At 40.8% G+C, this 65,566-nt stretch overlaps 10 protein-coding genes, 1 long non-coding RNA gene and 1 other non-coding gene across 28 annotated transcripts; 5 read left to right on the forward strand and 7 right to left on the reverse strand.

Moving 5' to 3' along the window:
* Window positions 1-716: 716 nt before the first annotated feature.
* LOC115743889 (bifunctional 3-dehydroquinate dehydratase/shikimate dehydrogenase, chloroplastic-like) lies at window positions 717-4,271 on the forward strand. Its single transcript, XM_030678878.2, has 11 exons — window positions 717-876; window positions 1,019-1,254; window positions 1,671-1,776; window positions 1,906-2,124; window positions 2,207-2,556; window positions 2,678-2,741; window positions 2,825-2,930; window positions 3,016-3,156; window positions 3,491-3,639; window positions 3,909-4,071; window positions 4,168-4,271. The coding sequence occupies exons 1-11, from the start codon at window positions 862-864 to the stop codon at window positions 4,209-4,211; spliced, it is 1,593 nt and encodes a 530-aa protein (XP_030534738.1). The 5' UTR covers window positions 717-861; the 3' UTR covers window positions 4,212-4,271.
* A 692-nt stretch (window positions 4,272-4,963) lies between these two features.
* On the reverse strand, window positions 4,964-5,036 carry TRNAA-UGC. Its single transcript has one exon. It is a non-coding gene; the product is annotated as a tRNA-Ala (tRNA).
* A 3,869-nt stretch (window positions 5,037-8,905) lies between these two features.
* LOC115743888 (bifunctional 3-dehydroquinate dehydratase/shikimate dehydrogenase, chloroplastic-like) lies at window positions 8,906-13,447 on the forward strand. The gene is made up of 11 exons (XM_030678877.2): window positions 8,906-9,154; window positions 9,530-9,762; window positions 10,087-10,192; window positions 10,804-11,022; window positions 11,364-11,710; window positions 11,874-11,937; window positions 12,099-12,207; window positions 12,294-12,437; window positions 12,524-12,672; window positions 12,815-12,977; window positions 13,094-13,447. Exons 1-11 carry the CDS (start codon window positions 9,134-9,136, stop codon window positions 13,135-13,137), a joined length of 1,599 nt encoding a protein of 532 aa, XP_030534737.1. The 5' UTR covers window positions 8,906-9,133; the 3' UTR covers window positions 13,138-13,447.
* Window positions 13,448-16,163: 2,716 nt separating this feature from the next.
* On the forward strand, window positions 16,164-22,019 carry LOC115728951 (microtubule-associated protein futsch-like). Its single transcript, XM_048278745.1, has 6 exons — window positions 16,164-16,219; window positions 17,970-18,123; window positions 18,700-20,487; window positions 20,565-20,681; window positions 20,758-21,727; window positions 21,772-22,019. Exons 3-5 carry the CDS (start codon window positions 18,781-18,783, stop codon window positions 21,622-21,624), a joined length of 2,691 nt encoding a protein of 896 aa, XP_048134702.1. The 5' UTR covers window positions 16,164-16,219; window positions 17,970-18,123; window positions 18,700-18,780; the 3' UTR covers window positions 21,625-21,727; window positions 21,772-22,019.
* Window positions 22,020-22,385: 366 nt separating this feature from the next.
* On the reverse strand, window positions 22,386-26,434 carry LOC115728959 (cyclin-L1-1). 3 transcript variants are annotated; one of them, XM_030659363.2, is made up of 10 exons: window positions 26,415-26,434; window positions 26,273-26,335; window positions 25,135-25,300; window positions 24,941-25,022; window positions 24,510-24,650; window positions 24,228-24,397; window positions 23,661-23,934; window positions 23,019-23,445; window positions 22,807-22,842; window positions 22,386-22,713 (listed from the first exon to the last, which is right to left on the reverse strand). In XM_030659363.2, the coding sequence occupies exons 3-10, from the start codon at window positions 25,284-25,286 to the stop codon at window positions 22,643-22,645; spliced, it is 1,353 nt and encodes a 450-aa protein (XP_030515223.1). In that variant the 5' UTR covers window positions 25,287-25,300; window positions 26,273-26,335; window positions 26,415-26,434; the 3' UTR covers window positions 22,386-22,642. The 3 variants fall into 3 exon arrangements, with proteins under 3 accessions (XP_030515223.1, XP_030515222.1, XP_030515224.1); XM_030659362.2 differs by lacking the exon at window positions 26,415-26,434 and having other exon boundaries at window positions 26,273-26,412; XM_030659364.2 differs by lacking the exons at window positions 26,273-26,335; window positions 26,415-26,434 and adding an exon at window positions 26,232-26,254.
* A 1,753-nt stretch (window positions 26,435-28,187) lies between these two features.
* Window positions 28,188-31,511, reverse strand: LOC115728954. 3 transcript variants are annotated; one of them, XM_048281349.1, is made up of 7 exons: window positions 31,149-31,290; window positions 30,304-31,038; window positions 29,790-29,876; window positions 29,379-29,525; window positions 28,913-28,939; window positions 28,724-28,819; window positions 28,188-28,598 (listed from the first exon to the last, which is right to left on the reverse strand). In XM_048281349.1, the coding sequence occupies exons 2-7, from the start codon at window positions 30,580-30,582 to the stop codon at window positions 28,398-28,400; spliced, it is 837 nt and encodes a 278-aa protein (XP_048137306.1). In that variant the 5' UTR covers window positions 30,583-31,038; window positions 31,149-31,290; the 3' UTR covers window positions 28,188-28,397. The 3 variants fall into 3 exon arrangements, with proteins under 3 accessions (XP_048137306.1, XP_030515217.1, XP_030515218.1); XM_030659357.2 differs by having other exon boundaries at window positions 28,189-28,598; window positions 30,304-30,522; window positions 31,149-31,511; XM_030659358.2 differs by having other exon boundaries at window positions 28,189-28,598; window positions 30,304-30,519; window positions 31,146-31,511.
* An 88-nt stretch (window positions 31,512-31,599) lies between these two features.
* LOC115743964 lies at window positions 31,600-34,579 on the forward strand. Its single transcript, XM_030679008.2, has 8 exons — window positions 31,600-31,944; window positions 32,014-32,145; window positions 32,288-32,374; window positions 32,687-32,827; window positions 33,006-33,062; window positions 33,473-33,499; window positions 33,696-33,791; window positions 33,878-34,579. Exons 1-8 carry the CDS (start codon window positions 31,720-31,722, stop codon window positions 34,070-34,072), a joined length of 960 nt encoding a protein of 319 aa, XP_030534868.1. The 5' UTR covers window positions 31,600-31,719; the 3' UTR covers window positions 34,073-34,579.
* On the reverse strand, window positions 34,425-35,496 carry LOC115743965 (histone H2AX). The gene is made up of 2 exons (XM_030679009.2): window positions 35,178-35,496; window positions 34,425-34,811 (listed from the first exon to the last, which is right to left on the reverse strand). The coding sequence occupies exons 1-2, from the start codon at window positions 35,376-35,378 to the stop codon at window positions 34,590-34,592; spliced, it is 423 nt and encodes a 140-aa protein (XP_030534869.1). The 5' UTR covers window positions 35,379-35,496; the 3' UTR covers window positions 34,425-34,589.
* On the reverse strand, window positions 34,899-35,180 carry LOC125315658. Its single transcript, XR_007198932.1, has 2 exons — window positions 35,062-35,180; window positions 34,899-35,030 (listed from the first exon to the last, which is right to left on the reverse strand). It is a non-coding gene; the product is annotated as an uncharacterized LOC125315658 (long non-coding RNA).
* A 4,156-nt stretch (window positions 35,497-39,652) lies between the features above and the next one.
* Window positions 39,653-45,707, forward strand: LOC115744019. Of its 4 annotated transcripts, none has more exons than XM_048272887.1 (13): window positions 39,653-40,033; window positions 40,445-40,622; window positions 40,720-40,899; window positions 40,971-41,099; window positions 41,497-41,811; window positions 41,926-42,102; window positions 42,199-42,480; window positions 42,930-43,052; window positions 43,276-43,473; window positions 43,626-43,879; window positions 44,144-44,345; window positions 44,600-44,902; window positions 45,153-45,707. In XM_048272887.1, exons 2-13 carry the CDS (start codon window positions 40,449-40,451, stop codon window positions 45,552-45,554), a joined length of 2,739 nt encoding a protein of 912 aa, XP_048128844.1. In that variant the 5' UTR covers window positions 39,653-40,033; window positions 40,445-40,448; the 3' UTR covers window positions 45,555-45,707. The 4 variants fall into 4 exon arrangements, with proteins under 4 accessions (XP_048128844.1, XP_030534956.2, XP_048128850.1 ...); XM_030679096.2 differs by having other exon boundaries at window positions 39,654-40,033; window positions 40,971-41,081; XM_048272893.1 differs by having other exon boundaries at window positions 39,654-40,033; window positions 40,526-40,622.
* A 1,157-nt stretch (window positions 45,708-46,864) lies between these two features.
* Window positions 46,865-48,862, reverse strand: LOC115743981 (histidine-containing phosphotransfer protein 1-like). Of its 2 annotated transcripts, none has more exons than XM_030679039.2 (6): window positions 48,650-48,862; window positions 48,420-48,550; window positions 48,235-48,303; window positions 47,839-47,972; window positions 47,598-47,670; window positions 46,865-47,503 (listed from the first exon to the last, which is right to left on the reverse strand). In XM_030679039.2, exons 1-5 carry the CDS (start codon window positions 48,707-48,709, stop codon window positions 47,645-47,647), a joined length of 420 nt encoding a protein of 139 aa, XP_030534899.1. In that variant the 5' UTR covers window positions 48,710-48,862; the 3' UTR covers window positions 46,865-47,503; window positions 47,598-47,644. The 2 variants fall into 2 exon arrangements, with proteins under 2 accessions (XP_030534899.1, XP_030534898.1); XM_030679038.2 differs by having other exon boundaries at window positions 46,875-47,503; window positions 47,839-47,910; window positions 48,650-48,849.
* A 6,925-nt stretch (window positions 48,863-55,787) lies between these two features.
* Window positions 55,788-61,936, reverse strand: LOC115743979 (receptor-like cytosolic serine/threonine-protein kinase RBK2). Of its 9 annotated transcripts, none has more exons than XM_030679030.2 (9): window positions 61,469-61,936; window positions 61,142-61,395; window positions 59,629-60,203; window positions 59,268-59,519; window positions 59,016-59,170; window positions 57,609-57,688; window positions 57,396-57,531; window positions 57,170-57,319; window positions 55,788-56,254 (listed from the first exon to the last, which is right to left on the reverse strand). In XM_030679030.2, the coding sequence occupies exons 2-9, from the start codon at window positions 61,198-61,200 to the stop codon at window positions 56,084-56,086; spliced, it is 1,578 nt and encodes a 525-aa protein (XP_030534890.1). In that variant the 5' UTR covers window positions 61,201-61,395; window positions 61,469-61,936; the 3' UTR covers window positions 55,788-56,083. The 9 variants fall into 9 exon arrangements, with proteins under 9 accessions (XP_030534890.1, XP_048141801.1, XP_030534892.1 ...); XM_048285844.1 differs by having other exon boundaries at window positions 61,142-61,184; window positions 61,345-61,936; XM_030679032.2 differs by having other exon boundaries at window positions 55,789-56,254; window positions 61,345-61,395; window positions 61,469-61,935.
* Window positions 61,937-65,566: the final 3,630 nt, after the last annotated feature.

The raw sequence follows: 65,566 nt of genomic DNA on the forward strand, positions 1-65,566 counted from the left end.
GTCGGTAGTAGTGTTTGGTGCTGAATTTCTGGGAATTCTGGAGGACCCAGAAAATTTAGGTGGGCACGACGCCCCCTCTCACTTGTGTGGGCCCCACCCAACTACCTATGCTTCGCCTTCGCCTCCACTGCAGAGTCCCCAATATATATAAATTAAAAAAAAAAAAAAAAAGGAGAGCCGCTAGTCCGACAGGCCGACACGCGCTCGTTCCGCATAGCGACACGCTGGGTAGGGCCAATGCTAACGTCGAAACTGCACGATAAGTTGATGGGTTACGGTCTTTTTCTGAGGAGACTCGAGTCGACCTCTCTGTTCTTATATGTAACTGGCTCGATCCAGTTAGAACGAGTCCATTGCCCTGGGAGCTCAGAGAACTGTACACACTTCAGTAGATTTTCTTGATAAGAGTAGCAGGTACACCTAAAGTTCCAATGGGATCCTGGAAGAGAAGCTGTTACCTAATTCAGTTGATGCCTGGTCCTAACACCACTTCCTCCCCTCTGTCACCACCCAACTTTCAAACTTTCAGGCTGCCGCTGCCGCTGCTGCTGCTACCTTTCCTCATGCAGACAACCCCCCCACAAGAAAAATGAAGATGAAAATGGCCAAAAAAAGAAAGAAAGAAAGAAAAAATCAATTCTTGCACAAACACAGTTGAGATTAAAGAAGCTTTGTGTGTGTCTCCCATTTTAGTATGCAACTATATAAGCTAATTAAGAATCAAAGCCTTCACTCACTTTTCCTTACAATAACACTCATAAGACACAAACAACCTTGCCCAAGCTCTTTGCTCCTGTTGCATCATCCTAGAACCAAACTGAAAGTAACTTCAGGACACTCCAAGCTCTGAATCTCCGAAAAATGGGCAGCCTTCAGGTACGTTTCCAGCCGAATGTGACAGTTTCTCGAGCTCGTTTTCCCGATTCTGATCCCGGGTCTTGCGTCTTCTTTTTTTTTTTTTAATGTGTTGTGTGCGCGCGCGTTTGTTTGTTTTGGCTGGTGGTGTTGAGATGTACAGTTCACTACGTCGGATCTCCAAACGAGCATGCGCGGAGTCCGGAGCAGCCCCACGCTGCTGTGCACGCCGTTGATGGGCACCACGGTCGACCAGATGCTGGTCGAGATGAGGAAGGCCAAGGAGATTGGGGCCGACCTCGTCGAGATCCGCCTCGACTGCCTGAGGAACTTCAATCCTCTCCAGGACCTCGAGATCCTCATCAAGCAGTCCCCTCTTCCCACTCTCGTCACCTACAGGTGATTCCTGAAAGCTCTCTCTCGAATTTCTCGATACTCGCCATGTCCTTTTTTCGACGCTTGGCGGAGACCCTTTAGTACAGCTGCAAAACCGCACCAGCATCTTTCTTCCTTGTAGTCCTCCAAGACTAGTCCAAATTTTGTGCAGAAGGAAGCTAGAATTAGCGCCTTTGCTAGTTAGGTGGAGTGAGGGAGATAAGCAGTTGGTTAACTGCAATTTGATTGGAAAAAGAAAAACCAAATCGATGATATTGTCGGTTTTTAGACTAATTCCGCTCGAGATGGATCCGTTTTTTTTTTTTTTTTTTTTGGAAGTTTTCCTTTTTCCGGCGTTGAGTGTGGTTAATGACTTGCTTATCAGCAACCCCTGTTGCATGAGATTCTTCTTCATGTGTCTGCCACGGTGTACATTACAGGCCGGTCTGGGAAGGCGGCCAGTATGAAGGCGACGAAAGCAAGAGACAGGACGCTCTTCGGTTGGCGATGCAGCTCGGAGCTCATTACATCGATGTTGAGCTCGAGGTAATTGCCATCCAACTACTCTCCCCTGAAATTGTCATATTGTAGATGATGTACTGTAGGAAAGTTGCTTACCTTAGCATCTACAAAGAAGTATGTAAACTGAGAATGTTGTCAATACTCCTCCTGCAGGTTGCTCATGACTTCAACAATTCCATTCATGGAAAGAAGCCCGACAACTGCAAGGTCATCGTGTCTTCGCACAACTTTCACAACACTCCGTCAGCCGAGGCCATTGGCAATCTCGTGGCGAGAATCCAAGCTACTGGTGCTGATATAGCCACAATCGCGACGACCGCACTAGACATTACAGATTGCGCACGGATTTTCCAGATAACCGTCCATTCTCAAGTGAGAAACACTCCCCTCCTCTGACTCCTGAATTGATTTGACGATGCTGCTCCTCTCTTAACGAGTTATTGCTGTTTCGCAGATTCCAATAATCGGAATTGTTATGGGCGAGAGGGGTTTGATTTCAAGAATTCTTAGCCCCAAATTCGGTGGATATCTCACTTATGGTGCACTTGAGGCCGGTGCCATATCCGCTCCAGGGCAACCGACAGCTAACGACTTGTTGGACTTATACAACTTCAGGCTCATCAGGCCCGACACCAAAGTTTACGGTATCATTGGCAAGCCAGTCGGTCACAGCAAGAGTCCTCTCCTGTTCAATGCGGCATACAAGTCGGTCGGCCTCAATGCAGTCTACTTGCATTTTCTGGTAGACGATGTCGAGAAGTTCTTCAACACCTATTCAGCCATCGACTTTGCTTCTGGATGCAGGTACTAAAACTCGACCACTTTAATTGGGAGACTTGCAGCTCAATTGGAGGAACAAATTTGAATGTGCTTAGTTTTAACTTGTATAGACGAAGAGTATGTAACTGCTTTGTTCAAAATGCAGTTGCACAATTCCTCACAAGGAGGCCGCACTCAAGTGCATGGACGAGATCGACCCGATTGCAAAGGTACTTCGAGCTCTTCGAGATGCATTCTCAAAATTAATCCATGACAAGTCGCATTACGAATTCCTTCTGTTGATTTTCCTCAGAAAATTGGGGCTATCAACAACATTGTGAGAAGGCCTGATGGGACATTGACTGCTTTCAATACCGATTACATCGGTGCCATTGCTGCTATCGAGGACGGATTGAGAGGTTTGTAATCTATTCTACAGGAAAATGCAATTGTTTAATCAATTTTAAAATGGCGCATTGACATTGTGTTTCTGTGTTAATACAGAGTTAAATGGGGTGAGTCCAGGAGCCTCGCCATTAGCCGGTAAACTGTTCGTCGTCCTCGGAGCTGGTGGTGCTGGCAAGTCGCTCGCTTATGGAGCTGCTCAGAAGGGAGCTCGAGTAGTGGTGGCCAACCGGACATTCGGTAATAGACCTTCTCTCTTCTTTCACTGTCCAAAACACAGCGAACTTGAGATTATGGGCGTCGTAGCGACTTGCAGGAGCTTGTCGGTTCCTTTAGGAGTTGACGATCCTAGGAGAAATTTTGGAGCTTCCTTCTAGATAGAAAGCTAGCGAAACATCGTTGCACTGCCTATCAATTGTGATGATAACTATTCATCGTTTTCATTGTCAGCTAAAATTGTACAGATCATCGAACTAATGACCATCTAAATTTACATGTCATTCAACATCTGTCTCTATAAAGCAACGAAATACCGGTTCCTAAGCAACGACATTGCACATTCTTTGTTCTGCAGAGCGGGCCAAAGAGCTTGCCGAGAAGGTGGGAGGACAAGCTACGACTCTTGCTGAGGTCGAGAACTTCCACCCCGAAGAAGGCATGGTTCTTGCAAACACGACATCCGTCGGCATGAAACCTAAGATTGATGACACCCCCCTGGCCAAGGTTCGCTTTTCGCTTCCTCTCTCTCTCTCTGTATGTATATACATTTGCGAGGATTGACTTTTGCAAGGCAAATCGAATCTACTTCTCCAAAGAAAGCTCGAAAAGTCCTAGGCGATCTCCTGCAAATACAAACACTTGAAACGGTACATGAATTAACAGGACTAATCAGACTACGAAATGTAACAAAATTTACTCGGGTGGAAATAATAGTAAGTGCGTGAAGTGGCTTTCTGGACATTGATGCATTGCGATTATCTTTTCCTCTGCAGCACGCTTTGAAACGTTATTGCCTGGTGTTCGATGCCATTTACACACCGAAGGAAACCAGACTCCTACGCGAAGCGAGAGAGACCGGAGCTGTTATTGTGTATGGAACGGAGATGTTGATCCGTCAAGGCTTCGAGCAATATAAGAATTTCACTGGCTTGCCTGGTAAGACAATCCAAGCCAGGCTCTTACACCTCAGCTTATTGCCATCTATTCACAATCCTAAACTCTAAGCAACTCATTTTCACTGTCCTATTCCAGCACCGGAGGAATTGTTTAGGACGCTCATGGAGAAACACGCGTAGAAGGGCGGCATCCATCCGAGGAATTTCTGATATTCAGCTGAACCGAACGTCCCCGACAGGGAAAAATATCACTCTATGTCAAGGCCTTGACTTCGAATTTTGTCATATTCCGATAAACTGTATTGTGTACTGTGTACGAATTCATCATGAGCCAATGAAGGTGTTACCAATAATTTCTGCGAAAATTTCTTCCCAGCTCGCGCCTTTGTTTCCTTAAGCCAACTTGATCCATGCCGACAAACGATCGTTCCATCAGATCACTGGAAAATCCATCAAAAATCTTCTTAGAGCACATCATTTTGTCCGGCTTCCATTACCTAACCATAAACTGCTGCACACCATCGATTAATCATATCCTTAGTAACAACATTGTGAAGAACAGAAGCGTAACGACTCCACAAGCGGCCTCGACGGATGTCATTTTCGCATCGAAGCCGAACTCCCTGTAAAGAAAGTTACTTCTCAGTCACAGCTAAAACTGCCGGCGATCGTCCTATTCTTCATCGAACTCTTCATACACACTGAAGACATCTCTCCTGTCGACATGGAGGTTTTGCTTGGATTGCACTGATATGGGCAAACCCTAATGCGCATAAGTTGCAGTCCGACCACCATAACATGTTTCCAGCCGGACAGTTTCAAAATCACGTTGGTGGGGTCTTCACTAAATAATAATTTGAAAAAAAAAAAAACGTTCCATTAGTAGCAATCATAGATTGCAAAGAACGAGTGAAAATGAACGCAGAGAGAGATGGAGATGCGGGGTATCGAACCCCGTACCTCTCGCATGCAAAGCGAGCGCTCTACCGTTTGAGCTACATCCCCAGGTTGCAGAACCCTTCTTCTTCTTAGAATCACATAATCTTTTTCTGCTTTGCAGAGCGAATCCAACCGCGTTGACTGAATCCAACCGCGTTGACTGAAACAACACGCGCATTGGAACAACAAGCATAAGAATCTTGGAAATCTGGTTGCGCCCGCCGTTCAGCAGCTTCCTCTCTCGGGGCAGTCGGATAACCCAACGACGGAGCAGTTCCACAACCGGCTTTCTTGACGGAGAAAGTTCTGGTCTGGAACGTTCGGCTCATCAAGAAGACGACAGAAAAGGTGTAGCTTTTGGACACATTAGGGTTCGCATGGGACACCAATGGATGTCCCATGGAGTCCCAAACATTAGATGCAGACCGCTCCTCGGAGAATCACCCTGCCTCGTTCCCCGTGGGCCACGTCGCCGGAAGGAGGAATATTCAGCCGATGATTACTCACCGGGGAGCTTCGCCCTATGAATAACATCGGCAAGCCCCTGTTTCGGCGGTGATGCAAGAAAGGACACTTTTCTGGCAATGATTTGATTTAATGAGACCACAGCCGACCGTTCTTAAAGCTTAAATTGTGTCGCCACCTTCGTGGAGAGCTTTAGATCGGTGCCTCTAATCACTTTTCGTTGTTACACATAGAGGTAATAGGATCAATCACGAAGAGCATTTCATGTAATAGCAGAAAAATAGGGGCTAACCGCTCACGATACCTTTCTACTACTTTAGTGTGTACAACCACCCCTCCACTTCTTTGAGTTATTCCTCTATACTTTCTTTGCGTTTCGTGTCAATGGTGTTTTGGGGGATCTAGGATCTCATGTAAGGGAAATCTTTGGTGTGCAATATGTCTGCGTTGTGAAAGTTGTACTGTAAAAAGATTTATTGTTGAGAGCGTGACTCACTGTTTGATGTTTGTCTAGTTGAGCGGTGTGCGTTGTAATTTTCCTGATTATCAAAGAGAGTTCCGTGTGATTGCCTCGTGTCGAACCACATAAATTTGTCTCTCCATCTTTATTTTGTTGCACTTGTTTTGTTTATCGTTTTATCCAACGCAAGAATCGATTACGTGTGAAGAATTATCGCAACATTTCAAGTAACTAAATGCTGTAAGCATTCGCGTTTTCCGATCTTTCGGCAATTTCTCTCTCCCGCCGAGGCCGACCGGAGGACGAGAACCCGAGGCTCGCCGACTCGACGAGCATGGTCTGCTGAAGTGATTTGCAGCACCCCAGGATTACTAACGCATGACACACATGTCCATGATCATGAATGGGTTAGGAAAAGATTTGGTGAGGAATTGAAACTCAGGAACCTCCTAAACTTAAAGCACAAGAGAACCAAACCAGGGCTTTACGGTACACCTGTTGGTCAAGGTGGTCCAGTTTCTAACAGAGGAAAAGACATTCTTGCATGATTGGGGACGACGAACAGCAACCAAATTCTCCCGTTCTTTATTGTCCCACGCAATAAAGAATGGGAGAATTTGGGCCAGTAATGGAAGGGTTTCTCTAGTTTTTCAAATGAAAGACATTGAGCTAAGTGGCATGAATTCACAAAGGTGTTACAATTATTTTTTTTTTATTTTGAATTTTTATTATGCCTGACGGTTATTAGGCGCTCGAACAACTTCTAGAAGATTGTGTCTATTATGACTGTTGAAAAGTTGTGCCTATTCGGACATAACTTCTTAATCTTGAAAGATTATGTTTGTTCAAACATTTTCGTTGCAAATTACTGGATGTTTCTACTCAATTAATAACTTCCACATATTTTCGTTTCTTTCAAAAGAGAGATACAAGCCTTCTTTCCAATTGTTTCCCTTTTGAGAGTTCTTGGAGAAATATCGGAATTTAGACTTCTTTCCACATATTTTATTTTCGTTTCGGAGACTTCGTTGTATCCTAAAGGATTTTTGCTAGTAACCAGTGGTCTATGTAACACCAACACGACACGACACGTAATACGTGACATGTCGACATGTGATTTCTCAAAAGATAGGAAATTACGAGACGTTGCATATTAAATAGATATTTTTACGTATACGTGATAAATTGTCATGTGTGTATAAAAATATCAGCGATGAGTTTCTTTTTTTTTGTCCATTAGTGGTTCATGATTATTTTTTTTTTTCTTAACCGGTTGGGTATATTAATTTTGGGGTGGCTGGGTATATGAATTAGGTACATATATTTCTAATAAATTTACATTTTAACCCATAATTTATTGAAAATACTTAAAATTAACCTCTTGCGTGTTGAAATAATATGTCGAGGTATTGGACTCGCATGTTTGGAGTGCTGATCACGCAATGTCGGAAAGTATCGGAAAGCGACAGGACACGATACGGAGGCCGCCCCCGGGGAGAGTGTTGGCAGTTGGCACTACATACCATTTGCAACATCGTGGAGGCAAATCTTTTCCTAAAAAAAGTGAATTCACAACTCGAGATCTAATTTCATTTCTCCTCATTCGATCACTAAATTTTCTCAACCCAACCCCCCACCCACCAACCTCAAAAGAGAGAGAGAGAGAGAGTGTGTGTTTGGTGAAGAGGTTGCTGGCACCTACCACAGACAGGAGAAGGAAGGAAGGAAGGAAGAGGGAGGGACTTTACCTAAATAATCTAGGAGACGGGGACAGGATCTAACGACAGTTTTTGAGGTTCCGAGTGCTCGGCGGTCTTTCTTTCCCACGTTACGACCTAACCCCCGCAGCCGCGAATGAATTGCCGATCTCATCCAATCTCAAAAGAAAGTATAGGTACCCAAAAAAAAAAATATATTGCGTAAATCACTAAAGAAATCGCCAATTTGAGATCCTCCAAAGTTAGTTGTTCCAATTAAATCAAAGTATACGCACCTCCTCAGAATCAATCCTTCGCGTAATCCACAATTATTAGGTGCTCTCAAAGTACAACTTCGAACGTAATTAACGCGTTTTTAAGTCGCGCTACACACTCAAAATTACCTGGTTACGTCTCTCTCTCTCTCGAGAGAGAGAGATTTCCTGTTAGATTGTCCGAACGAAAATTAGTGATATTGCCGAAATCCGCTGTCGAAAATGATAAGCGTCGTGTGAACCGATCTGGTTGCTCCGATGTTATGTATACCACGAGGAACATGAAACCGCGACTAGTTTGAGACGTGGGGAACGCAGTGTTTTTCCACTTGCCTTGGCGGCTTATAGAGTTCTAGTGATGACAAGACTTGCGGATTTCCCCGGTCCGACTGACGTCGCATCCTCTTGGCCTATCCTCCCACCTAACCATTGGGGCCGCGGGCTGGTCTTTCGAGAGAGAGTCCCTCTTGGAATAGGTCCGCCCCACCCGCCCCCGTCGGCACGAAGGGCAATCGCTCGTGAATAAGACCTTATTCAATTAGGCTACCACCTGCATAGTGCCTCGTGACCGATAAAAGCAGAGATCGCCTCGACCTCGGCTCCAGGAGAAAGCATTTTATACGGCGGCCACAAATTCATAAGCGGAAAATGAAAAGTCAATCGTTTCCGTAGCGGAGGGGACGTCGCCTTGCGATGTTTAAGGACAGGAATCTTCGATCGGATCACTCCGAGGATCCGGACTTTGATCGGCCACCCGCGACGAGATACTTCTTTCTCGATCGGAATTTGTTTAGGGCAACCTCGGTAATCAAAGGAGGGGGAACGATGGAAAGAGAAATCGAATTGATGCGAGTTTTAATTTTCTCCACTCACTCCACTCACCACCTAAATTTTCTGATGTAACCGAAGAGCGGACACGCGGTCAACGCAACTGCGCCCTCTTGGCCGATGACCCAACTCGCCACGTATTTTGGGGAATTTTACCATATTTTTTGGGTTAAAAAAAACACAAGAGCGAATTTTCGAACGGTCATCTAACGTTCTTCTTCTTCCCCTTCTTCTCCTTCTCCTTCTGCTTCTTCATCGGCAAGCGAGCGAAGCATGCGCCAACTGCTCTTGCTTTTCCTCTGCTATTTATATATGCACACACCTAACCCGCCACGGAGTCTCTCTCTCTCTCTCTATAGCTGAATATCATCACTCTCTCTCTCTCTCCCACACCTCTTCGCTCGCTCGTTCCTCTCGATCGCCGCCGCCGTCGCCGCCATGACTCTCAGCAGCATCCCGGTAACATCTCTCTCTCTCTTCCGGTTCTTCAGCCTTTTGTTTTTCGCAACGAGCCACCCGATTCGGTGTTTCGCGTCCCCTTTGTCATCTCAAATTGTGCTTGCTTCAGTCCGTTCTCGAGTCGATAGCTGTGCCGTCGTTGTCTTATCTGGGATCGATGTTGTTGTTGAATGAAAAATCGTGTGATGATCGGGTGAATCGTAGTAGCCCCGTGGAATGGAGTTGTTCCTGCGGGAAGCAGAACGCATCGGGTCGATTCTCTGTGGGACTAATCTGAATGCGGAGATGGTGTCGGGCGCTCTTGAGTTGCTGCAGCTCTAACTTGGGATTGCCTCGTGTTGATTGAATTTGCTGTTTATTGAAAATTTGTGCTAGTTGACTACTGCGGATGTTCAAATTGCCGCTGGAGGAAGGAGGAACTTCACGCTACTGTGTGCGCCGGTAATGGGGGAGTCGGTGGACCAGATGCTGGGCCAGATAAGGAAAGCGAAGGAGCAAGGCGCCGACCTTGTCGAAGTTCGCTTGGATTTCTTGAAGAGCTTCAGTCCGAAACAAGATCTCGAGGTCCTACTCAAACAGAGCGCCTTGCCCACTCTAGTGACTTACAGGTGATTGATTAAATATGTATGATTGCGGTGTGTTTTTTTTTTTTTCTTTTTTTTTTTGTAGTATATGATGTGATTGGTGGATTTTGCTGCTTGGCGCTTCAGTAGACAGAGACGTACTTCAATATATTGTATGCAGAATAGCCAAGAAGTCACAATATTAGAAGATCTTTTCAGCGAGGGATGCACTTTTTAGTGAAAGTCACTGATTTAATGTGCATTTCTGCCTATACTGTTATTTTACTGCATGCTGTTGAGTTCGAGTCGCATATCTTCCTTCGTTTGAGATTTTCTCATGACATGAATCTTCGGCTCTTCCACTGGCAGACCCAAATGGGAAGGTGGTCAGTATGAGGGTGATGACAGCCGGAGATTGGATGCATTACGAGTAGCAGTGGAATCAGGAGCTGACTATGTAGATGTTGAGCTTCAGGTCGAATTTTATCTCTATCCTACATGTTTGTTTCGGTATTTGCAGTCATGTGCCTAATACTACAATCCAGCGGATCGAGCCCTAATATGGTACTCTAGTCCTCACATGGTACTCTAGATCAAATGAAGCAAGAAGTGCTAATCTAATGATATACTTTCATCTGCAGCAAATGAGAACCAGAGTTAGCATCAGAATTATAATGAGATCATTCCCTTGTCAGTTTATGTTTCCATAAGCTTGGTTTTTAAAATGCAGAAAATGCTACAATTGTCTTTTAAATCCATTTTAGATATAAGATTAGACTTGATGAGTAAAGTGCATAGGAAAAGAGCTTCTGCCAGTAGCTGTTGTTAGCCGGTCACAGAATGACAGTCAACTATTTGAACTGAAGAGTAGTAATGGATTTGCTTCTGAAGCCTGAAGCTTCTTATGATGCGTTATTATCTAGTGCAATACCAATTGCATCTGTCACCTAATTTACGCCTGTAGATGTTCTTCAGCTTTTATTTTCCGTCTAGTGCTGACTATCAACAATTTGCTCTTTTCCAAGTCTTCGGTTTTGTGGAAGTGTCATATATAGGCCACTGAGAGTCTTGCTTATCTGATTGAAGGTTGCTCATGAGTTCTTCAGTTCCATTCATGGGAAGAAGCCTGAAAAGGTCAAAATCATAGTTTCTTCTCACAACTATCAGAATACACCATCATCCGAGGAACTGGGCAACCTTGTAGCAAGAATCCAGGCTACTGGCGCTGACATCGTCAAGATTGCAACTACTGCCCTTGATATTAGTGACTGTGCGCATATCTTTCAAGTTCTAGCACATTCTCAAGTGAGTACTTTGTTGCACCAAAAGAAAACGTTGTGGTAGGCCGTTTGAAATTTTGGGCTTATATGCTTCGTAGCTGTTTTTACACGATCAAGTTAAATACTTAAATAGTAGCTTCCTCAAGCTTTGACAATGGGGCAGCACATGTCATTGGAAATGAATATCAACTTGGTTTTTCAGGCAGAAAAAGAATTCTAATATCTGGTAGACATTTCCAAGTTCCAACCGAGTCCTGCCCTGGGAAATAGGAAGACATCATTCTCTATGCTGGGTTCATCAGCATTCACTTTTTATAGGCCGTTTACCTCTCTACAAGTTTCAATAGGATAGATATGCCCTTGCAGGTTCCAACTATCGCAATTGCTATGGGCGAGAGGGGTTTGATTTCACGGATACTTGCTGCAAAGTACGGTGGATTTCTCACATTCGGTGCAATTGAAGCTGGAGTAGTTTCAGCTCCTGGACAGCCATCCATAAAAGATCTGCTGGATTTATATAATTTAAGACAATTAGGGCCTGATACCAAAGTACATGGTGTTATTGGAAAGCCCATTGGTCACAGCAAGAGTCCTCACCTGTACAATGCCGCATTTAAATCGGTCAATTTCAATGGAATCTATCTCCCCCTGTTGGTTGACAGTGTGGCAAATTTCATCAACGCCTACTCATCTCCAGATTTTGTTGGATACAGGTAAAATATCCTTCTCCAAGTAGTGTGGATTTGCTTAGTTTTCTTTCTGTCGATTCTAAAGGTCCTTCGTTGGGTTCACCTCAGCAGAGTGACTGATGAATGGCCTTTATTTAATTCCTCCTATTCACTAAATGAAAATCCAAATTTTCAACTTGAAATGTAGTTATACGATTCCTCACAAGGAGGATGGACTTAGATGTTGTGATGAGGTCGACCCAATAGCCAAGGTATAAGCATTGTTCCTTACTCGCCAGTTTCTTCTGTTGATGGAATGTTGTCTAAATACGTAGGGGTTTTTGCTGATAGAGTTACTGTCTAGGCTTCTGACAAGCTTCTGCATCATTGTGTGGTTATACCTGTTTTGATGTCTGGATGGTAACTACTACAGGCCATTGGAGCTATCAGTCAGATGATTAGAAGACCAACCGATGGGAAGTTGATCGGATACAATGTTGACTATCTTGGAGCTATTGCAGCTATTGAGGAAGCACTTCGAGGTTTTAAATGCACTTAGTAATTTGCTGTTTGTTACTCTGAACCTTGAACCCCTCCGAGAATCTTACATGGTTTCTCTCTCATGCAGCTTCAAACGGAGCAAGCCCGGCTACCATTTCCCCCTTGGCTGGAAAGCTCTTTGTTGTCATTGGAGCTGGTGGTGCTGGAAAAGCACTTGCATATGGTGGTATGGAGAAGGGAGCAAGAGTTGTAGTTGCCAACAGGACTTACGGTAAGATTTTCTTCCTTTAGGCATCTTTTGTTTCGATATAGTTTCCATGAGGACAAACTTAATATGATATTACTCCTCACTTGTAGAAAAAGCAAAAGAACTCGCCAGTAAAGTTGGAGGGCAAGCAATTACTCTGGCTGAACTTGAGAATTTTCACCCAGAAGATGGAATGGTTCTTGCAAACACCACTTCAGTTGGGATGAAGCCAAACATCGACCTGACACCCTTATCTAAGGTCTGGTATCTTGATACGCATTCCTCCACAGGACTCATTCATGATATTGCAAATTTAATGGGATCCTTGCATAACGCTTAGTCCTGGAACTATTGACCTTGTCGAATGACAAGCTAACATAACGTGGGTTTTCTCTTGGCAGAAAGCTTTGAGTCGCTATCGTCTGGTTTTTGATGCCATCTACACGCCAAAGTTGACTCGACTTCTCCAAGAAGCTCAGGAGTGTGGAGCCATTCCTGTCTATGGAACGGAGATGTTCATTAATCAGGCCTTTGTACAGTTTGAAAGGTTCACGGGGTATCCCGGTAAGATGACTCCTAAAGCCTCCATAAATTTTAAATTTCTGCTTGTCAAGCCGACGTGGTATTTGTAGCCCGAATTATATACCTTTCTAAACATGAACTTCTCCTTTTCCCTGCAGCACCAAAGCAACTGATTAGGGATGCATTGGCAAAGAGTACATGAAAAGTTTAGTCAGGTCAAGCTCTAATTGCAGCCGAATCCTAGTCCGCAAATTCCTTTCAAGTTCTGGATTGTGCTATTCATCTGTTAACCTATTTTGTTGTACTAATAATAATTTCTCCCTTTGGTGGAGCAAGGAGTCGTCAAAAGTTCCTAGCTAGATACCTTATTAGCATCAGAGAAAATCAGTATGAAGCAATAGATTGGTAAAAAAGAAGATTGCATCGTTTCACGTCTGTCAGGGAATAGAAGTTTAGTGTCCAGGAGAAATTGCTATGTGAAGATATCCTTCAATGAAGATTTTATTTGGCTATGTAGCACGACTTTGCTTTGGTCTGTCTTGATACTCCAGAAAGAGATGCTAAACAGTAAGCTCCGTAAAGAGGGTGATTCACTATCAGTTAAGTGGGAACATCACAGATATCGGATCCCCGGATGGTCGAGTTCGCTTCCAGCAAATGAGGAATCGAATGAAACGGATCTTTATCTTCTGCTTTGCACGTCTTGGTTCCTGAACTGACCGGCAGGGCCGGTCCTATACTCGAATAATACACGTTACCTAGAAAGAAATAAAAAAATGAGCGTAATGACAGTCGTATGGTTCCAGAGTAGAACCATTCCTCGCCATCCGTGCACATGACTTCATATCCGAAAGATTGTACAGACCAAGCTCCAATGCATGCGTGCTAATAATACTAATCTGCATCCGAAGTCGAATGATGCGGTAAACTCTGTTCCTGGCATAACTGAAAAATTGTCATGACTCGAGTCAGGTCATACTCGGTCCATGAAATTAGTCGGGGCAATTCACGATCTTGAAGTGTATTGAATCAAGGCGAAGTTCCTCATCAAGAAGAAGAGAGAGAGGGGAAGAATTTCTAATCCACACACGAGGTTGGGGCCATCAAGTACAATGTACCAGTCTGGCTTGAGTTCAATGAGTGTCCATGAAACAGTTAGGTTTCTACTTCAGGGTTAGACTTAAGACCGGTGAAAAATAATTTAGTTATGTTCGCTTTCAATTGGGCAGCAATTGAGGGGGATTAAAGTAGATGAAAGATTTTAAAGATTTCAGTGTGGGAGATGGAGGGCATAAAAGAGGAGTAGATATTCATGGTTCATGGTTGGATAAGAAATTTTTTTAATATAGGAGACAACTTTATTTATTTATTTTTTTGGTAAAATTGTCTGCCCCGGATGATGTTGAGTGAGGAAAATAGAGTGCGACTGAATTCACAAATTTAAAGGTGAGAAAAATTCAAACAAATGCATGAAGTGAACTTTGCTTCATATAAAAATTTGAAGTGGCATGAATCACCGGATAGGCCAGAAGTTAGTAAGGTTGGTGAGTCAGTTGGTTAAGTTACTTATGCTCTGAGCTAGAGTAGCATCGCTGGCATTGGCATAAGTAGCAGCTCATTTTCAAGACGAGTCTAAGAACTTGAGGGAATGTATCCTAAAAGGAAAGACCTTATGGAATGGAAGCGGAGAATATGAAATGGTCTCTCGACCTAGGCCTTTCATCCAGCCTCATTTTCGATAGCATTCGAGTCTCGTTGAGACGGTCGCTAAATCCGACATTCTTAGATATTCCGTGCTTGCATGATTGAAGGACTGAAGTCCGATTTTCACTTGATGTAAGGAAAACGGATAACGATTTCAAATAAGGGCCTAACCTCTCCGATTGGCTAAATATTATGACCGATCAAGAGCATTTTCGTTCAAAGGCAAGTTTAACTTAAATTAGATAAAAAATTAAGAAAACTAAAAGTTCTTAAAAAAAAAAAAAACATATGGGCGGGTGGGCCTCTCCGTCGGCCATCGTCAACGCCCCACTGGTAATGGGGCTGCGGCCACGAGCGGGAGACCTAATTTTTTCTTTTTTCTTTTTTTAGTTTTAGCTTTTTCTTTCTTTTTTTTTAATGGATAAATTTTTTCATTTTTTAACCTAATTTAATTCAGATTTTGTGTGAAAATTAGTATTCGAGATCAAAATGACGTCTAAGCGAGGTCGGGCCTCTCCTATGGCTTTCAAGGGTCTCGCCCGACCCTTTTCAAGCATCACGATTGGCCGGCTACTAGCAAAACGGAAAGAAAAAAAACATAAAAATGAAAAATCTCAAAAAAAGTAAAAGACAAAAATGCTTTCGACTAGCCGGTGAGGTCATGTCTGCAGCCCTTATTTGAAATAAGATCCGGGCCTTTATTCGGGAAAATAAGGATATTTTAAATCATTTGTTCGAAACAATATCCATTTCAGACTTTTATTTGATAAAATGAAAGTATCCAAATCCCTTATTTGAAAATTTTGCTTTAGAGGTTAAAGTTTGACGCAGTAACCGATATCGATATTTTCATAGACATAACATATCAAGCAGAAGTAAGTATACATGAATGGCCAGTAGGGATTGGTATGAAATAACTGGATTTACGGCAACCAAATTTCACCCATTCATGTTATGTGAGAATTGGCATTCTCTAGTTGGGAAATGGCCGAAAGGACACTATTATTGGAGTTTGGACAAAAAAAACATCGTTACGAGTACCACCTTTTAAATATATGAAACATCCTCGTTAGATTCGGTCGAAAAGTGTTCATTGCATCGAATCTAGTTTTCGTTTAGGCGTTAACCTTTTCTGACGAAATTAAAACTTAAGTTTTACGATCTGTACGTGAACTCATCCGATTACTACCGAATCGTCTCTTACATGATTCGAAGAATGAAATGCTCCAACAACGTGTTTGTTTATTTTTGTTTTAAGTAAATGTTTTTCGCATTATGCTTAAATTTTTTAAAATCCTCTTCTATAAGTTTGAAACAAAAAAAAAAAAATGATCGTTTTCTCTGGGAGAAATAAATAAAATTATGAAATGGCATATTCGGCGAAATGGTAAAAATAGTAAATGCCATGAAATTTGGTAACTCCATCTAATTCGACCAAAAAAAAAAGAGGAGGAGGGTCGCCGTCCTTCATATTGAGCAAAAACCTTCCCTATCCTACAGGCACGAGAAGAGAGAGACCTGCTTCACCGGCGAAAGTATGAATCGCTCCTCGACTCCGAGATCCCCGATTCTATAACCTGGTAATGTCATAGGTCTCGTCCTTTTCATTGCCTCTCTCTGTCTCTCTCTCTGTCTCCGATGATTCTTCTTTTCGTGCGAATCAGATCGGTGGGAGCTGGCGATCCTGTGACGGAGCTGTCCGAGTCCGTCTAGGGTAATTCGGCTTGTTCGGCCATGGTCTCCTGTTATCGCCTCTTTGATTGGTGTGGAAGTGTTTTTGAGTCTCAGTGGCTTTTTGAGTGTCGATGGTACCCAATTAGGTAGGCAAGGTGCCATCTTGCATCGTCAGGGTTTAGGTCTCAGTTTCTTTTGGAGTGATTGTTTCTTCGTATCCTCCGACGCATAGGTTATTTTGCGGGTGGTTTTTTTTTTTTTTTTTTTTAAGTGTAAGAGAGGTGGTTTCTGCGTAAGGGTTGATGCTTCTTTCATTGATCTTGAATGGGTTTCTCGTTGATTGTGGTTTTTTTTATTCCACCATATTTAGCTGTTGAGCAAATTTTCACAAAAGGCTTAATTTTTAACTCTCTCTCTCTCTCGCTTTTTTTATCTCAACTTACATATGTGGGTTTTTGCTGAACTACGCCTGGAAAAGCTTAGAAGTGATGCTATTTTTATCTGATGTAGCTGGACATGGTGCTCTCAATACAGATATTATTTCATCTATATCTTCAGTTGCTTCGGGTAGGACCAGGTAGTCTTTTTAGGTTAGAGTACATTACCTTGTTTTAAGTTCCTAGAGAAAAATGATCGAGGGGAAAAGAAACAGGATAATGTAATGTAAACAAATGACTGATCACCCATTTTAACCAATCTTATCTGTTTTCCGTATCTGATGCAGCAGTGCAAAGTTCCTTGTCTTTGCGACAGGTTGTGGCTAGTCAGAGTCTTTTGTCATGCTCTTACATAGTTTTTGGGTACTGGCCTTGGTGGTCAAAACTTATTGCTTGAATCACAAATTAGGAGAATCTTTTTAGCATCGTGAATAGCAGATATTGACATGTAACATTTATTAAGCAGCTTCAAAGCAAACATGGGTGACTTATCAATTAGTGAGGACATTTTGGGTGTGTAATGATTACACTGTGTAATTGCGAAGGTGGCTATCACAAGGAACATGGGTATTCTGTATTAGCAACTTATATTACCTCACAAATGACATAAGATTCCCAAAAATGATTCTTATTATGCTAGAAGTGTACTTTTGCGAAATTTGGCAATACTCATTTGTATCTCTTTTTAGTATAATAGACAAGGTTGAGGGTCCGACAGTTTTATGACTTGGATCTTTTACAATGTTATTGTAAATATTTGAGGTCGTTATTTCATTCTTTTAAGCTCTTATTGAGAGGATATGAAGAAGGAGATGTCCGAGAATTCCTTCAATAACATCTATGGTATAAAATCACGTTATTCACAACTCCATAAGTGCATTCTTGGCATCAACCAAGTTATTTTGGCCACTTTGATTACTGAATATCCTGGGAAATTACCCAATGTAATTCTCAGTCTCCCGAAAACATTAGACATTTAACAACCAGTCTATCCTAAAATTACTCGAGACCTTTTACTGGACTAAGTGAATCGTAAATCATGTCTGAATCGTGAATTTTATGGAATTATAAACAAGTGCTGCCTGGAATTTTAACCTTGATTCTTTCCTTGAAGTTGAATCTTTTTGTCTATAAACTGAGTCGAACCATATGATGTGAATCTTGAACCATCTGTCCTAGTGACATTGATTATTGTGCCTATATGATCAATGTGATGTAGGTCGAGTGTGGTAGATTTGAGGTTGGAAATAAAAAGGTTGGGTAGATGGGAAAAGAAAATAACAAGCAATAGAAATCAGATAGGTTGAACTGGAATTGGAAAAGAAGTACCACAAATGCATTCAGAATCGTGTGTCGTGATTAATGACAAGAAGGTGAAGTTTGACACTAATAAGGCTTTTGTACCATTTCATGAGTACAAACTGGCTAGATAGGAAATATTAGTTAGTATTTGTTATCTTACATTACAAAAGCTATGCTAATCCCGAGTTCCTACATTCTGCATTGTTTGGAAGTTTGCGTGATAATATAAGGACCTTGTGTTTGAAGTAATGTTTCTGTCTGACAGCATGTTCTTGCTGGTTTAAGTTTTTCGGCATATGAACGTTTTAGTAAATTCTTGGGTGTCTTTTAAAATAATTTTAAGACCATTTCATTTTCTTTGGATTGGAATGGTTTATGTTTTTATCGTGATCTTGAGATTGCTTTGGTTAAGAGTTATCTTTTCTTAAAGGTTTTATGGTACTACTATTATAGAGACGTCTTCAGTTGAAGAAATCGTTTTAGTGGAAATTTGTTACAACTTACATGTGGAAGATTAGTAATGCGATTATCCTGTTTAGCTATAAAGTGAGAAGACATGTGCATGCATATGTTTGGAATGCTGTGGAAGCAGTTGTATTAATTACCATTTCCCTAAGGAGCTTCTGATGTTTTGTTGATGGGTGCAGTTGAATTTTGGTAGGTGGTTGTTGCTTTGGGACTAAAGTTGGCTTGGAACACTGGGAGGAACTGTGTAGCAAGATAGAAAAATGGAAGCTGAAGCACCTCCACATGTGTCCACTGAATTACACACATTGGACCAGGAAACCAAGGAGGCAGTTGAAACACCTACAGATTTCTCCACTAAGTTGCGGCCTGAGGAAGACGAAAACAAGGAAGCGAAAATAATTGTGGACACAACTCATCCACTCTCAAAGGAGCAGAAAAGAAAGGAAGAAAATGAAGCATCTGCAGATGCCTCTGAGCCACACTCAATAGAGCTGGGAGGCAAGAGCAAAGGTGCGGAGACTTCCAATGAGTTGCAGGCTCCTAAAAGGAAAACTAGGAAGGTTTTGAAACCCAGATCAAAAATTGCCAAGAAATCTCCTGCCAGTAATTCCTTGGACAAGAAAAAGGCCGAAGAAATCTCCACTAAGTTGCAGCCTGAGGAAGACGAAAACAAGGAAGCTGGAATAATTATGGACACAACTCAGCCACTCTCAAAGGAGCAGGAACGAAAGGAGGAAAATGAAGCACCTGCAGATGCCTTTGAGCCACACTCAATAGAGCTGGAAGGCAGGAGCAAAGGTGCGGAGACTTCCAATGAGTTGCAGGCTCCTAAAAAGAAAACTAGGAAGGTTTTGAAACCCAGATCAGAAATTTCCAAGACATCTCCTGCCATTAATTCCTTGAATAAGAAAACGGCGAAAGTTACTGTTGCAGAACTCGAGGGGAAAGAAGAAATAAAGAAGAAAGCAGTATCACTGATTAATAATGGAAATAGTAGCATAGAAGTAGGGACCACAGATGCCTTATGTATGGAGCAGGAAAACAAGGAGGAAATTAAATCGGCTGCAGATTTCTCTGCTGAGCCACATTCTATGGAGCTGGAAAATAAGAACAAAGTAGCAGGAACCTCCAATGAGTTGCCGGCTCAGCAGAAAAATGAGGTGGAAATTCAAGCAGCTCCAGAGGTCTCCACTGAGCCACACTCTGTGGAGCTGAAAAAGAAGAGTGAATCTGCGCTGACCTCCGAAAAGATGCAGGCCCCTAGGAAGAGAACTGTTAAAGTTTTGAAAGCCAGATCAAAAATTGTCAAGAAATCTCCTGCCATTGCTTCATCGATGAAGAAAAAAGTCGAAGCTACCATACCAAAAGTTGAGGTGGAAAAAGCAACAAAGGCGAAAGATGTGTTGTCAGTTAAGAATGGAAATAGCAGCAAAGGAGACTCCTTGAAGCAATCTACTTCTGGTGATAAGATGCTACGGAATGCAGATGATTTGAGGAGTGAAGGAAAGGATGATTGCAACTTGAAAGGTGGAAATAGCTGCACTCATGTAGAGAAGAATGCAAAGGAACCAGCTGCAGATAATAGTGAGAAAAATGGATCTGGAGTGCTTGGAAAAAGCAAAAGGAAATGGAAGGAAACAGTAAAACAAAAGTCTAACAAGAGTTTGAACAATTTGAAGGACAATGAGAAACCTGACAATTTGGAAAAGAAACCGAGAAAAGAAAAGAAAGAAAAACTCGGTGGTTTGATTTTTATGTGCAACTCCAAGACCAAACCAGATTGTTTAAGTTATGGTGTCATGGGCATCTCCTTGAGTAAAAAGGATCTTGTGTTGGGCGTCAGACCTGGTCTCAAGCTTTTTCTGTATGATTATGATCTTAAGCTTATGTACGGAATTTACAAGGCCACCTCTCCTGGGGGCATGAGACTCGAGCCTAGCGCTTTTAATGGGGCTTTTCCAGTTCAGGTCAGTTCTTTATTACCTGGGTTTTCTTACTAGTTGATGGTTTTGTTTGCAAAGGCTGATCAGTTTTAAAATTCTAGGTGCGATTTAAAGTTCATCTCGAGTGTTATCCGCTGCCAGAGACTATCTTCAAAAAGGGCATGGGAGAAAATTTTACAACTAAACACAAATTCAAAACAGAACTTTCTATTGAACAGGTGAGGAATACATGCTACTTGTATGCGCGGTTTCTGCAGTATTTTTCCTGAAAAACAACACTTGAATTTCTTCCAGGTAAGTAGGCTTGCAGCACTTTTTCGACCAGTAGAGCTCCATGTGAAAGAATTGCCTGCTCGTTCCCCAAGATTGACCAAAAGCAGAATGGGGGATTCTCATGTCAGAGCTCGTGAATCACGACATCTATCACGTAGGGAAACATCGTCTAGGGATCCTTATGCTGAACATCAATCTCGAAGACTTCCGGAATTAGCTCATGAAAGTGACCGACCAGTTGTGGGCCGTGAGCTAGCGCCTAGGCCAAGAGCAGAATCTCGAGAAATGTATCTTACGGAGCAGGAGTATCGAGCATTTGGTCTTAGAGGAGAGAGGAGGAACGCAGATTTCCGAAGGCATATTTCTCCTACCCTAAGACCATACAGGGAGGATCACGAGAGAGAGCGCATTCGAAGACTACCGGAAGAGATACATAGGGAAGCTGCTCCGGCGCGGAGGGATAATGCTGTTGGACGTAGCTATACGAGTGACAGGGGATATAGAACTTATTCCCTTCATCCAAGGGAGGAATTGCACAGCCAAGTTCCTCCTAGGGCAGGTACATCCGCTGCTGCTGCTTTTAACTCCTACCAGGAGGATCCTTATGATGCATATCAGCATGGTGCTGCATCTGCGGACCCATATGCACATCGTTCAAGAAGGGAGGACATACCCTCAGGTTCTCTTTATGGTCGTAGTAGGCGGGAAAGTTATTTGACTGAGAAGGACCATCTACGAAGGAGAGCAGTTGATCGGGATGAATCACTTCCGAGGTATATTGATGATTTACTGGGACATGATCGAGCACACCGTTACGGGACTAATGAGAACAATGCTGCTAGCTTGCCGGTTTCATCTCGATACTCTTTTGCAGGTCCGAGGATCTGAAATCAGCAAACTTTTTACCCCCTCTTTTTCTTGCATATGAGGGTTTATGTATTTGCTTAACCTGTTCCTAGTAATATCTTCCTGCACCCGTGCTTCAGAGACTACACTTTTGTCTCAGTGCCGTTCCCCTGCATTATTTGATCATTTGGTCCGAAAGAGTGTCCATGGATGTTATATATAAGCCTTTGGTTCGCAGATTAAGTGCGTTGTGATTTTCTTTGTAAGGAATTGCTGGTTTTTTATTTAGCTCAAGATCTTTTACGAGGCTGGATTTTTTGTCGATTTAGAATGAGTTATAGACGTGATTTTTTTCCTTGCAGCCTACAATCGTAAGAATAGGAATTGGCTTTTTATTCCGTGTCGGACGTTATTCTAGATGATATGAGATTGTCGTCGGTTATTCTTTACCGTAGTAATCAGAAGTAAACCTGTGGCAAAAGAATAAATTTTTAATAATAATCACCTGTATCGCTTTCAAAATTAAATATATAAATTATTATTGACAGTGTAAATATTTTTTTAACTAATCATCTCAAATGCTGGTATACCAGATCATTCTTAAAAAAATATATATTTTTTTCAATTTATTCATATTTCGCGTAATAAATTGAGCTTTAAGCTAAGATTACGATATTGTTGACTGCATGTAGAGCGAATCTTGGATTTGATCGCCGTATAGGTCACCAAAGTTAAGGCACAGACCACCAAGCAAAAAAAACTGGATTGAGCCATGGCCACCCAAAGGAAACGAACATCATACATTGCCCAGGAAGTTCAAAAATTTGCTCAGGTATTTTAACTTCTATACATATATCATCATCGAAACAGCAGAGATAATATCACGAAGGCAACTAAATACAACACAAGAAACATGCCTCAAGTAGTTTGCAAGTCGGTTGCACAAAACTTATAAAGAAAGCCAGTTAAATCGCAGTGAAAAGACAAAGTTTCCCTTCCATCACAAGACCTGGATTCAGCCACTGGGTATGCCACTGAATTGTGGCAGATGACTACTGCTTCAAGCATATGAATGATGCCTGCGCCTTTCCTTGTCCCTGGAAGAATATGAGGAACTGCGGTATTCCCGATCTGAAAAGCAAGACAATTGTTCGATGTAACTAAGTATTGAACAAAGAAAGACACACAGAACCGATAAACAATTAGGTTAAATGGACAGCTTGCCTCGAGAAGAGTGATGTCTTGATTTATCTGAATGTCCTGCATTTCAAAGTGTAAAATACCCGAGTCAACAACGCGCAGCAGTTAAAAGTCCAAGGATAGTATGTGTCAACACAGAAAGAATGCTTCAATAGATTGATTCAATATTCAAGTCTAGGACTGAGTTCGACCCCAAAAAAAAGTCTAGGACTGAGACAATGGATTCACAAACAAACCTGAATCCTTGCCACCGTCTTTCGAGTGACGACGTCTTTCTCTAGCCTTATCTCTGTCGGAGTCTTCCCGTTCTCTTTCCCTGTCAGAATCCCTTCCTCGGTCACGATCTCTGCACTTTGTTCTCTCCCTCTCCCTGTCCCTATCCCTGTCCCTATCCCTCTCCCTGTCTCTGTCCTTCTCTCTCTCCTTGTTCCTTTCCCCAATAGCCTCATTTCTGTGCTCAGACTTCGACTTCGGGACAGAATCATCTTTTACCCCACCCTCAGTTGGCACGTTATTCGATTCATCATCGCTCCTTCTAGATTCCTTCCCATTTGGATCTACTAATTCGTCCTTGGATCCACCGGATTCCAGATTGCCGGATGATGGGGCAGTCTTGGCAGCATTAGAGTCGCTATTAACCAGGGGGCTACTCGGTGGAACCTCCTGAAAATAATCAAGAAAAATTGCCAGTTCCTTCGGTGGTGCCCACTTAAGACAATCCCTTTTCAGCTCTATGTGCAGAAACTTTAAATAGGTAGTCCTGAAAATGACAGCATAGCTATTCTATTTGCAAATAGAGGCAGCAAACCATACTGTCTCCAATCCAACTTTACAAAGGGACATAGCAGGTAATGGAGAGAAAACAATAAAACAATTACCTTCGAAGCTGGTTTAGATTGTAAATCCGAGGACTTCATGGAGAAAGTAAAGGAGTCTCCATCCTTACATACTGGAATATATTCTGCTTTGGGCAGGCTGTATAAATGAGCCAAAACCCTACAAACTTCGTCGATTCCGTCTTTGTCTGCATCAAATGCCTTCCACCATGGTGGATTTTCAGGAAGTGGCACCTTGAACCTACGAGCAGCAGCATATACAACGCCACATGCCACAACCTCACTCTTGAAACGAACACACAAGGCAGTACGCAAACTGCTCAACAAGCAAAGAAACATAATGTATAAGATCATATGCACCATGACAGAATGCAAATTTATGATTGAATATACTAATATATTCATAAGCAAAGTGTCCATTCAAATTACTTCCACCTGCCAACACAAACAGGCACCCCGCACCCAGACAACCCCTTCCTCCCCAAAACACATGCTTCTCTCTCCACACCTACCTCAAAGAAAATAATTTAGTTGCACGGCGACACCAACAGTGAAGTGCATAAAACATTGACCCACTAATCAAGATTGAGACATCATACAGATAATTACCTATCATTTGCCAGATTCCAGGCTTCCTGTCTCAAATCTGGAGGTGTTCCTAATGTAGCGAGGTAGTTTGAAATGAATTTGTGAGGATGCTCAACATGACAGATGAAACCCATCTCTTTCAAAATATGTCTTTCTGTTCTGCTTAACTCTATCTTCAGTTCTGCATACTTCTGTTTAAAAAATGCAATATCAAATACCTATAAGGATTCCGAAAAAAAAAAAAAAAAATACCTATAAGGATGATAAAAGAGCAAGTTATCCTACTAAGAATCCAATTCTGACCTTTGAACCCAGGTCCAGATGCTCTATTGGCAAGTTTTCCCTCCTACATTCCATGCGATGGAAAACAATGAGGACTTGCCTAGCCTTCCTAGGGCTTTCCTCAAGTTTTGATGCTAGCCAAACACTGCTTGCAGCAACTTTCTGCAAGGATTATCACGACCAAATCAACTTCTGGATAAGCATTTTGCAAGAACATATAGAAGAAAACTTTCATCTCAAATCAAGGCAAAAAAGATTGCTCGAAATTTTGCCACAAGAGATGCGTGACGAAAGAATAAAGAGTAGACTGAAATAGGAAATTAAGATACCAGGTTACAGTGGAAAAAGAACATATTCAACTTCTGCACCAATGTCACAGTTCAGAATTTCCCTTTTGGAAATCACAGAAAATGAGATGGAAATAATATAAAAGCTGGTGTAGAGAAGTTAACCTTAACATTGAAACGGGTGAATGACTTCTTGCAATAAAAACGATGAAAGAGAACCTGGCCCGTGGCCATCACTGCTTGTGGTCTGTGTGGCAAATTAAGGAAATGATCCGAACAACAGAATGCAGTACAAACGATTTAAGCATAAATATTGAGGCCTTGAACCATCCATCGGATGGGCATACAGATGAGGATACAGTTTGAGTAGAATGCCACTTTCTTGAATTAAGTCACAACCATAAATTCTAAGAGTTGTTTCTGTTGCTTCATCAATTCCATCTTTCCTGGAAGGCGAGTTCTTCAACTGCTCATCCGTCAGGTAGAAGTTGTCGATTGCAGTGTAAATCATTGCTGATAGAAGAGCTGCATAGATCAAGACATCTAATATCAGGTATATTTCGGCGTCCAAAAAGAAAACAAGTTATCTCAAAATTCGAACACTAACAGTGCGAAATGTGAAAGAATAATCTTTATACACTAATTCAACCATGACTCTATGACAAACTAGTTTACACATTGTTACGTTCTCTCGACGCTAAAAGCTTTCATTGCCTTATTCACGTAGCACAGACAACAGATGCATCACATGAATCAAGCTAAACTGCGCAATTGATGTGACCCGCACAACTGGCCTCAAGTACCAGTGACTCTGCATAGATGGGTTTTAGAAAGTTAGATGTACTACAATTTCTCAATTGCAGATGTAAGTTTACGTCTCTGTTGGAGACTCTGAGGAGATTCACGACCAAGGCACAGTACAAGTCACTCCATATTTTATGCCAGAGGAGCAAAACTAGTCACTTCCAGAGACCCACTTAGTCCAACACGAGGACGGTGAGTCTGCCCCCCAATGCGTGCACTCGCATATGGAGAGAGCACGCATAAAGTGAGCTGCTCAGGAAGAATGACCACAGTATTTTTCTTGCTTTCTCGATTTTACTTTCCGGTTGCCGTCTTCTCTCCTACTTAACAAAAACATCAAATCACCACAGTCTATCGAAACCTAATTTCAAATTACCAGAACCGTTTAACCTTACGAGGCACGAAACAACTCCACCGGTTGTAGCCCTACGAGGCTCAATCCACACGCAGAGCGTCCCCGCACGTCACCACCCAACACGTCACAACGCGCCAAGATCAAAATTTTCTTCACGCAAATCGGAGTTCGACAAGCACAAGCACCACCCGTTGAACCGGGAGTCAACAACAAAAGCCATACACGATCTGCCAACGAATGTCGGACAAACAAAGCGCGCAGAGAGAGAGAGAGAGAGAGTAGGCGAATTGAGGGTACCAAGTTCCTGAGACTGCGAAGGAGGAGCGAGTCCAACTCACCTTCGGTGCTCGAGGAAGTCCGATGAATGAGCCTTCTTCAAGAGGAGAGAAGAGAAGGTGCCTTCCCTCCTTTGAGTTTCTGTCGCTCCCAAGCGGAGCCCACGGGAGGAGAGAGCGAGCGCACTAGAAGAGAAGGTGCCTTCCCTCTTTTGAGTTTCTGTCCCTTCCCTTTGATATATATTTAGGTTAATATCACAAAAAACTCTAAATTATTATATTAATAAATTTATCTTAAATTATTTTTTAATCGTAACAAATCTCAAAATAGTATTTTTATGATAAATCTATCCCAAACTATTTTATTAACCATAAAAAATCTTAAACTAGTACATCCGTGACAGATTTATCCTCAAATTAATTTTTTGACCGTAAAAAATCCAAACTGATAAACTTATGATGAATTCAACCTATGTTAGTTTCCCTTAAATTGAGTTAATACTATGAAATACATCAAACCGATACACCACTAACAAACAAAGGATAAAAGTCCCAAATGAGTATATCTATCAACTGTCATATGTTATCTAACTCAACAATTTGATGGTAAAATTTAATGAAAAACTAACGGATGGTAAATTTGTCGCAAGTTTACTAATTTTAGGTAAATTTATCGCAGATGTACCAGTTTATGACTTTTGATGGTTAAAAAAGTAATTTGAAATAAATTTCTTATAGATGTATCAGTTTAGAGTTTTTTATGGTATTAACCATATATATTTTGGTCAAAACTGCAAGAAATGTGTGAATTTATTTTCTAATTTTTATTTCTCCATAATCTTTTATTATGATATTTCCACCTATTTTATAATGCAAATCCCTTGATTTTTCACATTAGGTTTGTGTTATTTACTTCTTCTTCTTTTTCCATTTATCTACTAAAACTTATTTAATATATTCTATAGATTTGAACCTTATTTCTCTCAAAAGAAAAAATCAATACATATGTGTTCCAAATTACAATCTAAATCCGAATGAAGAATTTGCACATATTTCTATAAAATAGATGGATAAAACTTGAAATTAGGAGAATGTCGGAGAGCTTTTATTATAACCTAGGAAGCATGACACTCTCCGGGAGCCTCCGTGTCGAGCTGGACACATCGACATGTGATCGACAAGTAGTCGGTATTACGAACACACTAGCAACACGAGAGTCTAGCATTGTGACATGCCATTTTGACACGTACGTAATCAATTTTAAACATTTTCAATATATTATGGTCAAAATATAAATTTAACCAAAATATATATACTTAAGATATATACCCGGGTACTCCAAAATTAATATATCCAGCCAGTAAAAAAAACGTAATCTTGTATTCCTAACAAAAGAAGAGGAGGAGGAAACTCACCACCGATATTTTTATTTATACATGATAATTTATCATGTATATATTTTTATATATATCTAATAAACAACGTATCTCAATGTATCGAAATTTTCTATTTTTCGAGAAATGATGTGTAGGCGTGATGCGTCGCATGTCGATGCTACTTAAATTATGAATGAAGAGCTTTTATTAAGAAAAGGGCAATTAAAATTTTCAATTTCGCGTAGGTGGTGAGAATCGAACCCTTTGGCGCCGGCGTAAGCCACGGTCAGGGGTTCGAATCTCTCCCAACTCATTCTGCGGACTTAAGTGGGGGACCCTTGCTGGTGGGTTGCGGGGCCGGTCTCCCTCCGGGTATAGTCGCATTCACCCCGCCCGAACGGTGGTTGGTGAGTTAGCGGATCCTGGATTATAAAAAAAAAAAAAATTTCAATTTTGGATGAGAAATGTTGAAGTTTATGTCAGAACATAAGGTTTGTAGTGCATGAAGTGCAAAAATAGTCTCCTAAATAACATATTCACAACAATTAAAGAACGAATAAAATGAAGAATTGAAGTTCACAAAGTGCAACAAAAATTACAATAAAAATATAGGAAGGAAAAGATATCTCCATAAAAATCATCTTATGCATAAGACACCTCGCAACATACCCAAAGCAAAGGCAAGTGGAATTCATTATGCTTACACTGGGATATAACAGATTTTCAATGTTCATGACAAAAACATAAGATCTCAGTAAATCTGTGTGCTGCCAACCCAAAAATGAAGAAACAATAGTGTTTCGCGATCAGATCTAGATGTCTGCATCGCCTATGGTGTCTTCTACGACATTGATGCAAAACCCGACAGACTTCCCCTGGGACATTGCCTTCGCAAGCTCCACCCGTGCCATGTCGTGGCGGCGCAGCAGCAGGACAGTGTTCAGCACCGACCATCTGACTTGAGAGTCTGCCTTCTTCTGGGTAAATCCCAAGCCCTTGAGCAATAGATCCAACTGTCCAACGAACGCGAGAATTTCACTCGAGATTGTTGAAAAGTGTGCAGCATTTCGCTCTTTGCTTGCGAATGATCATGGCGCGACTTAGTAAAAATGGTAGGACCAGAAGGACCGCGCCTCACCTTGTTTATGTCTGCGAGGCCTCCCTCGGCGCATCCAAAGAGAAGATATTCAGTCGCCACGCCAGCGAGGGCTATGCAGGAGAATCTATTGAGCATCTAATAAGAAGAAACGGCTCAAGTCCCTTAGTGCAGTTATGTCAAATATGCATGGAAATGGTTACGATCGTAAGCATGTCGGAGAATACGTACCCTTGCCGATACTCTTCCCACATTGACCTGCATGTTGAAGAGAGCCCATTTATGAACAGTGAATTAGCAGATCACCAGTCTAGAACTATTGTATCAGAGGAGCGAAACACGATTTCGTTTTTCTTTTTCCTGGACCTAACAGGCAACAAGTAATTCCTCAATTGTTGCCATAAGTTAAACATTTAAATACATCCTCCAATCAATATACTGACAGATTCACATCTTGGTTCTCTCACAGCTCGCTTTGCCCTTAACAGTTTGCTCTGGTGTTTGCAGTAGCAGGATTAAAGAACAATCATTGTAGACAGGATCACATTAATGAAGGCATGACAAGTCTCTTAGACTTGTCATGACCAATGACCGGTCGGATTGTGTTAAAGGGGGTATGACACAACGACTTGCAATGCACATCACCAGACATGAATAACAGATAAGTACCGAGGAGGCAGAGTTATAGAAAATTTACTTCTTCAAGAAATTCGAAATCTACGAAAGAAGTCCCTGCTTGGACATTGAGAGAGCCTTCCTTCTTTAAAGCATCCAAACTGGAGACTGTATATCCCCTAGGAAGAATTCCGACCAGGTAAGCAATCAAGAAATGTCCAGCTTCATGCTGCGCAATATTTCAGTCCTTTCGATCAATGACAGGGAAGCTCTCATCACTAGGAAAATGTTCTCAGACTGAAGAATGTATAATATGCCAAGTTTTAAAAGAGTACAGTGAGAAAAACATGTTAGGGTATTAAGATGCAGCAATGACTTAGTTGTAGAATATAAATGAAAATAGAAGACTTTCAGGATGCCATGAATAGAGAGACGATAAATATCTCAGTAGGGTTGTGAATGAGCATGAGAGAGAGAGAGATATTTGTCTCACTTGAAGAACCCTATTGTGATACTTCTGACTAAAAGTATGGCCAATTGTATCAAGAACCAAGCTGCCAACTCCTCCATTGAAAGATACCTACATGAACAAGCGAATATTTGCATTTTAAACACAGTAAGAATTGCACATTTGCTTCAAAAGACATACAAATGACTCAAAAGACCAAAACAAGTGTAAAAGGAGCAGCAAATCTATAAAAACTGCAGCACTCCTCTACCGCTTGTGTAGCAGACTTTGTGACAATCCAGCTCACCTCTTCTTTACATCCTCTTAGTCTACTAGTTACAATTTTTTGCCTCTTTTTGTAGGGGAAAAGCAGTGGGGCATGTTTGTGACCAACCTCAAACTTCAATCTAGATGTCACACACAAATAACTGAAAAAGGAACAACACCAGAAGTAGCGAACTTTCTGAAGAGTCTAATATTGCCCAACAAATCAATGGTCATTTAACAGGGACCAGAACTATTGGCTATCAAGTTATAATCCTTAGGTTAAGCAAATTACCGAGTCAAAAGTCCACAGAAATAAAAGGCCCAAAGAAACATAGAAAATTTGCTGGGGACTAAGACCCAACAAGTTCCATGCGGAGAGCCCTCCAGCGACAGCAGCAAGCTGCAGGTTTCTCTCTATAGCACCAAGAGTCGCATCTACCGGAGACAAGAGCAATGCCGCTTCGATTCCATTCAACTTCAGTTCATCTAAAGTGTAAAGCCGCTGCGGTAACTGCAATTGGAGCCTAAATAATGAGCACAAGGCACAGCAAATTCGCGACTTTTGAGACATTCCCTTCCAAGAACAACTTCAAATATGGCAACAGCTCGATGGTATTTATAAATTGAATACAAAATTGGCAAGATTCTTATTCAAGATTAGGCATCAGTCAGTTGCAAAACAGTGCACATCTCCACTCCTCGGCTGTTCCACGAACCATCTTCTTAACCCACCCCAAGACTTTCAACCAGGTGTGTGCTTTGTAACAAATCATTGAAGAACGAAGATTGAAAAAATAACTAGAATAACAACCTACGTCATCAAGTCACCATTGCCCACAAAAACACAGGAATTTCCTCCATTCCTTTGCTGCAATAACCCATCAATGGAAAAAGAACAGGAGAAAGATTACAAGAATCACTGAAAAACTCTGCACAATCCTAGTCTGCATTGCCCACAAGCCACGAAGACATGAAAGAAGGTCCAGTTTTGCGTCTGCTCCAACAATGTAAAGGCGTCCATTCATATCTGAGAAGCATACACCCCTCACAAACGAAAACTTTGAGAAATGAACCGAGCGCTCTGAATCAAACACAGAATCGTACGCATACGAGCAAGAAGTAATGCAATTGACAAACCTGCCTCGCGGAACCGAAGCAACGGAGACCCCCGGGCTTGCCGTGCGATTCTTTCACAAGAGCCAGAGCCCCCCTCTCGTTCCCTTTAGCTAGCTCCTCGTCCACTCGCTCAAGAACTTGTCTTCTTGAAAATTCGACTTGCGACGACGACGCTCTGACGATGATCGTCTTCAAGATCGGGACTTTCAATCGAGGGTCGTGGGATAAGTTCCCGTAGAAGCCGACAGTCCCCATCCTCGGAGGAATTTGTGTCAGCAGAGGCCAACGTTGCGGGTAGCGGCTTCTGCATGAGTTCAGCACAGCTCTTGGAGGTGGTGTTGCTCGGAGCAATTACCGTGTCGTTCATTTCCGACCACACATTAAGGTGGCCTGGCAAGTTAAGCAAGAACCAAAAATTTAAATATATAAAAAAAAAGATATTTGTGATATAACAAATTAATTTAATGTAAATATTATAATAAGCAAACTGGATTTATGCCATGACTCGCGAGACTTTACCAAAGTGGGATAATGATGATGATGATGCAGATGTTGTGGCAGTTTTGCTGGCTGCGGAAGCTGAGCTGAGAAAATGCATGCGTTGGCGTGCCACAGCTCCACCGGCGTCTCCGACCACCGGCGATGCATCCTCGCGGCGGACCACGGCCGACGATCCGACCCTTCCGAACGACGCCGAGGATCTCTCCTGCGACTGGACCGGGAGCTGGGGAAGCGTAACTACCGCAACGCCGTGGCCATCGCGAAGCAGCTGCAGGGTAAGCCCAGTGGTCTCGCCGGCTTCGGCTCTGCCAAGCAGGTATCCTCTCTCTCTCTCTCTCTCTCTCGTGACTGTGATGCGATATCTCCTTGTTAAATGAATCTTCAGGTTCCGAAAAGAGTGTGGTTGCCTGATGATTTGAAGCTGAATGGCACGGACTTGTCGTATCTTAGTCCACTGCTGGACTCAACTCTCGATTCGATACAGAGTTGCCTTGATTTTGCTCGAACGGAAGACTCTGTATGTATGCACTTTCACTGGCTCTCTTTTTTTTTTTTTTAATAAGAACTGGAGAAATTGTGCCGATTGGGTTAGTAGTGTGGGGATGAAATCTGCGATCACATCTGTTTGCCTCGGCTTTGAGTGCTGTCTTCTGTTGCAGATGCCAGGAAGTGGACAGCAAAGTGTTCCGCTTGAAGAAGGAAACGATCAGCCTCTCGGGGAAGAAGACATCTTCATGTGTTCACAGGTAAGAGCTCTTCTGTTGGGTCTCTAATTAGTGACTCGAGCGGTTCAGCACTGAGCTCCGATGCCTCATCGAACAAAGACGTGGTTGGCATTGGAAGATTTTAGCTTCGGTTTTGTCGACTGCAAGACCAGTGATGCATTGTTCGGTTGAGGCACGGAACATCATTCAATGATCAACCTTTGCTCATTTCAAGCTTGGTAGCTGAACATGACTGAGCTTGATTTTGCCATCCATCTAATTCCTGTGCCGCTCTGGGTTTTCATGTCTCCTTCACATTGGGGATTTGTTTGAATAGAAGTCCATTTGTTGCAGCACGAAGCAGGTCATTTCCTAGTTGCTTACCTACTCGGGGTCCTCCCGAAAGAATATAAAGTGCTGAAGAGAGGGAATTCAAGCCAGGATCAATTTGCTGGAGGGACTGTGAAATTTGTGGGATTCGAATTTCTTAGAGAGGTAAGGGGGCTCCGACTGTTCGACCAAATCAGGCCACGAGTAAATCGAGGATTAGGCTGTTCAGTAGGTCAATCTGTAAGGTGCTTTTGAACCGTACTCTGAAATGGTGTGAGTTTATGCAGCTTATATGCCAATTCCTCTCTCCATATGTGCCCTTTCCTGATTTCTTGAAACACAGGTTCCTGAATTGGATACATTAAGCGAATCCATTGGCGGCAGAAAATCAAGTTATAAAGTGAGATTATTTTCTTCCTCTGTATGTCATTCATGATAATATCACTTCAGCATTTGAAACCTTTACAACACCCGACTCCACTTCTCACGGGACATCTCCCAATCCCCTGTATGTCACTATGAACATGCTTAGCTCGCAAGAGACAAGCTACAGTTAATTTAAGCACAATTATACTTGTCCATAAGCTTTTAAGGATGCTCATGAGGCTTTTTTTTTTTTTTTTTTTTTTGGTCGGAGCTCATGAGGCTTTGAGTCTCTACATTTTGAATATCTGCTGTTATGGGATAGAAAGTGAAGGAAATTTACTCGAGTCACTTCCTATATCTTGGGATGAAAAGCTAGAGCCTGTGTTTCGGTTCCAGTTTGCTTCTACTCGGACTTATGCTAATTCTCATATCCCATAAATGCAGGTTAATAAGAGATGCATATCCTCCAAGGTAGTGTTTTCTTACTTGATTCTTATGATCATGTCTTATTTGATAAAAGAAAACAAAACATGGTTTTTGACATGGTAATATTCACAAGCAGAATGTGGTCACTGCTGATTCCATGGGGGGCTTGTATAGTCTGAATTTGTGAAAAAGTACTCCTTTTGAAGCGCTTCACTGCTTATAACATGCTCTAAACCTGCAGACTTTCAACAACTTTTCCTGTGTCATTCTGGGAGGCTTAGTGGCAGAGCTTCTTTCTTTTGGCTACTCTGAAGGATTGCATTCAGATGTTGATAAGGTCATTTCAACAAGTACTCGAGTTTTGAAGAATATTCACTTAAGTTGTTCTAACCACGTAACATTTGATCTGCTGCAATTCAACAGCTGGATAGAGTGATCAGATGGTTGGGCTTAACAGAATCTACAGTGAAATCACATGTTAAATGGGCATCTCTGAACACTGCCTTCATCCTGCACCAACACCACGAGACTAGGCTACAATTAGCCAAAGCTATGGGGTCAGGACAATCGATAGGATCCTGCATTAATATCATAGAGAACTCTCTGCATCAGAAATAAAGCCAGGTAACTCGCTCATTGTTTTTCTTTCCCCTGTATAAGTTTGCAGAGTGATGATGTTGATGCTGAAAAAGTTCAATGGTTTTGTGGATACTAAGAAAATAGAAGTAATTGAAGGATGAGAAATTCCACAGCCAGAGAATGTTTCCAGGTCTATCCCAATGGTCTGAAAACCAGACTAAACTTGGGCATTCGGAATCAATGCCTTAAGGCACAAATTGTACTATCTCAAGTTCAAGTTCAACATACATCCTCTTTCCATCTCAATTCACCTAAAGCAGTGAAGATGCCATTTATCCGAGTTATAAAACCACATGAATAGAATTTCCAGTCTACTTGACATCTAAAAACATGGACAACGAAAAAACCCTTTGATTTGATTCAAACATGATCCTAGTAAGATATCAGGATTCCCAGCAAGAGAGAACCTGAAAAACCCATATTCAAACATATACACTAGGAGTCCGCCCATGGCAAAATCTCTTATACAAGATCCAAGCTACAAACTGAAAACTCCCTAGAACTCCTGAGAAGCAGATCCAATGTCTCCCTTCCCTTTGCCCATCTTCTTCGGCAACAGCGTTTGGTGAATGTTGGGTAACACTCCTCCATTAGCAATGGTCACAGAACCCAGGAGCTTGCTCAATTCCTCATCGTTCCTCACGGCAAGCTGGATGTGCCTCGGGACAATCCTGTTCTTCTTGTTGTCTCTAGCGGCATTTCCAGCAAGCTCCAACACCTAAAAGCACCCAAAAAAGCTTCATTAGATTAAAAGCGTCAACAAACAAAATCAAAGTAATCCACCAAAATCCAGACGACAGGCCGATTGTTTTCCATATGTTGGGTGGGGTGATAATTCAGATGAAAGAATCGATTTTTATCCACACAAACCGACATTAGCAATCGAGCGACGAAGAGCGAAACCAGAACAATCATCTCCGAATAAGTTGAAAATTTTCTAACGAGAAACACCAATTATGAATATCAACCCATCACAAAAGCCCCTTCCAGAACGGAATGACTTCATCAAACCCTATACTTCAGCACAGATTCAAGGAACTTCCAAAAGCAACCGACGCTAATCAAGCCGCAAAACTAATCGAACCTCGGCGGCGAGGTACTCCAGGACGGCAGAGAGGTAGACAGGAGCTCCGGCACCAACGCGCTCGGCGTACTTCCCGGCCTTGAGGAACCGGGCGATCCTACCGACGGGGAACTGCAGGCCGGCCTTCTGCGATCGGGACACGGACTTGGAGGCCTTGGGCTTGCCTCTCCCTCCTTTGCCACCTCCTTCTTTCGAGCTCATCTCCGCTTCGAGAGAACTACACAGTGAAACCCTAGAAAAGTATGAAGATTTGGTGGCGATTGCAGTGGGGATTGGAGAGACGGAGAGAGAGAGAGGGGATCGTGGGGAAGAAACGGGGGATGCGGAAGAATATAAATAGAGCGCGAGATGCTGAGTCCATTGGTCGGCTTCAGGGTCACGCGGATCGCCAGCGTGTCATGGGTATGGGCCGTTGGATCTGATTCTCGCGGGAAAAGGAAGTGAATCCGAGTTTTTTTGGGGTCTTTCGTGAACTTTGACCGTCCTTCTTCGCGCTTCGTGTATTTTGACACTGACACGACGCCGTATTGCGGCCCACGTGAACATGGCCATGGGCTTGTGAATTGCATGTTCTGGACTCGGTGTTCGGCCTAGCGTAGGATACGACTGCGCTAAAGAAGATGATAGGGAGTAGGGATGATCGGTTTTCGGGTGAGCTAGTTCTCTCACTTCGGAAATGAACCACTCACAAAGGGCCGGTTTCACAAATTGGGAATCAAGAACCGCTCTTAGATTCCTAGATCCACCTGGGAATCGGACCACCCGCCTAGTCCGGTTCTCGGTGGGTCTATAAAACCGGCCATGCCTTTCGAGACTCGGCAGTATCCAACACGAGTATGCTTGAAGCCTGGAAATATGTATGTTCCAAAAACCCGCAAGATATAAACACCTTTGAACTTACAAATATGCACGTTCCAAAAACCTGCAAGATATTAGAGTGTGATTGCAATGTCAGATTTCTCCACTCCCATTGACATGTCAATAGATTACCTAAATCAAGCAACATAATATCGATTTGGTATGCGTGAATTGCATAACAGAACAAACACCGAATATCAATTTTTGTTGCCCCTTTCTTTGATCCAAGTCCCCACCTTCCATCTAAAATCCATAAATGTGGCAAATAAACATGAGGAACAAATGCGCAATTGAGAGAAAGGGGAGCGACCAAAACACGCCACAAATGCACGAATCCAAGAACATAGGGGCGACCAAAACACAAACACATGCACCTGTGAGCACCGAGGGTTGTGAGTCCGTGATCCTTATCATCATCGAGGCCGCCATCTGCGAACGTCAACTTCGATGAGAGAGAGAGAGAGGAAAGGTCAAGAAAAATTATGTTAGAATTATAAATGAGAGAGAAAGTCGTGAGTTGAGTCGCACAATCATGTGAGGGAGAGCTTAGGAAGCTCATGCATTGACTATTAGGGAGAGCCAAAGGCGAGGCCGCGGCTGAAGGTGAGAGGTGACCAAGAGTGACTGGTGATTAGAGGCAAGAGGGTTGAAAGGATCGTGAAAGAGAGCGAGATGAGATGAGTCTATAATTTTGATTGCTGAATTAGGGTTTTGAATTTGTAACATAAAAATCCGATCCGGGTAGGCGATTCCGCACTGGAATTGGAAAAAGCCCAAAATCAGTTGATTCAGCTTGGTTCGGGCGGTTCCCAATTCTTTTGCTCGACGATGAACTTGATGCCAATCGTAGGCAATCGGGAAAATAGGAATTAGGGACTTTATGGCAAGATTGAATTGAGAGAGGATGGTAAGAGCAACTTGTCATTGGATTGGTGACTAAATCAGCCGTCTCAATGTGGTTGACCAAGTTCAAAGAAAGAGAGAAAACAAAGCCACTTCTGAATCTGTCTTTCCTATTCTATCTTGAACTGAAACACAATAGGACTCAGGAAATTGCATTGTACATCCATAATAGGCATGGAAAGGTTCATTCAGTGCCACGTGTAGAGATAGTATTTCTTATCGAAATTCTCGATCGAGATCCTTGTTTGCAGTGGTTAATTGGCATCCAATTAATGAATTATCCAATAGCAATTATCCTTTTTTAATTGGGAGAAATGACCGAGTGAACTGGATTCATTATCTCATGTTTGCTTCTCGTGAAAAAAACACCAATTGAAGTGAGGTTTTCTTCAAACAACAAGGAGCTGAGTGACCAATGTACATTGCTAGCATCACAAAATGCAATAAGTCTAGTCTATAGTATGGTACTGCACAGTGGCAATCTTGGCATAAAGTTAAAAGACCATTTGAGGTATAAGAATTTTTGCTAGGGGTGTGCAACCGGATCGGGTTGACCTGAAACCCGGATCGGACTACCCGAAAAACAAGGTCAAGAACCGATTCTTGCTTAAACCAGCCCAGGAACCGATTCCAATTTTTGGGAACCGGTTGAAACCTGTCCGGTTCTCGATTCTAGGTGAAGATCCACCCGAACCGGTTTTAAAACCGATTTTAGCTACTGTTAAAAAAAAAAAAAAACTATCTTGCTTCTTTTGCCAACCTTGCAGGTTTCAAAGTGGGCTTAAAGTCTTTTGACTTGCAAGACAAAAAGGAGAGATTATTAGTGGATTTTGGTGGTAGTACGATACAAAGAATTACACTTGTTAATTCAACATTTTGTAGGATCATTATTGTTTTTGGTGGATTGTAATTTCTATTATTATATTTTGGATTGTTGCTTTTGATGGATTGTCATTTTTATTGCTTATATCGGTGATTGTTACTTTTGGCGGATAATGATTTTATTATTTACCTTTTACTTTGGATCATTTCATCGATACTCCCATTATTTTGATGGAAAAAATGAAATTAAAAAACGAAACAAAAGGAAAACAGGTTTTCGGGTAGACCCTAGAACCGAATCGAAAAACAGGGTCGGTTCCGAAACAGGTTCTAGGATAAACGGGGTTGGTTCTCGGTTCCAAAAATTAGGAATCAGTTATAACATGATTAGTTTGAGGGTCTAGGTCTGGACCCTACCCACCCAACCCATGCTCACGCCTAATTTTTGCCACACATTAGCCATTACTCTCCTAATTCATTCTCACTTACAGCTCATACTGATTTGAGCGTCAAACGGTCCAAAAAATTCCACGAGCCGATGGAACTCAAGCTGGATCAAATGCTGAGAGGCTTGAAGACCCGACATTCAAAAAGATAATTCCACTCAAAGAGGGGCATGTCCTCGATTTGCTCCACAGCAAAAGTAAGGATTCAATGTGTTTTTAGCCTGTCTTTTTTTTTTGGGAAAAAAAAGGTTTTTTTTATAGCCGAATTACTATGTACACCATCAATCACACCTTGTTAACCTTACAAACTCTCCGCACAGGACAAACAACAAAATCAAGGCAATTCCCACATGAGGAAAGATTAGGTGCCGTTCTTGGAACATTTGACTGCACCAATTTAACTCAACAAACTCTCACTCTCGTCACCTAATACCCTAAAAAACCTCAAACTTTAGTTCTTGCCCCAATTTTACCTTTTGTCTCGTAAAAAACCTCCAATTTTAGGTCCCGTCCCAATTGTACCAAAGACTTTCTTTTTTGTCCCATAAAAAATCCTTAACTTTAGGTCATGTCCCAATTCTACCATAAACTTTTGTTATCCTATAGAAAACGCCAAGCTTTAGATCTTGTCCTCATTTTACCATCCAATCCCAATTTTATATTAAAATTTTTACAATCTCATAAAAAGTTATAAATTTTTACTTGAGTTACAAATCTGCCCCCATTAACTCCATCCAGAATTTCTCATTGACAATCGATAAATGAAAAACTCTCAAGCACAAGCTATTCGAGCATCCGAGCACGAGCTCTCCAACCGCGAGAGATGAAACATTCCCAAGCACGAGAGATCGAAGACCAAGCGTAAAATCTCTAAGAGCGATTTTGACGAAGGGTTAATGGAGGCAGATTTAGGATTCACGTAAAAGTTGACAATCTTTTACGAGACAAAAAAAATTATAGTAAACTCGAAACTGGACCTAAAGCTAAAACTATTTTTAGATAAAAAAAAAAATTAGGGTAGAATTGGTACTGGACTTAAAGTTAAAAGTTTTTAGCAGATAAAAAAAACTTAGGATAAAATTGAGATTGGATTTGAAGTTGAGCATTTATTATTAGATCAAAAAATATTTAGGGTAGAATTGGGATTGCACAAAAAAGTTAGAGATTTTTAATAAAACAAAAGGTAGAATTGAGACATTGGTTGAAGCTTAACTTTTTAAGGGCGTCAGGCCTCACTCTCGCTCATGCCACAATGACTACACGACAACAAGAAATTTTAGGAAGACTCGACCTGAAGTGCACTCGTGTTGTGCCTGAAAAAGATTCGTTCCCACCAGTTGACCACAACCCACCAACATTCACCCAAAAGTAGAGATGAAAGTGCGAGACAAATGGTCCTCATTCATTCCTACACCAAGCTTTATGAGGCAAATAGATAGGCTTAAGACCCACGATGCCTTTTGTGCTCCATTCACTCATTGGCCTTTGAAAAAGTAAACATCATCTCATTCCCAGATTATCCATAATCATCCCATTTACTGAGCTCCCATGTGTCTCGTGGACACAGACACATGGAACCTGTCCCCTGTTTGTCCTCGAAGCTGACAAATTTTTCCATGACCAGCACTACCATACAAAAACCACCATCCCTAAGAAGGAGCTTACCTTGTGAAGGTGGCCTGATGTTGATTCATGCTTCCATGGGCTTCCTAGTAAGATGAAAGGAAGAAATGTTTTTTTATTTTTTTATTTTGGGGGGGAAATTCATGAGTGTCTGAACAGAGTTTTCCAACAGATAAGGATTCTGTAGGAGCTCTGTATTATCAGGTAAATGTTTCAAGCTGTCATTGGGTTTTCTTTTGTTGCTTTGTTTATGGTTCCCTCATGGAGAATTTCTCCAAGATGATATCAGATTGTTTATTTCCCAGAAAGAATGTAGGCCATAGCAGAAAAATGGTCTTGCTTTTGCATGGACAAGAATTTGCAGCTGATGTGCATGGCATTATTGTATCAATCACTTTGAAGGGAAAAGTTCCTTCTTTTTTCGGTTTAATTACACACAATGTCATTGAATTCACTTCTGATCCTACCAATGAATCACTGGCAAGCTATGAGAAGAGTGTTGAAAACCGCACCTCAGTCAACCCGTGCCTGAACAGTGAATACATGCTTCGCATTTTCTCTGTCACATTTCATGATTGGATGAAATTTTCTTTCTATCTGGTGATTGGACCGCAGAACCATGGTATCAACTGGAATTCTCCGGATAATGGTGTTGATCGGATGTATCGGATTTATGATGAACATCTTGGATGCTAGGTCTCGCCAGATTCTTGTCGATACTGATCTCGACATCGATGACATTTTAGCTCTCTTTTATTTGTTGAAACAGAACAGGAGTGAATTTGACTTACAGGTCATTTCTTTTCCTTTGAAATTTGAGCAGCTCTCCTGAATTCAACCAGAGTAGAAACTTGCATATAGGCCTAAATGATGCTAACCAATCGTTGCAGGCAATTACTATTAATGCAAATGGATGGAGTGATGCTGGGCATGCAGTCAATCATTTATATGATATCCTTTTCATGATGAATCGCGACGATATTCCAGTGGGGGTGGGTGGTGAAGGTGGTATTTCGCTAAATGGGGTTATTATGCCAGAAGTTGGCGGTTATCTTCCTATTATTGACCAGGTGTTATTATAAAGCTCATTTCAGTTCTTAGTTTCTATTTTCTTTTTATTAATCAAAGCATTCTTTCACAGGGAATGTCAACAGAGGGAGGGTGCCGGTATAGACAAGCGATCCCGCTGGGTCTAAGGGGACGGTTGGATATTAACACAAATTACGGCATAAGAAAGGGGTTCCTTCCTAAGGTAGCCAAAGTTAATGAGGTCAATCATATCACACATCCTCATGTACTGTCATTAATGCACGTTGTCTGTGTTTACTATGATCTAATGCTTGATGTATGTCTCTTACAACTTCAATTTTTCCAGCTAGATTGTGCTGGATAGAAATGTGCGTTGTTACCTCAACTGCCGCATTTGCCATAATGCATTTAGTTAGTTGCTAGAATTTGTTTTCTGCTCATTATTAGTAGACAGAAAAGGTTTCGCAATGTGACTAAAATCTAAGCCATATATATTTAGACTTATACTAAAAGGAATAGCTGTTGCCTTCATCTTCTATTCTCGAGTGTGGAGGTTGGTTTGCAACTGCGACGTGTCATTTTTCCTCTGAATTAAGTACTTTATTCTAGATCTAGCTCTAGCAACTTGACATTAACAGGGCCACAGGACATATATTCCTCTCAAGCAAGCTAGTGCGCAGCAAGTGATGAAAGATGCGATATCTTCAGGTCCTATCACGGTATTTCTGATGGGAACACATACCAATTTTGCGCTTTTTCTCATGACCAATCCTCATCTGAAGAGAAATGTCGAGCACATATATGCCATGGGTGGTGCTATTAGGTCCACTTGCCCGAAAGTCAGTGACCCTTCTCAACAAGCTGCCTGTGCTAACATTGGCAACTTGTTTCCTCGAGATAGTAATCCGTATGCGGAGTTCAACTTTTTTGGAGATCCTTTTGCTGCATATGAGGTAACCTTGTAATCTGGATGCTCTCTTTGTTTGTGAGTGATGAGAAATTTTATCAGGATAAAAAGATGTAAGCATTCAAGGTCTTGTCTATCCTAAGGGTGTTTTGCAGTCCAGGTACTTCATTCGGGAATTCCAGTCACGCTCGTTCCTCTCGACGCAACGAGAACCATTCCTGTTGATAAGAACTTCTTCCAGGCATTCGAAAGGAGTCAAGATACATATGAGGCACATTATTGTTTCCAATCGTTGAAAATGGTTCGCGATACTTGGTTCAGTGACCGTTTTCATGAGGTACGTCCTGACACATTTCTATTTTCCAGAACTATTGAGAATAGTGCTGTAGCTGCCTAGACAAGATTGGTGATTCACGAAATGATCACTTCCCAGAACTATTACATGTGGGACTCATTCATGGTTGGAGTGGCCATATCTAATATGCGAAATCAGCAAAACTTGGAAGAAGAAAATGCATTTGCTGAGATGGAGTACATAAACATCACGGTTGTTACTTCGAACAAGCCTTATGGAGTTTCAGATGGCTCCAATCCCTTCTTTGATGGGCTTACTGTCCCAAAGTTCAGACTAAGGAACAATGGAGTGCATAGTGGTCATGTTCAGATGGGAATGCAAGATCCATTTTGCGAAGCAGAGAATAAAGGGACATGTCAGGTAGTCACTTTTACCTATACCATTATAATTATTATAATTACAGGACTCTGTGGTCATAGTATATGCGCCACGGGCATTAATAGTTTCATTTTTTCCATTAAGTTAGTTTTAGGCAATAAGTTACGTTTACTTTACCATTTGAATTAGATGACTTTGTGGTAATAATAACCGTGCCCAGCGCATCAATGTTTCTACTTTGCGATAAGCCAGCATTTTATTCACAAAACTCAGGTGAGCAAGGCCTGCTACGTTCTCAACAAAGTGCTTACAAACCCTATTCATAAAGGCCATCTTCCACTTCCAGGGCATCAATATTTCACGAGTAATATCATGTACTACTGCATTTAATGGATGACTAGGCAATCGCTATGTTCATTTACTACACATAGTGAAGTGCAAGATAATGTGTTTACAGGTATGCTGATATTGTTGATTAAGCTTTATTGTAGGATGGTTACACAGAGGAGGCAACTGGTCCAGAAGCAGTGCGTGTTCTTGTCGCGACGAAAGCTAAGCCAAGCCAAGACACCAAAAGCTCACTGAACAAAGAGTTCTACGAAAGCTTCTTGAATGTAAACTATCATGAGATCTTTTGTCCAGAGCACAATATGTTATGTTTTCACTATTTGAAATGAAGATGGTTCTCTTTCTTTTATATGTCTGTGAAGATGAATTTTGACTGGCTGACGACACCAAATAGAATAATGCCATGCGGATAGATAGCTGCATAGTCCATTGTTTAAGCTGATGTTGTTTATGTTGGCACAATGAACAAGATTTCTGGTGCTGTTTCAGGTTTTAAACAATCCCGAACAAAGTGGAAGGTTCAACATCACGACACAGTTCCCTCACTACAGGGAAATTATGCTTAAGCCAGACAGTGATATGAGGTCCACCGGAAAACCTGTTGTCTTCGACATGGATATGAGTGCCGGAGATTTTCTATCTCTTTTGTACCTTTTGAAAGTGCCGAGGGAACTTATCAACCTTAAGGTAGGAATTGAGACCGTGCACCACTCATTGACAAATTAGACTTGGGAAACAATTGACAATTGTTGGAGCCCTTTTACACTTTATGATCTGTAGCTCATATTCTCCCCTAACCATTTCTAAGCACTGCTGCTAATGTGCTTATGGACAAATAGGGCATAATAGCGGGTTCAACTGGCTGGGCTACCGCTGCAACAGTTGACATTGTTTATGATGTTTTGCACATGATGGGTCGGGATGATATTCCGGTTGGTCTTGGAGATGCATTTGCACATGAACAGACAGATCCAACTTTTCCTGCTATAGGGGACTGCAAGTACAGAAAGGCAATTCCTCATGGTGGCGGCGGCTTCTTAGATGCCGACACGCTCTACGGATTGTCTCATGATTTGCCTAATAGTCCTAGAAGGTTTTGCACCTCTCATTGTTATTTCTCTCTTTTGCAAAAGTTGATTATTCTTCTGTCCTGTTATGCATATTGTCTGCCTCAGTAAAAAACATCAGAAAGTTTAATGGTTGCATGTATGATAGGCTGTCTTGCTTTATATACGTTGGACACTTTCTTGCTTAGCATTTTTTGTAAATTCGTTTCTCTAACTAAGGGGAGGAAAAATAACTAATGCATTTGAGTTTTTCAGAATATTCTGATCTCGGCTCTTAACTTCTGTGTCAGATACACGGCAGAAAATTCGATGAGGTTTGGAGCTCCTCGAAATACTGATCACCCTGAATTTAGACAGCCTCTTGCAGTTGATGTCTGGAAATCTGTTGTCAAATCACTAGACCCAGCCGCCAAAATTACCATATTGAGCAATGGACCCTTAACAAACTTGGCCTCAATCATTCATTTGAAAAACTCAAGCTCGGTGATCCAGGTAAATTCAATGACAAGGATAAACTTGTCGTCACCTGTTTAAGATAAATGATCCGTTAAGACCAGTGATCGCGCTTGAATTTCAGATTTCCTTATTAGTTTTCAAACATGAGAAACTGAGAACTTCTTTTATAGGTCATTTTGCACATGTTTGATATCACATCATGAATATCGTTACAATTCTATTTTATCTGCTTCCCTGAAGAAAAATGCCTATATGATAAAATTTTCCACTATCTCTATTGTATTTTGCAGGATATATATGTTGTTGGGGGACATGTTGGCGATGGCAATGAAAGAGGAAATCTCTTTACTGTACCTTGTAACAAATTTGCAGAATTCAACATGTTTCTTGATCCTCTAGCTGCAAAGGCCGTTTTCGCCTCGGGGCTTAACATAACACTCATTCCACTCGGTATGCAAAGGAGGGTCAGTTCCTTCCCAATGATATTAAACAAATTACAAGTTGCGAACAGGACTCCTGAAGCTTCATTGGCCCATCATTTGCTTGCGACTCTGTGGAAGTTGCAGCAGAAACATAACATATATCATCATATGGTAAGAGAGCTTGATCGTCTCTTCATGAATTGGCTGAAGGTCGCGTACATGTGAATATTTACTCTCTGAGTAATACCACAGTTAAAGCAATTTACTTTGTCAAGGATGAGTGATCATAGAGTAGTAGTCTGCATTAATTCAAGTAGTTAGGGAAGAAACTCTGAGGAAATATGGCAATGGTTGCACAATTTTTTCTGCTTTGAGAATTGACACATCAGAAAAATCTACTTTATAATACATCACTATGCAGGATTTATTCTTGGGGGAAACTCTGGGAGCAGTGACATTAGCCAGCAACATTTCTCACTTAAATAGGACTTTCGAGTTCAAGCCTCTCAACATCTTGGCCGATGGAGACGAATCAAAAATCGGAGAAATTATCATCGACGAAAAGCGAGGAAAACCAGTGAAGATTTTGAGAAGCATTGACGAGGAGGCCTACTATGAGCATTTTGCGGAAGTACTGGGTAATGAAAGACAGTCCGCTGTACCGGGGAGCTATGGTGAGCCACAAAGAGCAGATACTGAATCCCAGGCAGGAGTGTCAACAGTCATGAGGGAAGTCAGTAATCTCTTGCCCTTAGAATTAGGATTGATTCTGTTTTCTCTTTGTTTACACATGATGGTCTGCATAAGAATTAGACAACAGTAGAGTACGTGGACGGCATGTTGGCCAATATTCACGAATAGGAAGAGCGAAAAGTTTAAGAGTTGTTGCACTTGTCGGCGAAAAGCCATGTTGTGAAGACAGTTTAAACTTTGGAGATGTTGAAGTTTTAACTATAAATTGTCAATGTAGGATGAACGAAGTCCTTCTAGAGGTATATGTTGCATTAGCACCAGAAATAGAGCTTGTGACGCAGTGAAAAGGACATACGACCAGCTATCTTCTTGGTTTTGGTACAGTTTGGAATGCATTAATATGCTTAGAATTAGGATTGATTCTGTTTTCTCTTTGTTTACACATGATGGTCTGCATAAGAATTAGACAACAGTAGAGTACGTGGACAGCATGTCGGCCAATATTCACGAATAGGAAGAATGAAAAATTTAAGAGTCGTTGCACTTGTCGGTGAAAAGCCATTTTGTGAAGACAGTTTAGACTTTGGAGATGTTGAAGTTTTAACTATAAATTATCAATGTGGGATGAACGATGTCCTTCTAGAGGTATATGTTGCATTAGCACCAGAAATGATAATAGAGCTTGTGACGCAGTGAAAAGGACATACGACCAGCTATCTTCTTGGTTTCGGTACAGTGTGGAATGCATTAATATGCTCGACGTATGGAAGAGAAACAGTTTAGGACCTCCAAACAACCTCTGTTTTTCCTTATTAAGATTCGTCCTCTGTCTCAGTGGAAACACTACATTATTTGCTGCTAGTTGCAGTTCTTGATGCATTTCATGTATCTTGATACTCATAATGAGTGTCTCTCACTATTCACAAAACAGCGGTACAAAATTTGAAACTAACTCTGTCAAAATGATGAGAATGACCATAAGTGACCTTAGACATAGAGCGGAATACGGGAGAAGCAAATGTGTGGTGCCGAGTGCTTTTTTTAGGACTAGAATAGCTCGTTCTTGAAAGACGGTGATTCGTTCTCGGCCACGATTAGTAAAAAGAAGAGAAATACAACAAGTTATAATTTACTGAAGTGCCATTAAATTAAGACCTTTCGGTCTTATACGCATCAGACAAGGAGACATCTGCTAACCATCAGTGACAACAGTTGACTTCGAAGGATGCATCAGCTCAATTCATGCGTAACTGACATCAAAGTTTGGTGATCAAAGAAACAAAAAAGATAATGCTATTAAAAAAGTAACCTCTGAATTTAAGCCATAAAAAAAATAGAAGATTCCTTTACAAAAATGTGGTCTGCATCTTCAAAGTCATACACTATTGACAACCAATGTTCAGCTTCACTGCTTCAGCTCCCTATAAAATCATATCACCAGGTTTTGGCTGGCCAACTATACTGGCCGGTCGTTTCACATTTTTTTTTGTTGGGTCAATAGAAGAATAATGCATCTCCTTGCAATGCAAAATCTGGTAAGAGAGTCTGATAAAACTGGAAGAAAGACTCAGATTCTTAATATTAACATCTGAGAGAGAGAGAGAGGATAATCATGGTCATTGTCTAAAAGGAGGTTAAAACATCAGATTGCTGTCCTAGAAGCCATGTAATCATCTTCTAGAGATCAGCTCCTCTTCCCCTTCCTCTTTGTAAACATACAAACTTCACTTTATGTGGGCTTTTGGTGATTGGGTAACACGCACAATGTTGCCTTGTGCAACCGAAACGCGAGCTTTTTTATAAGAGCAATGAAGAGTTTATTCACATTGTTCTCTTTTGATTACTCATGGATTTGCATTTTGCTACAAGAGAAGATCAAAAGCTGATGCCACCACCCAAGTTCTTGCCGAAAACGGGTTAAGAGGAAAAACAAATGAAGGAGGACCATCTCTCCTCAAATAAAAGCAAAAATAATGGACTCATAGTCACATTTCTTCATTCTTGTAAAAATTTCCTAACTCCATTCCCACTTCATCACACAGGAGGTGACCCACCAGCTGCCAAAATCTGCTTCTCCAGCTGATTAACCAAACAGAACATTAGGACTTCTGAGTAATTAAGGAAATTGGGAGGAATAATTTGGAAATAATAGGATCTTCTACTTGATGCTTACATTGAACAGAATCTCAAGCTTATTCTTAATCAGGGAATACTCATGCTTTACTTCTTGCAGACATTTGAGGCACCTACACAACAAGGGAAAATGAGCGGCCACTTCAAGTAAGGACCGTTTCAAAATGGATCATCATTATCAAAAACTTAAACTTTGTTGCATGGGGAGATTGTGAAGTGGATCTTTTTCCTTTTATTCTTCCCACTAATGTCATGTTGGTGATGGGGAGGGACTCACTCACCCTTCGACATTCTTGTCCTGGCAGGAGTTGCGGAAGGCGATGCAGACTCTTTGAACTCTCTGCGCGCCAATGCTGTAATTCCAAAGAACAATTTCATCTCGCTCAGGATTTGGAAATTGAAAGAGCCATCATTCCTGAACATAGATGCGACTGTATGCATGATGACCACATGAGTTTCTACTTTTTACTAGTCTTTTTTGTTCGTTCTTTTTTCCAAAGGAGTGTGATCTTCTGTTTCGACCAGAAAAGACCTTGGACAAACATTTAATGGAACATGTCCATTATATGGGAAAGGGCGACTGTTGCTCAAACTGCTCATGATTTTGCTGTTATAAGCAAATAGTTTAACATGCTAAAAGAAAGAAAGGAACAGAGTCCTTTGGAAATGGCAAGTACCTGGAGCTGCTGCCTTTCAGCTGATGCACGTGAGCATCCACCTTATTGAAATCAATATTCTGCTGATCACTAAACACAAAAAGGGAAAAAAGATAAGAAATGCATAACTTTTTTCTGATTTTGTTCAAGGAGATAATATGTTGAAGAGGGTATTGGAAAGTTGGAACACATTTGGAAAATCTCACAGTGCTGTGGCCAGCTCATTGAGAAGCCTCTCAGAGTCATCAAAGAACAGTGACACCACCTCCACAACAAAGTCTGGGTTGTTCTCATCTTGCAGCTGCTGAAGCTGAGTGAACTGCTCATCCAGAAATCCCTTCTCACCAGCAAAATAAACAAGGAGAGAAACTCATTCTTTGAGGGTACTCTTTGAGGAAAAAGAAAAAGAAAAAGACCAAAGTTTTGCTGTTCTCACCTCATGAAATAGTAGAGTGGTGTACTCAAATAACTGCCTCTTCAACTGAGCTACATCCATGGTTATAGTTTCAGATAGTCTCCATTCATTTAAAAGCAGTAGACACCCGGAAAGAGGTTTTATAATGGCACTGAACTGAACACTGAGGTTGGGTGAGTATATAAGTAAGATTCCAAAGGATTGGCTTGTCTCATACAGTGTATGCAGTCACTCTTGTCAGGCAGTGTCTGCTTTTGTTTCTTTTAACTACCTCACTCTCATGATAACACCAATTCTTTTGGAGACAGTCCAAAACAAGAGCTATCAGAAGATCCAAAGCTTGATACCATGGCCATCCAGTCATTCAGCTTATCATCTTTCTCTTTCAGTAATTATGATGACCACAACCCCCGCCCCCCTCTTCTGTTTATTCTTTTTAGCTGTCAAGTGCATTAGACAATTACTAATGTGCATTTACCAAAAGAAAAGACCATTATTAATGTACCAAAAAGTATTAAATCAACGTCTGGAAGTCTGTAATATCTTATTGATTTATGAGTTCAAGAACATGTAGTGATCAACTTCTGGACTGAACCAAAAATTGTCCAAGTCGCAAAAAAGCTTCCCTCAAGGCAAAGAGTTAAAAAAAAAAAAAATGGCATCTTTAAACATGACTTAGAGGCTAAGGATGCGCATGGCAACACTTCTGCTCTAGAAATCAATTTTTGGCTAGAAGATGATTTTTCTACTTTTGCTCCAGAGTAAATTTCTGAGCATAAGTAGATTGAAGAAGAGTGCTTGAGGGAGAGAGTTTTTCTTTTTTTGGTTGAATAGGGAGAGAGATTGACTGGGCATTTGATTGTCTCTTTATGATTTTAACTTCGAGAGAGAAGTAATTTTTTTTTACTTCTTATAATGGCTTCAAAACTATGTTTGGAGCAAAAAAACAATTAAAGAAATAGAAAAATAAAGTTGAGAAACCAAATTAACTTCTGCTTCAGAAATGTTGTCTTACGTGTCCTAAAATTGCCATTTGTCACCTTTCCACTATGCATGTGAGAATTCTTAGGGAAAAGAATGGAGGAAAGAAATGCTGCAGCAAACAGACAAATGGTGGAACTCTGACATCTTTCGGCGTTGGTAACTCTTACAGTGACAAGGAAATGAAAAGAAGGAAAAAAAAAAACACATTTGGACTTGCAGATGGAGATGGGCAAAGCACAAATCATTTTCAGTGTCTACCGACTCTCCCTTAGCTTTTTGCTCCCCCTTATCCCCTTATTTTCACGCCTACGCTTTCTGTCTTTTCGAGATTCTCTCTCTTCAAAATTGCTGTCTTTTTTTACTCGTTTCTAATCTTTTGCGTATCTCCTGTCGTTTGTGGTGGGGCTGATGTTGTCTTATTGGAAGAAGAAGGTGTGGTCAATGAGCTTAGGGAACAACAATCTTGAAGGTTCTTGATATCCCGGCGGTGAAGACGGTGTAGTCAGCGAGCATATCAAAACATTTTCACATTCAGCTCCATTTACGTTGTAAAAATTGAATTATTTGAAAAAAAAAAAAAAGACAAATGCTCACCTGTATTGCTTGAAATAATTAGGATACACATGATAATACTTCTAAAAGTAAATTTTTGCTCTAGAAATTAGGGTGCGCATGGTAACACTTTCGGGATTTCTACTCCAAAAGTTTGAAATAATTGGGGTGCGCATGGTAACACTTGCTATTTCAAACTTCCGGAGTAGAAATTTATTTGGTAATGCAACTTCTGAAGTAGAAATTCGTTTGGTAAAAATTTTTACTTCTAAAATTATTTTTTTCCTTAATTTGAGATGTTACAAAAAATTAATTCTCAACTCAAGAAGTACTTCTCGTCTCACCCTCTTTTCATTACGCTCTCACCCTCTTTTCAATACGCCTCTCTTTCCCAATCATGCCTTTGTTGTTGTCGACAACCACCGTCGATTGCTCGCCATCGACCACTGCCGACCGCCGCAACCCCCTACCGCCAACCATTGTTGCGCACTATTGCCCTTCACAGGCCACCACCGGTCGCCCCCCGACTTTCGCCTACCGCCGCCCCCTCGCCGACCGTTGTGCCACCCCCTGTTGACCACCGCCAACCACCGCCTCCATTGACCACCGCTCGTCGTTGCCAACCACCGATCCCGCCCCCGCAACCAAGTCACCATCTTCAGGTGCCGGAGTAAAAAATGAATAATAATTTTTTATTCTTAAAAATTAAAATAATATTTTTAATAATAAAAATTATTTTTAAAGAAATTAAAAAAAGAAGTAAAATTTTTTTGACCACCGATAATAATTCGTCGTAGAAGATTTTGTGTTAATAAAGTTCCGGATGTAGAAATTTTCAACCGTTTCTCCGATCGTAAATCAACTTCTGGAGCATAAGTAGAAAAATCAACTTTTGCTTCTGAGTAAAAGTAAAAAAATCTACTTATAGCTAGAAGTTAATTTCTGAATCAGAAGTGTTGTCATTTGCGCCCTTAGTCACTGAAAAATATTTTCATTATCAACGACAATTTAGGTTTACACATTTTCGTAAACAATGAAAATGTTTTGTATTCATTCATTTTCGTAAACGAGTAATTATTTTTGGAAAATGTTTCCCAAAAATATTACCAAAAGGTTCTAACCCTATTGTGATTGGGCCAATTTTGTCCTAAATCTTTTTTTTTTTTATCAATTTTGTTCTTAACGTTTTGTATTCATGTCAATTTATTCCTTCCGGCCAATTTTGGCTGAAAATCGTTGGCATGGCGCTGCCGGCACTAACGTGATCAATTTTCAATAATATTTCAATTTTGTCTTATTTATTGTTGTTTTCTTGTTCTTTTTCTTTCTCTTCTTGTTCTTGTTCTTATTCCTGCTCCAATTGGCCAACGAGCCTGGCAAAGCTTGCCGGAGGTAGGCAAGGCTCGCCCTCACCAATGGCCATCGGGGTCGAGCTTTGCCGGTCCTTGCCTTTAGCTTGTCTCTAGGCTCGTTGGCTGATTGGATGAGGAAGAAGAAGAAGACAAAAAAGAAAAATAAAAAAATAGAAAATAAAAAAGAAATAGAAATAATAATTTTTTTGAAAAATATTAAAATATTATAAAAATTATTCACGTCGGCGCTTGTGACATCATATAAGCAATTCTAGCAAAAATTGATCGGAATGATTGAATTGACACAAATGCAAAGAGTTAATGATTGAATTGACATGAATGCAAAATGTTTAGGACTGAATTAACACAATTGCAATAGATTTAAGACTTTTTTGGTAATATTCCCTATATTTTTAAATTTTTCATTTTTCATGAAATAAGTGGATCTTAAGTGATTAAATTCTCCTCGTATGAAAACCATGGAGGAGAAAAATTGGAAGTAAAACGGCTTCTTCAATTTGCTGTATTTTCTAAAGGCACTATTTGTATTTCTCGTAAAGTTGATGTTATGAGTCCAACTAGATATATTGATGAGTTTGGACTCGAGTTCATTTTTAGAGATCTGACGAACGTGTAAATTGTGTTAGGAAATTCCCACATTAAACAATTTGTGTTGGCGATCTCCATCCCGAAAAGTCTCGCATTAAATCGGATGGAGGTATCGGATTTGTGCCGTGTGTGCGTTGCGCATTAGCCACGTGTCGCGAGGTGAGGGCATCATGTAAGAGGGGCTTTTTGTTGCAGTTCTATGGGTGGAACCAGTATCGCAACAAGTGTTGAAAGCAGGGTACTTCCAAAGAGGGACCTTATGATCTGGCATCTGATTCAATTCCACCTCCACATCATTAGAAATCTGAAGATCTCTGCAATGTGCCATCTTCCATCAGCAAAAAGACTGTTTGATTCTTTTTTATTATTTTATTTTGTGGTGAGACAACATCTTGGATCACTCATGCACAAAATTGTACCTCTCTAGTATGGTAAGAGAATTAATTTTTCATATTTATTGAGGTTTAAGGTTATGGTTTATCTTATAATTAGGACAACCCTCTTGAGGTTTCGCCGGCGCAAAATGAAACCTTTCGTTTAAAGGGTACGTTTAATACTCAGAAGTCGAGAATGGATTGAAATGGAATTAAATTTGAAAAACCTCTCGTAACTCTTCTTTTCGATTATAAACAATGGAATCGTCCATCCCGAAACGCTCATATCTTGACTCGTGCTTTGATCATGTCTTTCGCATCAAATCGTATTCATTTCCAATTATACTCTTTATGTTTCCCCTTGCCTTTGGCACTTTTTATTTGAGAAATAATTGCAATTTGAAATGTAAAAGTTTTTTCCATCGCAAAGTATGGTCCACATGCTACATGCAGAAAACTCGGAAAAACAAAGGCTCCATTTGTTTCGTGGAAAATAATTTTCGAAAAAATATTTTTTGGATTTTTTGGAGTTTGGTTCACAAAAAATAAGCTAGTTTAGGAAAACATTTTCCAACTATAAAAAAAAAATGCAAAAGTGGGGAAAATGTTTTCCTCTTTTTGAGAAGAGGAAAACATTTTCCTCCTCTTTCCTTCCTCCTCTCTGTCACATTTCTTTTCTTTTCATTTTATAATTTTATTTAAAATTTCAAAAAATAGGTTTTTTATTTTTCTCTTTTCTTTTCTTTTTTTTAAAATTTTTTCTTTCCTTCTTCTTTGGCCGGTCGCCGGTCATGGTCACTGTCAGCGACTAGCCACAGGCGAGGCAAGGCTTCGCCGGCCTAGAGCGAGGCCAGGCACCGCTAGATCTAGCGAGGCGAACAAATCCCAACCCGAAAAAACATACTCGAATCCAATGACAGTTGAACGCAATGCAACAAACACATGACAAACAATCAAACCATGCATGCAACATCCGAACAAGCAGGGAGCCATGATAGCTCAATCACAGACAACGAAAACCGGCAAAAACACTCGGAGTAATTTTGCGGGAGAGCAGAATATACCCCAGGAAGAAAGTGAGGATCCCGCCCTTTGACCGATAAGCCACCGTCGACGAGTAACCCGGCAGCTTTGGCACCAGGAAGGCAGGAAGTGGAGATTCGAGGAGAAGCCAAACTAGAGGTCCGAGAGGAGAGCGCTCGAGCTAGCCGGAATCCGGCTAGCTCGAGCCTCGCTGGAGGCTCAACGGCCGATCTCCAGCCGAAGATGAAAGAAAAAAGAAAAATAAAAATAAAAAAGGAAAATAATTAAGAAATTGATTTTTTTAAAAAATAAAAAGTAAAAATAATAAAAAAGAATTATTAAAAGGCCTGTACAGTTGAAATTGATTTCCCTTACGAAATGACGGAAAATATTTTTCAGTTTGTTTTCAAGTTTCAATCAAACACCGGAAAATATCGCCATTTTTTCGAAAAACGATTTTCTGGAAAACATTTTTCATGAAACAAACGGAGTAGAAAAAGAAGATTTGGTTGAATTTTTTCTGTTAGTTTCATTCTTTTTAATAAAAAAGATGAGAGAAAATTTGCCCACACATTGATTTTTTTCACCGAGTCTCAAATCTCCCTGCACATTCAACAACCTGATTTTTTTTTATCGAGATTATCGATCTCCTGAAGCTGCTAGTTCTTTTGCCCCCTACGAAAGTAAAGGTGTTGATGAAAACGCATTTTCTAATAATAAATCTCAACGTGGCCCCGGTGTTGATAATCTCGAAGAAACTAGTGGTGATTTTTAAGCACGCAATCAGATTTAGGACTAGAGTAAAAGTCGAGAATTAACTCGGGACATAATTGTAAATTGTCTGGGATGCTTTTAATAGGGGAAATTGGTCATAAAATATCATCACCAATCGAATTTTTGACAGTACAAATTTCCGAAAACATTTTCTCGAATGGAAGATAGGAGGATAAAGGCATCTCAACGACAAATCCTAGCATGAGGGCTTGTCGTTTACTTGCACCTCGGGCTGGGTGGGAGGGACCCGAAACCATCAAAACTCTGCTTCGGAATACGACGTTCAAAGCTGTTAAACGACAAAGGCCTTTGCCTCCTGTCCCTCCTTCGCCCTTTAATTCGTGGTCCTCAGGCCCAAGCGGACAGGACTGCCCAGGCACGCCTGAGACTCGATATAATAGTATGGTACCGTGAGTTTGGTAATTTCTAAGGGAATTTCTTGTCTGGATCCCATCGGCCATACATCGAGAAACTGTATGATTTGCTGCTTTAATGAATCCCACGTGAGGGTCACATCATCCGACCGTCCCGGTACATGATCCACGACGGTTCGAGCCCATATAAGAAGTCGTTTTCTGTTCTCGCAAGCTCTCCGATTCAAACCCCCGTCTCGAGCAACTTGCCCATGATCCGACCGGAGAAGTGAATCTAACCTCGTGCGTGGTAGTTCGAATGAAGGTTGCCACCTAACAATATGAACGAAAGGACCGCTTTAGGGGTAGGACTGTTCTTCGGAATAATTTGAGCGGACATGCTCTCTAGTATGGTCGGAGCTTTCCTATGTTTTTCAGTGCTCATTACTGAGATTGTTGTTGGATGAACCTGTTGGAATAAATTCAAGTTTAAATTTTGTTTGTGTGTAGAACAACATTTCAATTGGGTTCGGAGTTGGATTTCCAGATTCATCGGCATTTGAAGCTCACAGAGAATGTTGTTGCAGGAGCATCCGAATGAAGTAAATAAACACAGCAACAACACTAGTGCACTTCGTCTTCGCAAGATTGCTGGGACAGAGGATGCGAAGGCACCAAAAAAAAAAAAAAAAAACACCCGAAACTCAAACCAGCCTGAAGACTTGGGACACATGCGATTCGGGTATCGAGTCAGTTCGGGGCAGGTCGAGCACACTTTCATTTAGGCTAGGTGTCCGGTGGCTAACTTAAGGTTCTGCTGCAATTGCAGTGTTGCTGATAGCACTTTTTTCCTACTGATATATGCAGCTTTCTACGGAAGTTCATGACACAGGCTATTCACAAAAGCTAGATAGAAATCTGCCAAATTCTCAAATTTCCGCTCCTGCAAGTGCAATGCAGAAAAGGAAATAAGACAAGGGACTTCGCCGTAAAGAAACGCAGAAGAAGCTCAAAATCCTGTTCTCTATGTTCTAATAAGTTCCACCACAGCATCACATTACAGTATCCCCGCATGTACTAATTCAGACATATATACACGAAAGGAAAAGTCTGTAAGAGCCTAGGGAGAGTTTGTGTCCACGAAAAACAGTTTCCTCTCATGTATTTTCGGGAATTTGACAGGAGAGGATCATGTTCCCGCGTAAGAACTGAATGATGAGTTCGGATTCGCTATAATCCGACTAATGCTAACCGGTTGAATATCTCATCCAGGGCTTGTGTCTTGAAGATCATAAATGGGTTCACAGGCCACGAAATAGCAGCACATGCATTACCAGGGGACTCCTAAACACTCTCTGGCTCGAAAAAAAAAAAAAGGTTCTATTTGACTAATGCCAACCGGTCGAATATGTAATGCAATGTGAACAGTCGGTGTCAAGAGCTCAAAGCCACCTCGTTGTGGCGTTTGAGATCGCTCAAGTACCTCGTCGAGTTGTATTCTTGCGCGTCCAGGAGCTCTTCTGAGTAGGTTCTCTGGAGGGAACGCCTCTGACCTTCTTCTGTACACTCCGACATGAAACTTTCTCCTCTCAGCAATATGGTGACCTGCATTCCAGCAGAATGACACGTGAAGTTACCACATGTGATCACGCACATAGAGAGACAATCAATATTTAGAAAAGACAGCAAGGGCTTCAACCGAAATCTTAAAAGTTAACATCTCCCTAGTAAGGAATGATATAAATGCCTTCAGCTGTCGAAACATGCCCAATCGAGAAAAGGATGCATCAGACGGCTAGACTTTGAACTGGAAAATCTTTCTCATCCATTTCCATGACGGAGACATTGACAAATAACAAATCTCTGAGCTTCTTACTGAGGCTAAAATGCCCAAGATATTCTTTAAAAGAAAAGCAACCAACAACGATGAATAACGAGGAAAGAGAGGAAATGTGCTGCACAACATATGTATGGCTCATCCTTTGGCCTACGTTCATTGGCAAATAAGGGGCAGAAATTCACCATAGTGTGAAGACCATAGAAAATATTGCAAACCCCTATCCCCCAATTATCTGATGTTTCACAAGACTTAATGCCCGACATCATATTTGTGAACCCAAATGGTTTTCTCCCAAAAAACTATGACCAGCATGTCAAAACTGCGTTTCCACTACATATCAATCTCAGATAATGATCTTTCCTTCTCAGGAGATAATCATAGAATTTGAGTAATCGTGTTTGATAGACACTGTAAAGATGATATTCTTCATCGCGCACATCGGTAATCCTAGAAGCATTCTTTGTACGTTTAAATGTTACAGGTTACAGAGTAATTCATAGGTCATTAATCTTTTCCCTCTTCTGTATTTCATCTATCCACAGTTGAAAAAAGGATGAGTACCTGCATCAAACAAACGGCAAAGGTAATCATTCACATAACGATTCTCGCTAGATGGTTGCTAATTACTTTAGCAAGGTTAAAGATACGCATGAGATGTGAGTCTCAGGGAATAGGCTTGCCTGATTCATTTGAGGACGCAGAATAGGAGACTGCTCGATGCACAACGAGGCAGTCATTATCACACAATCCATTTCGTCGGAGTTGTAGTCATCACCAAGGGAAGGATCAATAAGACCCTCAATAACATTGTCATCCAGGAGAGGTTTTGCCTGCAAGGGGGAACGAAATTATACTAACTTTATAAGGACATCATCAAATGTGACCACCGACAGAACATGGATTTACCCAAAGAACTAGGCTTCTGCCTAGATGATCCAATGCTTTTTGCCCAGTAATGAGCTCCAAAAGCAGAACCCCAAAGGCATATACATCAGTCTTCTCGTCCACTATCCCGTGCATGAAGTACTCGGGGGCGAAGTAGCTGTCAGTAAATATCCGGATGAGGATCCGATGGCAACATTTAGCTAGTTGAAAATAATAAGCATAAGCCTTACAGACCCAAATGTTCCTTCAAATTTGGACACATTGTGGTGAGTCCACTGTTTTGGTAGCCATTTGGCAAGCCCAAAGTCACATATCTGTAAACAATAGCAGTAATTAGTAAATTAATGACCAAGAGAATAGGATGAGGCGCAAAACAACTTCCCATAGACAACAGAACAATTTAGACTTGCAAAAGAAAAAAATGGGCTTTCATAGGGGATAGAAATAGACAAAGTCATCTGCTGTTGATGGCCTAAGAAAAGAAATTCATCTGCCGTTGCATCTAACGGCCGATTTGCAGATGATTACAAAAGCAACATTTCGTTTTATCCGTTTCAAATGACAAAAGCATTTCAAAGACAAGAATGGAACTGAAGATCAACAGCAGAAGCGTTACACATTAGAGGCATTGACATCTATCTAGGATTTGAATTTCTCGGTACCTCATTAAGGTAGAAATCATTGAGATACGCAATTGGCTTACCAAAGAAAAAGCTATTTAACTGTTCCTACATACATAAGCTGAAATGCAGTCTTTTGCCACTTAAAAAGCAAAGGCTTTGGACTGCAAAGTTGGAAACCGAAGGCAGTCTATTCTGCAAAAGTCAAATGCTTCCTAAAATCATTCTCAAAGTAAGATGTAAAAGTATGGAGGCAGAACAAGATAATATACATAATGTAAGCTTAACCTTCTGATAAGGACATGGCATTTACAACGGCGAGCATGCCAACTCTAGCAGACTCGTTCATTTTAAAGTCACAGAGCCAGGGTTTTAGGCTCTAATTTGCTTTAATTATCAAGAAAAGTAGACATTGTACAATCTAAGTTTGAATACTATGCTGATTGGTAGTATTTTTCTGCATGAATGTTTGCTAATAAATAGGAATATCAACAAGAAACAGACAGTGCGCCCGGTCCAAAAATAGCTTGGTGAGTGAAATTGTTAATTCTGAAGTGCTCAAGTTCAACTATTTGTGGTAACTTTGTATTGCTATCTTCCCCAGTGGATTCTCTATGATGAACATTTTAGCATTCATTAAGGCACTGACGCAGCTGGCAGTCCTCTTCCAGCTATTTAATTGACATAAATATATACATCCATGTAGTATAGACATATATACATGAATTAATACATGAATGCATATGTCTGGATGTGAAAATTTATTGCCTCCAAGTTGTCAATTGCTAATGAGAAAGAACTTACACTGAGAAACATTTTCAGGACAAATCAAAGTAACAATGCACCACAAAATATGTGCTTTTTGAAAATGAATGCAGCCTATGACCCTGACAATATTGTTTATCAAAGCAACTTTACCTCGTAAGAATTCTTTTTCCACTCCGATAAGATAAACCACTAAAACAATGCAAATGTTGGCCAAAACATTGAAACCATATTGTCCACTCCATTCGATAAATACCTGAGGTTCGAAATCCTTGGCAAGAAGGATGTTATCAGCCTTGATATCTCTATGGATGATTCGCCTTTGACAACTTTCATGTAGATAAAGAAGACCATCTGCCGTCCCTAGAGCAATTTTATACCTCTTATCCCATCCTAGATTAGCCTTCGATCCTGGAAAGCGTAATACGAGGGCAAAGAAAAATTTACAGAGCTGTATGCGAAAACGGAAGAAAATTCAAGAGCTTCATTGCATAGGACATGAACCAACCATGAAGAACAGATCCTAAACTTCCTAGAGCAGATAATTGAAAAACGATGTGCATTCCTCCTTCAACTCCGCAGCCAATTAACTTAGCGATGTTAGGGTGATTAACATGGGCAATGGTACCCAATTCAGAGAGAAAACTTGCAATCCTTTCATCTGCTGTTCCTTTGTTCAGCCGCTTCACCGCAACCAACTGTCCGTTTTGCAGAGACCCCTTGAATACTTCAGCATATCCACCCTTGCCAATTAAGTTTTCTGCATATAGTTAGGCACCTCATACATTTGATGATCATATAGAGAAGAAATCGGTCTCTAGATGCATTAAGACAACTAATGCATTCAATTCATTGATTAAACTACATACCAGGGCTAAAGTTGTTGGTTGCCATTTGTAGCTCAGAAAAGGTGAAATGCAACAATGAGGACTTGGAGTTGTATATATCACTCAACACAGGAGTTATGTTCTCTCTAGTGCTCCCGCTCTTTCTCTTGGATAGTTTCGGCACGGCAAGAGGAGGAAAAGAGGCTAACCGTTTGATTGATTTTCTCTTCCATAAAGTGAAAAATCTTCTCCAGTGAGAAAGTGCCCTTGAATTTGAGCAGTGAATTTCCTCTTCCTCGCATTTGTCCTCGTGAGATTCCGCTTCTGGTTCCAATCTTCTGATGCAGGCTTCTATTACTCCTCTTGGGGATGACTCATCGTGTTTTCCCTTTTCCATGTCTAAAAGTCTCAAATCTAACAAACAAGTAGCAGAAGCATGACGCTGAGACAGAAAATGCAAAGATGCTGATAAAGCAATAAGCAAGCAAGGATAGGCTTTACAATTTCTGCTACCTTGAGCAGAAGCAGATGAAGTTAATACAGCATGTCGCTTTTTACGATTTACTGGATCTATCAGTATCTTCACGGGCCTTCTGCCATAATCCATATCACGATGCCTAACAATATTACAAATGCAAGATCAAACGAGGAGATGGAAAAATATGAAAACTTGGGGAAAATAGAATCTGCTAATTTGTTTCTCTGTCATGTACGTGTGAGAGGGATGGAGGTGAGCGTGCACCAAATGACAACACAAGACATCATTTTCTTCCAACAATGGTGCACTTTTGCAGTTGAAGTTCATATTGATAGAAAAAAACTGCCAAATTCATCTCTGATACACATTGAAAGGACCAGTAGCCTGTTAATGGATAACTGCAGCAGATCTTTATGAAAGCTTGCAGAATCAAAAGCTACATAAAGCTGCTATTGGCATGACAACCACAAGCAAAAGTTTGACAACATATGCCCAAACCAGATGGATATTATAAATTAGAAGCTTCCCTTGTCGAGAGTATACTACAAAGACATAAACTGTACTTCATCAATATGAAAAGAAGTTCCAAAATTCAAATGCAGATGCAAAATGTCATTTTTATGCGCATGCAAGTCCTACATTCAAAAACTAAATCTGAGAGAGTAATCACCAAGAGATCTGATTCTAATAAATAGGATTTTAAGAAAAAGGGAAAATGATCAAAAACATCCCCCGACAAAAATACTATCCCGAACCTCACAACATCATATTTCTTTCTGGGACCCAACTTCTAAACCTCATAACAAGTAGCATCAACCCAACAACCGAGGTTGAATTAGCCACAAAAGGGAATTTTTTTTTTTTATAATAAAACACGAAATGTAGCAGCAAAAATCCAAGAAGATATCTATAGCTCAGTGTAGACAAGGATCGATTATTCACAAAAGTGCAATGACGAGCTCATGCTTCCACATCAAAGGATCATCTCAAAGAGAGACAAAAAATGATGAACCCAGGAGCTAACAAGGCATAACCCAAATGATCGAACAGGAAGACGAAGAAGAAGACAAAGCATACCATAGATAACCAGAAAAAAAGAAAGTAGGAGGTGCCATTCTTGCTGCAACCTCCGCCATGAACAGACGCACAGCTCGTCACAGAAAGGAGGGACAAAAAGGAAAAAAAGGAAGGGGAAAAAAAAAAGATCAAAAGCCCAGAACAGACATTAAAATAAAATCACCAAAGAAGTAGAAGAAGAAGAGAGGTAGAGCAGAGTTTACCATAGATAGACCAATGTGAAGCTCTCAGCCTCTGAAGCCAATCACCCTGAGCTGAAAAACCGGGACATTATCAACCCATAAACAGAGACATGGATATTATGAAAACACCAACACTAAGCTCCACCTATGGGTGAGAATTCACTATGGTTAAACTTTTATAAGAGACGGAACTCTCTCTCTCTCTCTCCTCTCTCTCTCTCTCTGCTGGTTGTTGACAGGTGGTGAATGCTTCGCCTGCGACTTCTGCTCTCCACCTTAAAAACCGCTTCCAAACGCAATGAAAGAACGCATTGCTTCTCTTCTCTTTCTTGTCTGTTTCATCTTTTCTTTTCCTTGTTTTTCTCTTTTCGCCCTTTTTGTGTGTCTTTCGGTTTTTTGGGTTTCGATTTCGAAGAGAGAACGTCGAAAGAAGAAGACGGGCGTCTGTTCGAACGTAGGAACGTGTTGTTTCTTTTGGAGGGCGAAGGCCAAAATCAAAACTTTTTGGGTCTCATTCAGACAAAAATCCTGCAACTCCTTTCGTGTATTGATCTGTACTTTCCCCGAGTTTTGAGGTTTGGCTGACTTGACTCTCTTCTCTTTTGGTAAGCCCATAAATTCTCTTCCTTCCGCTCAGCTGCTGCTTCTTTTTTCTTTCAATGGTTGTTCTCACCATTTATTATTTCCCTTCTGGAACCACCTTGAATTAAAATCAAATAATGTTCCAGGAAAAAAGAAGGATGGTAATTCTTATGGTTTGATGGTATGTTTCCAGCCAGGAAATTTTTTCTAAATCATGCCCCTATAATCCAGTATCCTAAATTTGGGTTAATGTTGATAATAGTTAACGGCAATTAATCCAATTTATCGGTACTTGATAAACAAGTCAGAATGAAAACTCAAAACAATAAATGAAATCGAATGAGATTTTCGATTAAAAATAGAAACGAAAAAACGTGCAAGGTCCCACGTAAGCTGTTTTTACTGGGAAGGTCGAAGAAAGAATGCATCTTATAAATATAATCAGTAGAAAAAACCATTTCAATCCTTTCGTGGGCGTCTCTCTCTAAAGTATTCACCAAGAAACTGCATGATCACAGGGACAACACAGAGAGAGAGAGAGAGAGAGAGAGAGAGCTTGTGAAGTGCAGAGACACCAGAATCTTAGGATGTTAATGCAGAATCTGCAAATTATTGTTGCCAAGGAGATGTCATGTCGTGTGTAATCAAATTCAGAGCCTTCTCATCTTTTAGCTTTTCCTACCCCAAGCAAAGTTGTCTCTTGCTTAACATATAATATGTATCTGATCAAATGGAAGTAATGAAGGAGTAGAAGAAAATGGATATTTTGGAGCACGTACAAATTGAATAGGGGCTGTGATAGAGGCTGAAGCTCTTACTGTTCCCTGGCTGTCCCATTAAACATTGTGTATCATGAATCATTTAAGGCAATGCAGCTCTTTTGGTAATAAACAGTAACTGTATTCAATCACCAAGACTTCCTTTTCCTTTGCCATGTTAGGTAAGAAAGTTAAAAGTGCATTAAATTTGGCAGCAGCCCATATTTCAATACATATCTTCCAATTTCCGCATAAGTGCTTAATTCTTTTGAAACTTCTCGATGAAGGAATCAACTATTTTTTTTTTTTTCAAAAAAGAAAGACTTTTTATGGCAAAGTTCACTATCGACTTTGAGATGATGTGATGAATAGAGTCACTTATAGAATAAGATCCATTGAAAAGTATGTCCCGAAAAGTACATGTGCCATATATCATATATGCCACATAAACAATAGATTAGGGTCTGGCAAGAGTCTTTCAAATATATGTTACCTGCCAATAATTCCTAATTCTGCCCAAAATAATGGACCACTATTTAAAGATATTTATAGTTTCCCATGTGTCAAATTTGACAAAGAAATACTCAATTCTCTACCTACTTGAGTAGCTCAGGGTTTGGTTTTACCCAAAAAAATCACCATAAATGGTCACTACGAAATGGACAAGCCTTTCCTAACTGCTATATGAAGTGGACTTCAAAAGTTTTCTAAGTTCCTCAAGTTAGGACCCTTCTTGCAAACTCTTTCAATCTCTGGAATTGAAGTACATTATCGACTTCAGAACTCAATCTCTCCTTCCTCTTGAATCATGCAAGTTGGATGGGAGAGTTCACTGGTTTCTCAAGGTCAATTCCAGATGGATTGATCACTCATCCTGGACTACTCTTTGGTCTTTCTTTTAACATTCGACGGATTGAGTGTCCACATAGCCGAAAGTGGGAAACGATGTTTGCTATGGAAAAATTCTAGCACAGACCGGATGCATGCACCCAATTCTTTTGAGAAGGTTGATACGGACAGTGTGACTTCTGAGTAGATGAGAATAGCAAATGAAGTATATCCTCCAGCCGATCCTTTGCTCTAAACCCACAAGCATTGAACTACAACGGTGACATGAGACACACGACCAACTGAACATATATTACGTATATAGGCCTCTCGTGGAATTAAGGACACAATTGCAAGAAACAAGGGGTAAAGGGCAAAGTTCTCATGAGCAAGCTTCAGTGGCAAGTCAAGAACTAAGTTTAGATTACGGTTTGGTGCTTGTCTTGCATGCCCGGAGTTTAAGGACTCATGTTCTGTCGTAACTTAGCCAATTTGAATCTGTAGATATAATAGTATATGCAATGTGTGCGCATGGAGATTCTCTGTTCAATAACTTCTTAGCATATATTTGAGGAAATGGTGAGAAAAATCCTAACGTGATTTTGCATTACTTTTATGTAGGTGTGCCGACAGCTATGTATTTAATAATCCCCAATGACGAGTTTATTTGTCTATGTTTAATAATGACGTACATGACAAGTTGTGTTCAATGGATTGTGTCAAAATACTTCATGTAATATGTAACCGACAAAAAAGGGTGAAAAATAGTTCATATAATGCCTAAAATTTAGGGAAATGAAGGTCGACCTAAACAAATGCTCTCATAGATTTCGCTTGGGAAATTGTCAAATCAGTCGTAAACATATTGTACGGATACCAATTCAATCATAAAATTTTCAATTATGCTAATTTAGTCCTAAACCTTTGTGTGGAATCCCAATATACTCTTTCCAATCAATTTTCGCCGGAATTCGTTAACATGAAGGTTTGCCATGCGGAACAACCGATGATAACTGGATTGCCACGTCTGAATTTTTTGAAATTCACCTAAAGGATTACATTGAAATTTCCAAAAAAAAAATTTACTTATTGTAATTGTACCAATTCAATTATAATTTTTTTTCCCGCCAATTGATTCGTAAACTTTTTGCAATTATGTCAATTCGAGTTCATTTGGCCATCAATGTTGACGTGGATGAACTTTAATAACAATTTAACATTTTCCAAAATGTCTAATTATTATTTATTTTTAATAATTTTTTGTCCTTTTTTCTTTGTTAGGACTAGCAAGAGGCTGCATGCCACTAGGCGGGGGCTTGTAGCCGAACGAGGCTCGCGAGCCCTCACTCACGCCTAGGCAAGGGTCGCGCGTCCTTGCCCGGTGGCCGGTGAGCGCTCACGGGGCCTCTCCCCGTGGCCGGTGGGAGGCCATTGGCCCTAACCAAAAAAATTAAAAAAAAATTAAAAAAATTTCAAAAAAATATTATTAAAAATAGTCCACGTCAACGCCGGTCGGGTAGATGGATTCAATTGACACAATTGTAAAATGTTTAGGAGTTGATTGATAAAAAAAAAAAGTTTATAACCGAATTGGCACAATTGCAATAAGTTTTGGACTTTTTTGATAATTGTTCCTTGGACTTTCGCATAAATATTTAGAATTAAATTTGCAGAATGAGAAACTTTAGGAATGACTTGGCATGTTTGGCCTGAGTGGGTAATTTTCCTAGATTTTTACCTGAGTATGAGTGATCATTGCATGGCTCTGTCTCTCTCTCTCTCCCCCGTTTATTCCAGATAGCATAATTCATGGCGACCAATTCATGAATTGTTATTTCTTTCCTAGATTTTAACCTGAGTATGTGTGATCATTGTATGGCGGTCTCTCTCTCTTTTATCAGTTTAATTCAACATGGCATAATTATTGGAAAAAGTCATGTCCAATGTAAATTTCTTCAAATTTGCTGATCAACGCTGCATATGCACACACGCACATGGTTCAAACATGTGCAAAGTCCTTGTTAGTAAATGACCAATTCAACACATGAATTGGACCCGACCATGAACAGAAAGAT

This window comes from Rhodamnia argentea, chromosome 1 (assembly GCF_020921035.1).
Source record: "Rhodamnia argentea isolate NSW1041297 chromosome 1, ASM2092103v1, whole genome shotgun sequence".
Lineage (NCBI taxonomy): Eukaryota > Viridiplantae > Streptophyta > Magnoliopsida > Myrtales > Myrtaceae > Rhodamnia > Rhodamnia argentea.

Excerpts from the sequence above, each read along its gene's own strand:
- LOC115728959 (XM_030659363.2), bottom strand. The coding sequence starts at position 25,286 with ATGATTTACACTGCAATCGACAACTTCTACCTGACGGATGAGCAGTTG. Across the intron at positions 24,398-24,509 it reads ATCTGGACCTGGGTTCAAAG|AAGTATGCAGAACTGAAGAT; the intron begins GTCAGAATTGGA and ends TTTTTTAAACAG. Across the intron at positions 23,935-24,227 it reads TGGAATCTGGCAAATGATAG|TTTGCGTACTGCCTTGTGTG; the intron begins GTAATTATCTGT and ends CTTGTTGAGCAG.
- LOC115743964 (XM_030679008.2), top strand. The coding sequence starts at position 31,720 with ATGCATGCGTTGGCGTGCCACAGCTCCACCGGCGTCTCCGACCACCGG. Across the intron at positions 32,146-32,287 it reads TTGCTCGAACGGAAGACTCT|ATGCCAGGAAGTGGACAGCA; the intron begins GTATGTATGCAC and ends CTTCTGTTGCAG. Across the intron at positions 32,375-32,686 it reads ACATCTTCATGTGTTCACAG|CACGAAGCAGGTCATTTCCT; the intron begins GTAAGAGCTCTT and ends CATTTGTTGCAG.
- LOC115728951 (XM_048278745.1), top strand. The coding sequence starts at position 18,781 with ATGGAAGCTGAAGCACCTCCACATGTGTCCACTGAATTACACACATTG. Across the intron at positions 20,488-20,564 it reads ATGGGGCTTTTCCAGTTCAG|GTGCGATTTAAAGTTCATCT; the intron begins GTCAGTTCTTTA and ends TTAAAATTCTAG. Across the intron at positions 20,682-20,757 it reads CAGAACTTTCTATTGAACAG|GTAAGTAGGCTTGCAGCACT; the intron begins GTGAGGAATACA and ends AATTTCTTCCAG.
- LOC115743889 (XM_030678878.2), top strand. Across the intron at positions 2,557-2,677 it reads GACTTTGCTTCTGGATGCAG|TTGCACAATTCCTCACAAGG; the intron begins GTACTAAAACTC and ends TTCAAAATGCAG. Across the intron at positions 2,742-2,824 it reads AGATCGACCCGATTGCAAAG|AAAATTGGGGCTATCAACAA; the intron begins GTACTTCGAGCT and ends GATTTTCCTCAG.
- LOC115743965 (XM_030679009.2), bottom strand. The coding sequence starts at position 35,378 with ATGAGCTCGAAAGAAGGAGGTGGCAAAGGAGGGAGAGGCAAGCCCAAG. Across the intron at positions 34,812-35,177 it reads TGGAGTACCTCGCCGCCGAG|GTGTTGGAGCTTGCTGGAAA; the intron begins GTTCGATTAGTT and ends GGGTGCTTTTAG.
- LOC115743888 (XM_030678877.2), top strand. The coding sequence starts at position 9,134 with ATGACTCTCAGCAGCATCCCG. Across the intron at positions 12,208-12,293 it reads TATTGAGGAAGCACTTCGAG|CTTCAAACGGAGCAAGCCCG; the intron begins GTTTTAAATGCA and ends TCTCTCATGCAG. Across the intron at positions 12,673-12,814 it reads ACCTGACACCCTTATCTAAG|AAAGCTTTGAGTCGCTATCG; the intron begins GTCTGGTATCTT and ends TTCTCTTGGCAG.
- LOC115744019 (XM_048272887.1), top strand. The coding sequence starts at position 40,449 with ATGGTATCAACTGGAATTCTCCGGATAATGGTGTTGATCGGATGTATC. Across the intron at positions 40,623-40,719 it reads GGAGTGAATTTGACTTACAG|GCAATTACTATTAATGCAAA; the intron begins GTCATTTCTTTT and ends CAATCGTTGCAG. Across the intron at positions 43,053-43,275 it reads TCTACGAAAGCTTCTTGAAT|GTTTTAAACAATCCCGAACA; the intron begins GTAAACTATCAT and ends GTGCTGTTTCAG.
- LOC115743981 (XM_030679038.2), bottom strand. The coding sequence starts at position 48,709 with ATGGATGTAGCTCAGTTGAAGAGGCAGTTATTTGAGTACACCACTCTA. Across the intron at positions 48,304-48,419 it reads AATGAGCTGGCCACAGCACT|TGATCAGCAGAATATTGATT; the intron begins GTGAGATTTTCC and ends TTTTGTGTTTAG. Across the intron at positions 47,911-48,234 it reads CTGAAAGGCAGCAGCTCCAG|CATTGGCGCGCAGAGAGTTC; the intron begins GTACTTGCCATT and ends TTGGAATTACAG.
- LOC115728954 (XM_030659357.2), bottom strand. The coding sequence starts at position 31,382 with ATGGGGACTGTCGGCTTCTACGGGAACTTATCCCACGACCCTCGATTG. Across the intron at positions 28,940-29,378 it reads ATTTCGAATTTCTTGAAGAA|GTCAATGTGGGAAGAGTATC; the intron begins GTAAATTTTCTA and ends TTCAACATGCAG. Across the intron at positions 28,820-28,912 it reads TGGGAAGAGTATCGGCAAGG|ATGCTCAATAGATTCTCCTG; the intron begins GTACGTATTCTC and ends TCTTCTTATTAG.
- LOC115743979 (XM_030679030.2), bottom strand. The coding sequence starts at position 61,200 with ATGGCGGAGGTTGCAGCAAGAATGGCACCTCCTACTTTCTTTTTTTCT. Across the intron at positions 57,689-59,015 it reads CCAAGGATTTCGAACCTCAG|ATATGTGACTTTGGGCTTGC; the intron begins GTATTTATCGAA and ends TATTGTTTACAG. Across the intron at positions 56,255-57,169 it reads TGCGTCCTCAAATGAATCAG|GTCACCATATTGCTGAGAGG; the intron begins GCAAGCCTATTC and ends GCTGGAATGCAG.